Source organism: Strix uralensis, chromosome 3 (genome assembly GCF_047716275.1).
Source record: "Strix uralensis isolate ZFMK-TIS-50842 chromosome 3, bStrUra1, whole genome shotgun sequence".
In the NCBI taxonomy this organism is placed as follows: domain Eukaryota; kingdom Metazoa; phylum Chordata; class Aves; order Strigiformes; family Strigidae; genus Strix; species Strix uralensis.
In genome coordinates, this window is record NC_133974.1 from 98,233,809 (window position 1) to 98,304,889 (window position 71,081).

Consider the following 71,081-nt stretch of genomic DNA (forward strand, 5'->3'; position numbering starts at 1 on the left):
CATCATAACCATGATGAGGCAGGGAAAAAAAAAAAATCAACATTTCTTTTCCCAATACCACTTGGCAGACGAGCATATAGTAAGTGCATTTGCTGGAAGTGCTTATGGTTAATGAACACTAACATTGCTAAATTCAGTCTGCATCTTCCAGTGCAAAGAGAGACAGGAAGGAGGGAGAAGTAGTTTCTAGAGCTTTCCTGCTAGAAAGACAATCTGGAAATGTCTGCTTAATTAGGTAGTTATTTGGCCATCAATTCAGTGGTACCTGAAAAATCTACTTGCTATTTATTGCAAATGAATGGTAGCAAAGCAAAAGAGTAAGTCAGAATTGTCTTCGTGAACCACGTAAGAAGCAATCTTTACCAGCAATACCCACATGGAGAATACTCCATTCAGCTCTTCCTTCAGTTTCTTGGCAAGATTTCAAACAGATTCTTCCAGGTCCCTTCAACACATCTGTTCCTGTTGCCCTAAAGCAGGTGAAGGAAGCACTCCCTGTCAACGGAGAACTCGCGTTTTCTGCAGACGTTAGCCAGACATGATGCAAGTTCTGCAAAGTGAGCTATGGCCTCCACCCATAAAAGCTGATGCAAAATCAGCTTCTGATGAATTTCAGATGACAAATTCTTCCATAAAAGCACAAGTCTGGGAAGAAGACAAGCAGTTCAAAACCAACGGGTCTTCACATGAGGCACATTTATAATCCTTACTAAAGAAACATTTGGCTCTGTTATTCCTAAGGGCTGCCATCATGACTTACCAGATTGTCCAACTAGTTCTGCTGATTGGGAGAGCAAAAATATTTTTGCTTAGTAGCAAACCTCAGCTGTGATGTGGCAAGGTGTTCATTCTCTCATGATATTCACGGTGAATCTTCCTGTCACCAGCAGTTTTGCACCCTGACACATTTTTTTTTTCTAAACCAGTGATCTGGTAAGATAGTGTAAGCAAGAGAGATACCTGCATGCTCCCATGCTGAACCAGTGCTCACTGAGAAAATAGTCTATTAAGCAACTGGTAAGTCAGTGACTGGGCAGCAACATCCCAAGTGACACTCTTGGATTCTCCAAGAGCCAAAGCAAATGACAGAAAAGGGTCCATCTGTAGGCTGTATATACTTACAGGAGATCAGGAAGCCCAGTTTCAATCCAGGGGAAACAATGACTTGTACAAGGGAGTTTTTAAAGACTTTATTAGCCCCAGAATCTTATTCTCAGTGTAGAGGCCCTATCACAAACCAAGTTTTGCTACACCAAATGTGAAGAGCCACAGCTCCTGCTCTTTCTTACTGTCTTTTGATGAATAATGAATCTCTCATGCTGGCGATTCTTTCTGTGGCTGGGAAACTTACAGCTTTGTATTAGGAAAATACAGCAACATGGTTCACTGAATTACTTTGTGCAGCTGTTTAATTCAATCTATTGGTTTCTGATTTTTGCACATACCTCTTATCTCCACTGATAATACAAAGGCACCAGTCATTCATGCTCAGAATTCAAGACAGTGAGATTGGCAGAGGGTCCTGGCCTCAGTGTCTCTGAGTAGAGCGATGCTCAGCTAGTACAGAACTGGAGCATTTGTGTAACCTCAGGCACTGTGGACAGACGGGCTGATGATAGCAGTGATACCAGAACAAGCATGTAGGTGCTACAGACTTACAATCTGAAACCTGTACATCTCTTGTTTTGCTAAATATGAGATTTTGGTGCAAGTCTAGGCCATTCTCAAGAAAAACTGAATGCAAAGTGGTCAGTAACATCCCAGTATAAAAGACAAAGTATTTCTTGCTATCCTTCTGATAATGAAGGAACATAATAAACCCAAGAGGGAGAAAAACCTGCCACATTTCTACAGGTAAACAATTAAAACAGTCCTAATGCCTTGGGACAGTATTGCCAAATGACTATCCCTGATGGTTCTTTCTCCAGCTTTTGCAGCATAAAGAACAGGGTAAAAAAAAAACACAAAAGAAACATCACAGTAACAAATGGTAAGGATGGGGAAGAATGTGAGAACACCCTGACACAGCAAGGACCCTTCAACAGTTCCTGTTCAGTTTTCATCTGAATCTGACTGGCTGCTACACAGTAACATTTTTATAGCTAGTCTGTTCTTTTCTCTCAATAATCTCCATCAAAATATTACACTCAGCTCAGTAACAGCTCTAGCCATAGAACACACAGAAACAGCAAGGACAGTATAGGAGTTCAGCAGTGCCAAGGAAAATTCTAATCCTACTAAATTTGGCAGCACAAATCTCTTACGTAACCTGTGATTTAGAGGACAGTCTGATCATCTGGAAACATTAATGTGTTCTTCGCAGTACATTAAACAGAAACAGCAACTTTCGATTACAGATTTTCTTTTGTTTCTCACTGCATAACGTCTCAGGAAAGGTGTCCCACGCCCACAGGATATTTTTAGTATCATCAAAAATGCTTTTATATGACCGTTCAACTATATTGAAGGTGTATGTATGTTTAAAAGCTAACTTTAAGTGCTTCTTTGCCAAGACTGCCTTGAACTGTGGTGCACCTCAGAGGTGCAGGAGAGGGCCCGTGATCTAAATTTAAAGCAATGGGTCTCCAAAACAATGCTTGGAAAATGGGCTTTTTTGAAAGTTGACAGTTACATCAACGAATTTTACAGATCTCAGGAACTGAACCTCTCGCAAGCCTAAGAAGGTATGAGAACTACAGATGGAAGGTCCCCAGCCTGTAAAAACCACTAGAATAAACCACTGTTTGTATCGACCATTAACAAAAAAAAAAAAAAAAAAAAAAATCAACAAAACAAAAACTGTCCTCCTTTTCCAACCAAAATGCATTCTAACATGCAAAAGCAGCTGCCCAGAAATAGGATACAGGTGCATAAAAGCTCTATTCACAAAATAATTATGAACAAAGGATCATATTGTTTAAATCCCTGTTGCTCTTAAATCAGTTACAAAATGAGGTAAGAGTTCATTCAGTGCCAATATTTACAGAGTACAATAGACATTCAATTCATACCATGTATTCAAGAATTACAAACAGTAATGCTTTTGAAATAAAGATACTGGGAAGTTTTAGGAAGACCACAAAAGAAGTTTTATTCACAGAATAGCAAAAATCAACCAATCATAGAACACACCCCTAAAGGGTGAAGAGTTCAGCGAATATCAGAAAACCTGCCACCTGAAATTGCCACACACTCTGCTGAAAGCACTTGAAGCCAATTACATTTTCTTTTCATCCATACAAAGGATGTGTCATAGAGCTGTAGACTAAAATTAGAATTCCTTGATGTGTTTGGAAACAAGTGGCCACCACCACGTGGAAATAACTTTGCAGGCTGCCAGCTATCACCAGCCAGCTGATCCACATACCTCCATTCAACTGTTAAGGTAGGTGAAGCTTTTCAAATTAATAGCAGCAGCATTCCTCTCTTCTTTTGGGGGACCCAGCTCATTCCACTATCCTGACAAAGCTTCTTAGCAGCTATAAAATGCTGAAAATAATTACCATTTTAGCAACTGCAGGATGTCAACACATTTGTAACATGAAAATTTGGCGACAAATGCTCAGTAATGGATAATTAAGGGTGACAGGAAATGTCAGGCAATCCCCCTTAGTGGGCTACTTACAGCACAACCACAGCATGGCAGGAGCTAAGAGTAAAAAGAATAACTATATATGCCCAGTATTCTTTATTTTCTGCCACTAAGACATAGAAAGAACAGCAATTTTTCAGTCTCCATTATTCATGCAGTTGTCTCAGTAATAGATATGAGAACAAAAGGAAACCTAAAACGAGTATCTATTCATAGGGTAATTCCCACTGATAGTTTTTTCTGTTACAGTTGAAAGAAAGTTGCAAAAGCATAAGAGATTGCCAAGAGGAGACTGCTGGGAGGAGTAAACACTTAAATAGGTCTAGTTAAAACCCCAGCATGAATTAAGAGTACCATTTTTTTCCCTTAAAATGAATGCACAGTGAACACTTACTGCTCTCCATAACAGAAATTGCTTTGTTATGTAGAAACTAACCAAAGGACAAAAGAAATGCAGAGCCACACTCACTCCCAGTCTCTCGTGTTCAGAGAGACTCACTTCAGGTCTTACATCAAACCAGTGCTGAAAGGAAGGCAGCCTGTTTTGATCTTTCAAATTTGACATGTATATAAGCAATTACATCATAGAATTCAAGAGCTAGTTTCAAACCAAGTATTTAAAAGCAAGACTAACTTAGAAAATGACGAGACTGAGACTTGGCATTAGAAATTGATGCTCATTATTTTATTGCCTTGGGCCACCAGATGCCGTATGTAAAGCATCCTTAGAGGCTAACAAGGGAATACCTAATCAGTCTTACTGCTAAAGTAAGAACTGGCAGAGTAACACACTAGATTTCAGTAGTTTAACAATTCGTGATTTAACCAACCCTACTGTAGGCAGAAACAAAATTCAACAGGACAATTGCATTAAAATCTGAAGAGCAATAGTTAGAGGGGATGATGTAATAGTCTGGAGTGAGAGTAATAAATACCTATAAGCACAGAACTAAATGAAGATAGTACTTTAATGAGGTGATACAAGCTCATAATTTATTCATCTATAAAATATTACTATCAGACAAGCAGAAGACTCAAGTTACAGCAAAAGAGTGTTAATCACAACGATCTGTGTTACGATGGTAACATAGTTTCAACCTATCCACTAGGATCTTCTCATTCACTTTGAACTGTATCCATTGCTGCAAACCATTCCCTTTAAACATCAGTTAACATTAGTGACAAAACAATAAAAATCAAATATTATGTACATTTCCAGGCAAACAATCAGGCTGTCTTTACCTTTCATCTCATTCCAAGTAAATGTATTATCTTCCAGAAAATAATATTCACAAATTATTTTAGAGAAAAGTTACTGTACAAAGACACAGAAGTTAAAGTTCATAAAAAGACTAGTCAGTACAATTAGACAGAAGTTTGCTTGTAGTTCTTCGTATCCAAGACCTTCTTGCCACACATTGAGCAGATGCCTGTAAGTATACAAAAGGTGTATAAATAATTAAAGTCATTTAAGTTCTTCATCAAAAACATAGTTGCTATGTTTTTGTAAAGGCAGTTTTCAAAAAATTGTTTAAATGAGCTCTCACTGACAATCTGTGACAAAGTCTGTGCATTTTCTCACCAGATATTGCAAATTCAGAACTAATAATATGACTTCTAATACAAGTTAGTATTCGTAGCATATGTGTAATACTGCCACTAAAAAAATAGTAAGCTCTATTTTGAGAGCATTATGATTCACAGCACTGCCTGAAGCCTCTGTAATTTGCTGGAATACTGGAAGAGAGCCAGGAAAGGCTCCCATCTGGCAAACAGGTGAAAATGGTGTATTATTAAACTTTGTCCTGTAACCAAACCAAGGCCCATGTCCTGGTTTCGGCCAGGATAGAGTTAACTTTCCTTGGGCTGGAAGGGAGCACAGCTGGAGGGCCAGGCCAGATCAGTCACTGGAGTATTACATATCATGTGACATTATGCTCAACTCAGTATATAAAGGAGGCGGGTGCTCTCTCATTTCCTCTGGTCAGCCCAGTGGGATTTTTTATGCTGTCAGGATTGCTGCTGCGTACCAGCTGCATACCGGTTGCCGGGTGGTGAGCAGCCACATTGTGTATTACCTGCTTGGACTTCCTCTTGTTACTGTTGTTTTGTTACTATCAGTAAACTGGGTTTTTTTATTCAACCTATGAATTCTCCCTTTGTTTGGTCCCTCCCCTATTTTACTGGGGAGGGGGGGAAAAGTAAGTGGCTGGCTCTGTGGTGATTGGCTACCAGCCAAGTTCAAACCATGACAGCCCAAGATGGAAAGAAAATATAGTCACCAACAAACTGACTGCTAAATGGAAGATTAAAAGGTGGGGAGCTTCAGACAATTGAGAAAGTTGAGAAGAATACAGTTTCATAGAATTAAGCTATTTATAGAGTAGTAGAAGTGAGAAACAATGGACACCAAGAATACTTGAATGTTGAAGTGAAGATAACCACTGATTTCCCAGAGGACTTTGACCTAAACCCAAAGAATGGCAAGTCAGAAGACTAGAGCAGCAAAAGGTACACAAGTTTAGCAAGGGCAGAAGCAGGGGCTGTCTCAATGTTTCCCCTCTTCTTCTAATGCAGAAAGGTGCTAAACCTTTTGCCTGGCAGGGCCACATCTCCTTTTACAAGACCATTCATTAGCAGACAAAAAAAATGTCAAGTGGCAACTACTCCTGTTAACTCTTTCCAAATCATGTGCTTTCACATACTGACATCATGTGACTGGACACATATCTAGGAGTCCATTAGGAAAGAGAACATGTCACATGATTTACTTTGGAGGGCAAAATCCAGCCCACAGGCTGTTCACTTCAGGTCTAAACTGAGGATTAATTAACTTTAGACTGCCTCTCAATTTCAGAGATGTTCAACAGTTGAAGCACTAAGCCATATGACTGCATTTGCTTCAAGAAATGTGCCACAGTCATTGAAGGTCAGAACGAGAACCTAAAGCACTTAAAATTCTGAATTTTATGAAGAAAACAGATTCAACCTGAAAGGATACACAAGCAGACAAAGATGAAACCCTGAAGCCCACCCAAACCACCCATAAGTTTAAGAAAGAGAACAAGGTTCTAACATACAGGGTTCAGGCAGACATCTGGTGAGCATCTAGCAACTAGAAAAGGCAATCCTCCTACAGGAGGCTGCTAAACCACTGACTCAGTGACACAGTGCACATTTATACAAGAATTAAAAGTCATTTCATAAACAAAACTTACTACTGGTTTGCTGTAGCTCTACATCTAGCAACTGGTTCACCCCGTGTCTGTGTGCTATGTGGATTCCTCTGTATGAATAATGTGAGTTCATGTTGGTTTTTTCCCCTCCAGGAATTACAAGTTTGAGCCCTTTTGCTTACCTACTCAAAATCACAAGACTAATAAAAGTTTTATATCCTTAAGGCTCTCCATCAAATTTTCTTGAAATTGATTTTTTTCCCCCCCTCAGGAACTTTTAAACAGTTTTTAACAATCCTGAAGACTTATTATGAATATGGGAGATAGAAAGCTTCCAGTTATAAGCAGAATTTCCGTGCAGTCATTCATACATAACTCATAAGTACAGGAAGATTTTCTATATTATGTACTGCACAGTGCAACATCTTGCTTTCTACACATGAGGATTATATTATTCTTTTTCATTTTTCTGTTTCACCTTAAGCCAAGTTTGACTTACAATGCATCAAGCATGTTCACAACACAACCGGAGACTCCTTCTAGAGAAATAAACCTTTCAATGGCTTATGTTAAGCCACTAAATGCCTAAGAATACATGCAGGCACAAAGACAACCACGAGCATGATTTGCCTTCAGAGATACTTTCTTAATTGCTTTTACAACTCTTTATTTTTTTCTTTGCCTTTCATTCCCCAGATATTCTACTTTTGTTAAGTTAGTCTATTGCTTTACCAAGACCAGAAGCTGGATTTTATGTTGTTTTGTGGGTTTTTTTGGGGGGGTAGATGGGTTTGGGGTTTTTTTTTTTGGTGTGGGCTTTTTTTTTTTTTTTTTGAGGCCACTATTTAGAGTTTTAGATTTAGCTATTACAGAAAGGGGAGAGGGGAGAAGGGAGCAGATGAAAGACTGCAATGAGCAATTGAGTTTTACAAAAATCTCATTTTTTCATTTTTAAAAACCAAGAAAAATCAAGCTTGCTAGGTGACAGTTTTCTATGCAACTGCCAAGACTAAGCTTACAGTTATTCTTCCAGTTCTACTGCTTAGATACCAGAAGCATTCTAAAAGAAGCAGAATCATAGAATGACCAAGGTTGGAAATGATCTCTAGCAGTCTCTAGACCTGCCCCTGACCGGTTCAAAACACGGACAACCTGGATGACGCTGGCTCAGGGCTTTTCAAGTCAAGCTCTGAATACCTCTCACAGAGATTCCACAACCTCTGTGGGTCCCTGTTGTTATATTTGACTACCCTTATGGTGAAAATTACTTTCCTTATATGTAATTAGAATTTTCCAAATTCTAACTTGTGTACGTTGTCTCTGATTCTATTACTGTGCACCTCAGAAGAGTCTGATTCCACCTTCTCTATGCCCTCCTATTAGTAGTTGAAGATAGCAATTAAATCTCATCTTAGCCTTCTCTTTGTAGGGTGAAACAAAATTCAAGAGTTCCACTTGCTCTCCAATTTCAATTCAAACTGGGGGAATTTGGTACTTGGTGAAACTCACCTTTTTTATAGGCACATCCTTGACAATAGTGAGACCCTGGCTGATGGACAGAACTCTTACAAATCCGACATATGGCAAATTTGTTCTTTCCATAAGGATCAAACCTGGGAAAAAGGAAAGCATTTTATTTATACACCTTGAAGTAAAGTATTTCCTCTGCCTCATCCTAAAAAGTCCAAGCCAGAGGGCCCAGACAGAAACTCCAGCAAAAGCTAGAATTTAGAAAAGGGACACACAAGGATTATTTCTAATAGGCTGCACAGTATTTAGAGAAAAGCTCCCACTTTCCCCATTAAGAGAGATTTCTTGCATTATGGACAAAAACTTAACAAAAGCAGAACAAAAATGTGTCTTTTTATTAAGATACTAGACTATTTTGAACTTAAAACACCTGCCTTGCCCCCTTCCATAACAGAACATCCCCCAGGCATTAAGGAAATGTTCAAGAGATTGTACCGGCAGCCTTAGCACAGAAAATAAGCCTTTCCAGCTCCTCTCCTAACAAAAGCATGAAACCCTAGCAATTTCCATGAGAAATACAGTAAAATAGTTGCCCACGCTCTATGATTCAGCAGAATGTACCCATGAAATATGTATGGACATACTTTTACCAACTAATCAAATATCATAATCCCTACATTTTTTTTTTTTTTTTAAAAAAAAAAAAGGTTTATTTTGGGCAAGTTTTGAGCAGTTACCCAGATATGCAGGAAATAGGCCTCAGTTACAGCAAGCTGACTTTTTTTAGCCAAAATCAGTATTAAATACTAACCTTGCCTTCTTTGAGGTCAATGCCTTGTTTTCATTTAACTTGCGGCCACCACTTTCTACGAAAATAATAAAACCATAAACCAACAAATTATCCAGTTCCAAGTGTACTTTAAGAAGCTTGGTTTAACAGCTTTTACTTACACATGTGCAAATGCAGCCAGAAAGAGAAGTAAACCATATAACACAGCATTAAAGCACAGGACAGCAGAATACCTTATACTGTGCTGTTTGCTTATCATCGTTCCATACAACGAGAAAAAAAAACACAGACGAGCTCAATACTGAAAAGCTTAGGGTAAATAAATTCCCAATGCGTTAAATCAGCATGGCAAGGAAACTACAGGAGTTAAAAATTAACCCGGCTAACTATTACAGATTTTAGCCTTAAGATTGTAAGATAGCTCAGGTGCCCAACTGGCTTTAAGATACCTGAAGAACAAGTGTTAAACCTCCCCAAGATTACCTGTTGTGTTTCTTGCACCATCTTTCCACGTATCGGGAGTGATCACCGTACCGAGCTTCTTCTCACCTACATAACGAAACAGTACAAAGGACAAAAATTAAAACTACAACTACGTTAGTACTCACAATCAGCGCTGCCCGTGGGATAATGACAGCTGACACAGACGCTCCCGCACCCGCCGCCGACAGCCTGCCCTGTGCAGCCCAGGCCCCGCTGCTGCTGCTCTGCTCAGGGGACGCCCGGGACGCCCGAGGGCGGAGCCCAGCGGCCCGGGCAGGGCCCCAGGGTCCCCGGCCCCCAGCCCCGCGCCCCCCGGCCGCCCTCACTCACACTTCTCGCACACCATGGCGGCCCCGGCCCACCCCACAACACCCACAAGCTACTTCCGGGGCCGCCCCGGAACTGAGGTACAGGCGCCGCCGGTTTCCGCTGCCGGGCGGCCCCACGCGCGCACGGCGGCGGCGCTGCGGTAAGAGGCGGACCGGGACCGCGGGCCTTTCCCCCTCGCGGCCCGGGACAGGCGCCGCCGGGTGAGGCCCGCCAGGAGGCCGCCCCGCCGCTGTCTCCCGGCTGATAAGGGAGCGGCGAGGAGGGGCCCGGGCTGGGCGGGCTGAGGCGGCTCCCTCTGTCAGGAAGCAGCGCGCTCGGCGGCGAAGGGGCCGCCGGGGCAGGCTGGCGGCTCGGTGCGAGCGCTCCGCTCGCCCAGCCCTTATAGCGCGGTGCTGCTGCGTCCGCGGGGTTGGGGGTGATTTTTAAACGAACGGCGTTCTTCTGCCCCAAAAAGAATCACTTTCGCCCCCAAACTAAGCTCGGAGTGCAGCCTTGAGTATGGCGGCTAGGAGAAATCTGCCCCTGTAGCGCGGCCGCTGTGTTGCAGTAACGGGGTGCCACTTGCTGTCTTGCAGGTGGCCGGTCAATAGGGAACGCCATGAAAGAAGCAGAAATAAGGAGGCTCTTGGCTGCCAACCTCCTCTGTGTTTTTACCATTATTCTGACAGCGGTTGTTCCATCTTTCTTCTGGGATGGATTCACGGTTTTGGGGACACACCTCGCGTGGCTATGTATTTGTTCTGTTTGTGTTAGTACCCTTAATATAATCTTGCACTTAGTCCTTAAACCAAATCAGTCTCATAAGAGAAGTTCATTTGCTCACAAGGTAAGATTTTTATTCTTAAATCGCTACCAGACAATGTGGAGGGGAAGCAAATTTTTTCACTGAAATAATAAAATGAGAAAGAAAGAAGACAATTTTTGGTGGTGAATTCTTATTTTTCATGAATGAGCTGAGTGTAGCACCTTTTGAAATAAGTTCTCCAATATTTTTGTGATGCTAAACTTTTTCTACCTGTAAATAACACGTTCAGGTGTGTAATTCTGTGCCTTTCCTTTTTCTTGTCAATATATTGTTTGTAGTCCCAACCATTGATCTTACGGCAATTTGCACGGTGGCAAAAGCTGGCAAAATTGAATGGGCGCAGAACTCATAGTCTGGGCCTGACCTTCAGCGTTATGAAGAAACACTTTTCTCATGTGTAGTTATAAGTTTGTAATAACTTTAAAGGAAGAGAAATACAATTTTTAGAATTTGAGACATAAAAGACCAGCTCTTTACAATTTAAACAAAGTTGGTAAATTTTTTAAAAATCATGTGAAAAAGTATTAAAATGGCTCCATTTGCTTGAATGATGACGTTTGCATGCAGGAGAATCTAAATCTGGGAGAAACTTTTGTAGCTACAGGTTTTAATGGGAGCATTAAAGGTATGAAGCCCAATGAAATATGTTTGAACAGAGTGAATTTGAAGTAGCACACAACTTGTTTTGGTTAGTCTTGCACTCCCAGCTTGCTGAGTCAGACAAGATTTAGTGCTCTGATGTGGTGATTCTTAAACATTTAAGCAAACATCTCTGAAAGCAGTATCTTGTATGCAAAGCTTCTGTCTGGTTTTGCTGACGGAGGAGGATGTGAAATACACAAAATCATTATGGGAAACAAGTATTTTAACCATCTGTGATTTAAAAATGAAGCAGGCTTCGTGTTGTAGGTGAGATTTCATCACAGCCTAGCATAAAGAATAAATATCAAAAAACAAAAAGCGTTCAAGTGAAATGATGGATTTCCATTGGTGACCTGATCAGAACAGACTTGATCAGAACAGGCTTAACCAGAACTGTTTATCAAGTGGCTATGCTTTTATATGATATAGTGAGTACCCAGAAACTGTTGTTTAAATTCACAGAAAATTACATGTGTTTTGCAGATTTATAGAAAGTCATGGACATTTGTCAAATGGATTTAGAGCTTAAGATGCCAAGTTCAAAATGTTGTGGGTTTTATTTCATGTAATTTTAAATATTATGCTTGATTCTGAATGTCTTTTTTTAATGTTGCATTATTTTTTTGCTTTTAAATATTTTTTTCACTTTCTGTGAAAGGTGCCTTTTAATGAATGGACATAACACTCAGATGTAAAACAGAAATGTAAAAAAATCCAATAAAATTATCTCTGTTTATCTTGTCATTTCCAGTTATATTTTTTGTATGTTTGCCTTTATTATATTAGGGTGCATGACAAAAATTTAGATGGGAGTGTGATAATTTTTAATTAATTATTTAAAGTATTAAACATGGGGAAAACTGTTTTGAAATATGCCATGCTATTATCATACTGTGCTGTAGCTGAAATTAAAGAAATAGGTAGAGTACAATGCTGTTGATATAGTCTATGTATGTTACTTATGTTCTCTTTTGTTTTGAAACATTATTCTGACATTTTATTGCTCTTTTTTAGATATCCAGATTTCTAAAATGCTGTATATACTTTTTCATGTCTTGCATACTATTTCATGCGATTATTGTTCTTTATGGAGCACCTCTCATAGAGTAAGTCAGAAGACCCTGTCTTTCTCTAAACATTTTAAGGGGCAATTCTCCTTGCAAATATTGGTATAAGTACTTGTATATTCCTGGTACATTGGAAGTTACAGGATAAGCTCCTGGCTAGAGGAAGAAGGATGGCTGCTTTGGTTTTTTGTTTGGGGTTTTTTTAGAAGCTAGCTATTCCAATTTCTGTATATTTGGAGATGTGTTGTTCAAAACAGTTACAAACAGCTCCTTTAATATTAATGTTAAACATGGATACAAAAATTTTTCAAAGTTTCACGTAGTCATGTTCCCCATAAGACTCTAAAACATGCATCTTGCATATCTTTCATCCTTTTGATATTAGTGTTTTAATTTTTAGGAATGACTGAAAAAAAAAAGAAGGCATGAAGCAGCCTGATTTCTGAGAGAGATATTAAGTTACTGACTGACAATGGCATCATGTAGTTTAGTTTCATGGTTGCTTCCACTACATCAAGCTAGAAAAACAAATGGAATAATTAAGTAAATATCCAAGCTTACTTCAATTCAGAACTAATGTTCTATATGAGGTACACCTGTGTTATTTAAAGTGTTCCAGGTATCAGGCATTTAAAATAATTACTGCATTTCGAGATAACAAACAAGTACCGGAATTCTTTCTGTCTTTACTATTCTAGTAAGAGTAAGAAGAAAATACCTTATTCTTCTACATGAGGTTTAAGAAAGCATGCATGCTTTCACAAGTTGACTTAGAGGGAGGTTTTTTTCTTAAGTCTTGGAACTCTTAGAAAATTAGTAACTACCTCACTTAATTTTGTAATATTTCTTCTTTGTAGGTCAGTGACTGAGACATTTTTGTTTGCAGTTCTCCTGTCTACCTTTACTACTTTACAATGCTTGTGTATGCTGGGACCAAACATACAAGCATGGATACGGGTATTTAGTAAAAATGGGTAAGTTCAATTCTAAAGTTTCTGATTTTACCCTGAACAGAGATGAACAGAATTGATGTAAACAGTATATTGTGGAATTTTTGGTAAAGAAAGGAAAACTTCCTGAATTATGGGTGGTTTTAATATTTGAAATTACAGGCTTGTGAAAGGTTTTCTGTCAAAATTATTTATTTTGAAGACATTGATTCAGAAAACTGGCTTTTTATTTTTGGTGTCCAGACACTAAATATCACTTTATATGTGTTTGAAGGAAGTAAAGTTTCATGCACGCATTTTACTGGTGTAAAACCATTCTGCAGTTTAGTATGATGGTTGTCAAATAAAGAAGAGTCCTCAGACTGAGCTGTATAGCGACACTCTTGCATGTTATCCAATAGTACCTTCGTGAATACAGCTTCTCAAGTAGGAATAACAAGCCAAAACAAATACTATTTTAACAGTATTTTTAACTGGGATATAATGATGAAAATTATATATAATTTACTGTGGTCTTAAGTATGTAATCTTTACCCATGTTCTTTTTCAAATTTCAAAGAAAGCTGTTTTCAGTGTCAGAGTTTTCAAGCATTTTTTGTCAAGAGTATGTTTAAAGTAAAATGAGCCTTTTTACATCATTTTCACCTCAGTGACAGTCATGACATTACCATGTATCAAGGATAATGTATTTTTCAGAAGTATTCTATCTCCTCTGCCTTTTTTTTACTCACTAAATAGGATTGCTGAAAGACTGGGATGCTGAAACATAAAGAAGCCCCACATATGCTTGAGATTTAATAATAAGATGTTAGCATTCATTCACTTTTAATAGTTCATAAGGGTGAAGTCTCATCTCCAAGGAAAGTGAAAAGTTGTATAACACTGCTGACCTATGGAGTTACTTTTGGTTTAAACTTCTGCAGAGGCGGACAAAAGTAGACTTATTGTAGTTTCAGGTGTTGACTTGGTTTATCTCAGTTCTCAACTTACTGAAAAATATCTTGAATCTTTATTCAAGTCAGTTATGCCTGTTTTTTTTTCTTTTCAGTGGAAGGGTTGAATAGACTTTAATAAAAGCATGGAGTTGTTTAGCCAAAACAAATTGCTGATTCATTTAGTCATCTTTGGAGGTTTTGCAACTGGAAATAATAGCTGAATTCAAGTAACAGATGTTTGACAACAGTGTGTCTTTGTGCCATGCTAGCTTTTGAATGCCTGTCAATGTCTTTCTTTCCTAGTCTAGATCTTAAAGTTATTTCAGCACAATTATTGCGTAGGAAACAGAGTTGTCTTGTTTTGACGTTTTTGCTGTGACAACTTGTACATACTTGTTACTAGTGAGCCATGTGACATTATCTGAATGTCTATTTAAATATGATGTTTATTTAGACTAGCCTTTGAATGAAAGTAGACTACAAAGCAATATTGTAGCAAATTTTTTTATGGATTGTAGCAAGCTGCTCTTTTAAAAATAATCCTGTGTTTTTTCATTTGACCTCAGGAACCAGTTGAAACATCTTGCATTTAGGAGTGAACTGAGTATAGACAGGATGTATTAAAAGGCTGTCTCTAACTTAACCACCTCATGGAATGGGGTGTGACTGGCTGAATGGAGGGAAAGGATGGTTAGGTAAGATCAACACAGCTGTTTGCCTTGAAGAGTTTAGTGAACTGCACTGGAACAGCAAGCTGGAAAGTCTGATTAAGCATATAGCTTAGTATGAAAAAGGAATGCGTTTTAAAAATATCTGAACGCAATTTAGAGTTAAGTAACCACTGGCATTTATTTTTGTTACTCTTATTTGCCTGTGCTGTACTTACAAGATCAAAATGTGCTTGTGCTATTGTTGTGGCAGAAAGACAGAAAAAGACATCTAGAAAAAGAAAGTTTATTTTGATATGTCAAGTGTAAATAAGTAACAGTTATTAATTACCTAGTTATTGCTCTGGATAGCTTTCTGCTCTGTTTAAGGTGGTCTAGTGTGAAAATACTAATGCACATAGTGTCGTAGGGCTATTCATAAAGTTACATTCAAGTAACTTGTATGCAGTATATTGCATCATTATAGCTATGGTACAACTGAGTCAGTCCGACTTAAAAATTTTGGGGAGTATCTTGTGCTTACTTTTTCTGCATAGATGCTTAGCTTTCTCTGTTTCTACTTGCAGAACTTGGAAGTACAGTCAATGCTAGTAAAATAACTTCTAATAAGGTTACTACAAGATCAGTCTTTAAGTGCCCATGCCTCTAGGAGATGGATTATATGCAGTGTCTCATTATAACACGTGATGTGTGACACTACAGGTTTATTGTGTATATTATAAAGTTTGGGTTGTTGGTGGGGTGGAGGGGAGGTGTTGTTTGGTTGAGGGTGTTTTTATGTATGAAACAATTGCATAAAACACAACTGTAGCTCAGACAGAAAATTGTGTATGCTCCACATTTTCAAACTGAGTACACTTTTGAATTGGAAATATCTATTTGATGGACCAAATACATTATTTTTTACAAATTACCTTATTTTAAGTAATTTGAACAGTTTGTTCTTACCCACATATTTATTGTGTATGTACACATCGAATGTGTGAGAAAAGTAAATTTGTGTATTCGTCTTAAAAACTTCAATTCTAAGTAGGCTGTAAATAGGGCTCTCTTCACTAATTCTGCATTTGGGAGGAGGTGGGCCCATGTCAACTATCTCTGGACTCTGTATTCTGACATCTAGTGTTGCGACCAATGTCATGACACTGATCATGTGCTGCTGTAAGCAGATAGAGGGAATAAAAGCTACAGAAAAGGTTATCAGCGCTAATGGAAGCAGGTGACTATTCTTTAAAGGACTTTTCAGTAATTGTTGGCTGAAATAGCCTCCTGCATAAAAGCCTTTAAGAAATTACTTTTCAATTGCTGATTTGTATTGCTCCTTTTGGAGACTGTTTATTTTAAATTGCTAGTCTGAGTAATTGTGTTGAAATTTCTGGTATGATAGCAATTATAAGATGTCACGTGGGTAGAAAATAGATTTTATTTGGAGCTCACCAAAAAAAGGTATAAAACCATAACTTTAGGGCTCCTTCCAATTTTCATTTCACCTATTTTATCACTTGTTTGTGAATGGCATACTCTTACAGACTTGGAAATGTCCTTTGTAAAAGTAAGCATCATCAAATACTAAGTGCTGCTTAGTATTTCAGTCCTGCCACAGCCCAAAATTCCAGATTTTGTCTGTCTGGGAGCTGTCTTAGTAAATTCTTTTATGTTAGCTAACCTCTTAATTCAAGCATTACTTAAAACAGCACTTAATGTATTGTATTATTTAAAGGAGTTAAATAATTACTTTAGGCTTTAAAAGGCATTTGTGCCACTAGTGATCAAATATTGCTGGTTTTGCCCGCAGAATGATCTTAGTTGTAGTGTACTCATAGTTAAAAAGTAAAGAAACCTATAAAACTCAAAGTTTATAAATGTTGCTGCAGTTGTTAGCCTCATGCAAACAAGGGGTTTATTTGATCGGTTAATGGGCTAAAGAATACCTGCAAAAATCCCGATCGGTGACATTCCATGAAGAAAACAGAATAATCAGAGCATTGTTCCTTTGGTATAATGTTGGGGGACAAGTCAGGTTGTATTTGAGTAGGCAGTGTCCATGCTGCAGGGTGGCTGAATTAGCAGCTCAAGTGGTTGCCAAACTACCAACGGCTATTCTTCACTTGGGCACTGTGCCTTGCTAATTCTGTTGTTTTGCTTTTGGACTCAGTCTGGTGTCTCCATATGGTGCAGCAGTATGTGTGTAGATTTACCAGATAAGATGTCTTGTGGGGTATAAATGTACCTCAGTCAGTCCTTGGTATATTCTGCTGGCTCTTTCACTGCTTTAAAGCTGTAGAGAACAAATCCTATGAGGAGCGATTGAAGGAGCTGGGAAGGTTTAGTTTGAGGAAGAGAAGGCTAAGGGGAGACCTCATCACTCTCTACAGCTACCTGAAAGGACATTGTAGAGAGGTTGGTGCTGGTCTCTTCTCACAGGTGATTAGTGACAGAACAAGAGGGAATGGCTTTAAACTGCAACAGGGGAGGTTTAGACTGGACATTAGGACAAAGTTTTTCACAGAAAGAGTGGTCAGACAGTGGAATAGACTGCCCTGGGAGGTGGTGGAGTCACCATCCCTGGACGTGTTTAAGGGTCGTTTAGATGAGATGTTGGGGGATATGGTGTAGGGGAGAACTTTGTAGAGTAGGGCTGATGGTTGGACTCGATGATCCCAAGGGTCTTTTCCAACCTGAATGATTCTATGATTCTTCTAGCCATAAAAATGCACATCTTTTTTTCTTGTGTTAGCTAAAGCTAGGTTTGTTTTTATAATCCAAGATGTAGCAAATTTAAGATTTAGATCTCCTCCTGATTTGGAGCGGGGATTTCAGCCCAGTTCTCCTGTCTCAGAACTGTGCCCTACTGTGTCCTGAACTTCTGCTGTTGTTTCTCATTGGTACTAAGTGCTCAAATGTTCATGGCTTGAGAAAAGCAAAGCAATCACTTGGTAGACTGTGATGGACAGTAAGTGCTTATCTATCGAGGAGAAACCCAGCTTTTCTAAAACTTTTGAAGTCAGTAGTGGTAGAAGGCTATAAACTGAGAACTGAAGTCATTAACATCTCTTATGATGTGTGCTGTGATTGGCAATGCAACAGTTCTCTAGTTTGCAATAAATGTATTCTGCAGCCAGTGTACTTGAACTTGGATGCAGTGTTGCTGAAGGGTTGCAACATGCAGGTTATTTGTATTGTTTCTTTTCAGTTGATGGAAATTGGCTTCAAAATATTCACATAGTGGACTTCTATTTCCAATTTCAAATTGTTAGAGTCATCAAATTAACATGTCTACACCACAGAGTACTTTGTGACTGTACTTGTGCTTTTCTATACAATCCCATGCTACCCTTTCATGTCTGCCTCTCCCTGCAATGCACACAGTATCATTGTGATATTTTCATTTGCTCGGTCAAGCAGTGTTTCAAGACCAGTAGGAGTATTTCCAAGTAAAATAAATTAGCTTTTGCAGTAAACATCTCAAGGGGAAAAAAATCTCCTGAATGTGTGGTATAGAAAGATTGTGATTATAGCTAAAATATGCAACTTACACTTTACATATAGTTTGTATCTTTTAGGAGAAACCTGCATGCTATTTATCAAATATATAGAATTTTATATCTGTTTGTAAGCTCAGAAATCTTGGCAGAAATCAGATCTAACATTCTGACATGGTAACTTTTGCTGCTGTTGAAAACTTGTAACGCTGTTTTTACAGAGCTATGTCCATCTGGGAAAGCAGTCTACAGATTACTACCATATGCAGTATACTTGGAGCTTGGTTTGGAGCATTTCCTATTCCTCTTGATTGGGATCGGCCTTGGCAGGTCAGTATGTACTCCTGTATCATAAATATTAAAATAGTAATTTTCTGGATATGTATGCTACACAATTGCTCTGAAAACTGTACAGGTATATTGAACTTACTCATAAGTTGTTCCTACAGGGTTATGCCAAACATTTAAAAAGTCATTGGAAGCATCTGTGCTTACAGTGTAAGATGTAAAATGCAAATTTTTTACCTCCATTTCTAATAGGTTCTTTGTTATAGATTTATGAGTGTCTGTTCCATGCAAATTTTATCATGAAATAGAGCTGTAAGTATTCTGTTAAGAAGCAGCTAGGCAAGCTGGAGGAGAAATGTGAAATGAAGATGGCTCCAAGTTTGTCTGCCTTCAGTCTGGTAGCTTTTATAGTTTATGGGTAGGGAAGGAGAGATGGTTTCCTAGGGTTTTAGTTTACCCTCCATCTTCCATAAAAGCACTTAATAGAATGCATTTTAAATAGATTTGGATTGATTTGTGGAAATGGTGTGGCTAAAGCACTGTAGTAAAAACTTACTTTCTGATTTCAAAGGAAGGCAAGCATGGAGAAACGATTCCATTAAACATAACTGAAGTCTGCCATTGCCATAAAATGATGACACTAGTAACACTTTTTCCTAAGTGTCTTCAGTGGATATTTTCTTTCCTCAGGTTACCAAACATATACACTCTCAGCTGAGTAGTATCTACCAGGCCTGGTCTTAAGCAGATGGTTTCAAAGTTTTCTTTCAGAAATGAGTATAACAGACAACACACTATTCTCTCTGATATTGTAGAGACATTGTGGCTTACAGCTGCAGTGGAAATTTGTCTTCCATAGGTAGCCTGCTTTTATGCCACCAGCTTTTCTTTACAACAGCGTTAATAAGATACTAAAATTTCTATTTAAAAAAATAATAGAGTAGGTTAATACTTTAAGTAAAAATATGAGGTTTTCTTCCCTAAAAACACTTGATTTTACTCTTACAAGATGTTCCACCATCCATCTGACATAGGTATGTGTTGGCACTAGTTACTTGTTGTTGGACATGAACGTAACCCAAAAATCAAGGGATTCATTGAAATGCAATCTTGTATCTTCTTGCAAGACCTTACTTTCCTGTTCCAATGGGAGGCAAGCACTTCTTTTTTGCTCAGCTAGGATTTTAAAATGGTATGTCACATCAGGCAGGTTTTATTTTATTCCTAAAATCTCAGACTTTGCTAATATACTGTGTATAAAAATTTCACCTTCTATGCACCAATTATGTAAGGAAAACTTAATTATTCAGTCAGTAGGCTCTGATTAACAAATCACACTAATAGATTAAGACAGGTACTTTAAATACAGTTAACTTTTTACTTTATTTGCCCATTTCCCCATCTTCTCATAGTAGGAAACAGAAGTTTGGTGATGGTCTGGCAGCTTTTTCTGTTTGAAAATTCTTCCAAGTCAATAAAAGCCAAACATGACTGATGGAAGTTAAGATCTATAATCTGTGCTTGGACATCTAAAAAGAAATTGTCTGACTTCTCAGAACAGCAAAGCATCTGCAGAAGCCTCAGATACCATAACTTGTCAGTAGTTGTTTCTGGGCATGAATTCTCCCCCGAGGATTCAGACAGCAGCAGAAACAGTATGTCTGCACTTTCCTCCTTCACCATCTCCACCCTCACTTCTGACATGCTCCTGATACCAAAGTTGGCAGGGGTGAGTTTCTGTCGATTCCTGCATTGAAGCCATTTTCCTGTGCCTAGATCCAGAGCATTTGCTGATGTGTTGTTTCCCTTAAATTCCCCTCTTTTCCCCACCCCCACTTCTCCACCTTTTACCTTGTAGAGTTTAAAATAGCAGGGTGGGGGAAGAAATCTTGCTTTCCATTTTGGGTCTGAACTGCTTGATCATCACTTTAATCATCATGTGAGCAATTCAAGAGCAGCCTTAGAGAAGTTTGCTTATCAGTCCTGCAGGCTGCCACTTCAACGGTCTTAAAAACTGCAGTTTTAAGTGCTAATTTTTAAAGATCTGCTGTATAAGGGGAAATGAAAGAAGTCCTTGTTAAAACATAGTTTTTAAAGTCAAATGATCTCAGAAAAGCAACAGTGAAGCAGCAAAATGGTAAGAAATCTTCAAGGCAGAAATTAACCTCTTTAATGTAGCTTGTTAGAGATCTTGTTCACAACTCTCAAAAGTTTTCAGTCACCTGTTGATAATTTTCTTTGTGAAGGTGATCTCTTAAATATTGGTCACCAAGGCACAGAAGAAGAGGGAGTGGGGGGTGTGGGAAGTGTCAAGCCAGGCATTTTCAGTAGTTGCCCAGGTAACACTGCTTTCCATTTCAGCCAAGCTGAGATATATATGAATCAGGTTCTCTGCAAACACTGAACTTTATGCAACAGTTGACATGAGTCTTTTGTCTTTCTATCCCCACTGAGTACTGTGGATTCAGCGACACAGGTATTGAGTTGCACGTAGTAGCTCTGCATTGCTGTCTCAGAAACCTTCAGAGCCAAGAGACATTTCTCTTCTTCAGAAGTTCAGTGGGCACTAGCAGCAAAACACCTTTTTGCAAGAGTATTCCTTTTGATACCTGTTGCCAGGTGATTACAGAAACTCATAGTAGATTCTTTCACTGTAGCAGTGAAAGAGGAGAGGTGCTTTCTGCATTGTCTTCAGCCTAAGACAGGGGAAAGAAGAATGGCCCTCATAAAGGATCCTTCTTTATGTCACTCCTGAGTGACTGACCTAACCACTGACTTACTGAACATAAAAATACATGTACATAATGCAGTTGCAGGAAGAGGTTCTTTATTTAAAAAAAAAAAAAATCCCCCCAAAAGACATGGGCTGTCAGTGTTTTGTGTACAACCTAATCCAGCTGGTATGCTTATGGGAACACCTACAGATTAAGTCCCAAACAAGGTCTGAAAAAAGTCATGTAGATCTTAATGTAGGCTTAAAAGTAATCGGAGCCCAGTCAAAACCAAATTACCACTAAGCATCTGCATGAATAAAGTATTAAGCTGTCGCACTTTTGACATCAGCTCTTTCTTGTATTGGCCTAAAAGCAGAGAGTTTGAGGATTACAATTTTGGATTTGCCCTTCTCAGGTCCAAAAAGGGACTCAAATGGAATAGCTTAGTCTTTGGATTCAAGACCAGCTTTTGAGATAAGAACATCTTTCATTAGTGATTGTTTTCCTTTTCATAATTTAGACTTTTTGTTGTAAACAATTTTTTTTATTTTTAAACCTGTAGTGGAAATGGTTCTGCTTTAGAACAGAAAATGTGGTTTAGATCTTATTATATGGGCAAGACTAAAGTGGTATTATCATTTTAGAGAGCAGTCTTAAGGCCTTTAAGCCTGCTTGTTGGAAAAATTGGTTCTGATGTTTGTATCAGTTATGGTTAGCATTTGTGGTGTAACAATGTTATGGAAACACAGCTGCATTTGTACTTTTAGCTTCAGACAATTCATTATTTAAGGAATGTTGTAGACAAGAATTGGATGGGTAAACAGTAGGGAGAAATATCACATGATAGAGCAAGCTAAAGGGTTGCTGGGCTGCCCTTGTGTTCTGTTTGTAACCCTGAAATGTCAGAAGTTGGCAAAAACAGCTGACATTCAGCAGGTGCAGAAATGCACTATGAGTTTGGAATGAAAAATACTATTGCTATTGATTTAGCTCTATTAGAACAATTAACCTAAGGTTCACACAAAAAGTTAAGCACTGTGTCTTGAATTGGTATGTTTTTCCACTTGATCTCAATTTAGCACTTTATCCAATCTAGTGTCTACACTTTAAACTGCAAACAGTTTCAGAGTGTCTACAGTCCACTTTTAAATTGTCTGTAGTCCACTTCAGAGAGTGGACTGGAGAGGACTTCAGAGAAAGCCACTCCTGTGAAGTCAGTTTTGTTCACAGAAGTGGCTTCAAATGAAAATGGCCTGTAGTCGCTCACCTGAAGCAAACAAGCAGTTGAAGGAAAGACGAGAGAGAAAGTGAGTACTGAGGATGCTGGAATGCCAGTAGAGTACTGAATAAAGCTGCCTGCACTTTTCTGTAAGGCATCTGTTGTCTGAATTGCCACACCGATACATATGGCAGTTCTTTGTTGCTGCTTTGTGGCCTTAAAAGAAATAGCAACCAAGGGCAACATTAGTTTCATTTTTTGCTAATCTATTTTCCAGTCCTTAACTGTCTGTATTAGGACTAGCATCTGTTCCTGCCATCTTAATAGAGGAACTGAAATATTATGATAGTCATCCCTTTACATCATGGTTGAGATATCTTAGTAGAAGCTGAGAAGTTCGTAGTACCATTACCTACATCTTACCTGATCAGAAGATCAGATGTCAATGTCTTGTATATTCTTCACTAGAATTTGTTTTTACTTCAAAGTACTTCAGACTTCTGTGGAGTAAAATGGGTATGAAATTCATCATCAGGAGCTCCAATTCATGTGCTAATAGCTAAAACCAAAATGCTACTTATTCCCGAGTTATTCATAAACCAAAGAAAACATACTGGTTCTTTACGCATACTTCTTGTGACACACAATAAAACAGATAAATACAGATATCTCAGAAAATCTTCACTTTATTTTCCATGTTTTTGTTTGAAAAATATTGCATACAGGGGATATTCAGATTAGTGGGCCTGTCTACATTTAAAAATAGTAATGTAAAATGCATTTTTTAGCACATAACAACTTTTAAGTAAATATTACTTAATAGGAACAGAATATTGTTTTGAAAATAAAATGACATTATTTGAATAATGTTTCAGAATGGAAATTAAAAATATATAAAGCATTTCTGTTAGAAGTATAAAATATACTGCTGACAGTCAGTTGATATCCTGATGATTCATTGTTTTTCATTATTCTGTTGTTGTTCCTAAAGTAACTTTTTAGGATAATTTGGCCATGCCTATTGCCCCTCTGCTAGTTTTCAGAAAATTTTGTAACTATGCAACAGTTGGTCAGGGAGGCCTACTCTATTGTTGCTCTGGGTTATAGGTCTGCAGAATTAAGCCAGTCTCAGACAAAGGTAAAGATAATTGCCTTACAGGAATGCAAGATAATCCCTACAGTAATTACATTTCTGTATTGGGGGAAAAAAAAAAAACCAAAAACAAAAACCCAAACAAAAAATCCCACCAAACAAAAAAACCCCACCCAAACTTTTCAAGACTTACTCTGCAAGACATGTTTCAGTTTATTACGAGTGTCAGACTGGTAGAATAATTTTGCCAATGTTTTGAGATTACTATCTAATTCATAAACAATTTTTAAAATAGTTTGCAACACTTAATTATGATCATTTAAATAAGGCTATTCTAGATGATGTTCAGGATGTTTGGAGTTGTACATCGATCTCTAGTTGCCTGTGTCCTCTGTGATGCACAGCGGGTATGTAAGGGTTATGGTTAGGATAGTTCTAGCAAAGAAACAGCAAATAACTTCCTTTGTTACAGTTGCTTAGTTTTTTCAGATTGCCTATTTTGAATTGATGGTGTACTTTTAATAACGACATGTGATTAGGATCCTAGCTTCATGTGTCATCTGAGCAGTGGCACCTTAAAGCACAACATCACTGGAACAGAAGGGGGTCATTTAGGTGTTACTAGACACATTGTGACACATCCTTTCTCTGCTCAGCCTGATGTTAATTTAGTTGCAGAACAAGATGGTATAATTACTTATTGGCATGCTTTTTATGTGGTGGCCCTAGCATTCCAGACACCCCATTCGTCATTGACAGCTGAATTTTGGAAATGTTGATGTTCCTGGGTTTATTGCATGTTTTGATAACAGACTTTAAAAACATGTTCCTGGGTTTACTGTGTGCATGCTCATCCATCCATCTGGGGTTTTTTGTAGCATAATTTTGATCTGTAGTACCTGTTACTAATGATAAAAGTGACTTTGAAACAACATCCTGCCTACTGAGTTTTCCTACCATTAGGGAAAAGTGAAATTTATATATTCCTGCTTTATGCTGGGTACTACAAACATAACAGGTAGTGCTGATAGAACTCAAATGAGTTGATTGACTGCCATGTAATCTAGGCCAAGATATTAGCCTAGATACCTCTCAGACATTTGTAACCTGAAAAATAATCTGGACAATCTCAGGTACAGTTCTTGGTGGCTACTCAAGTAAGCTGAAATAGGACTGTAAACTTTCACACTACTTTGTTAACACAGTTCAGAGTTTCCTTCTTGTATTTGCTTTTGTATCTACTACCTACTGTGAAAGTTTTGTTGTAAAAGAAGTTGCTTTATGTGTGTAGAAGGGATAATATGCTGTGTTCAAGTTTTTTTTTTAAACAGAGGTAGAAGCTTGTTCCACTTTAGTGTAGTTATCATTGTTTATTTAATGATATGTTTTCTAAGTGTAAACCTTAATGGTGAGATCAAAGGCAGTTATGCTTACTATAACTTTAGAACACAAATCTACAAAACCAACTTCGTTACAAATGCCAGCCTGAAAAAAACCTCACACTTCTCCTCGGCATGTGCTTGTCAACACACACATTCTGTACAATGTGATAAGACACTTTTAGTTAACATGTGCATGCAACCAAAATAGATTAAAGGCATGTACTGAAATTTTTAAGACAGTACAGACTAAACAATCAGGTATTTAAGGCATGTTAGAAACAGGGAGGGAAAGTAATTGTGCTCATTTATTCAGTTTTAAAATGAAACAAATTATTACATAGCTTTCTAATTGACAGTCAGAAATGGATCTTTTGAAATACTAAGCATACAAAAAAATTGAGTTTAGGAATATGAGAAAAGCACTCATCTAAAGAATGCAACCAGTTTACTAAAAAAACACCAAGTACGTACAGTAGATTGCCCCACTGTATTTGCATGTATGTATTAAAGTTCCAGCAGTCAGCTGCTTACTTTACAGTATCTTTAAAAATTTTATTAGAGTGTTGCTGCTCTGGCCTATAAGAATCTGGCCTTTAGGTCCTTATCAGTGTCTATGTAATTCCCATTGCATGGGATGCAAGTTACAGACTTGTAATAGATGACCAAACTGTCATGCAGTCGGAATTCTGGTTTAGCTACATGCATAGTACAGCAGAGCTAGCTACTTTGCTGGGATCCTGCAACATTCTCTGCTTTCCATGCAATCTGCTGAGCATTCTCACATCAGTTCTAAAGAGCACTGAAGAAACTAGCTAATTTGTGTCCTGAAAAGTTGGCAATTCCTAGTCCTAATTCTTAAAATGAGTTCTAATATATACTAGAAACCTTGCAGTTCTGCAGTGTCTATTTAGCTAGCCTAAAGAAATCTCTGTTAAGTCCTATCACTGCTGCCAGATGAAAAGGCAAAAAGAAAATTTAAACAAATAGCAGAGGTCAGGATTGGTTTGTATTAACCGCTGGGTCATGCTCTGTACCTTAAAATGCAGTTTTTGCACTTGTTAAGCATGTAAGTGGAGATTTGGTTTTGCCAAGCTGCTGTTCAGATTCCTAGTAATCATATACAGGTTGTTAAAGTTGCCCTTTTCTGCATGCATTTGATACGTAAACTGACTCTTCTTGTATTAGGCTGTGAGGATGGTAGCTGATTCTTCCCAGCTGCTGGGACAGACAAGGCATTTCATGACACTTTCCAGAAGAATGTTCTGTCCTGTCTCCCACGCTCCCCACGCTCTTCTCTCCAGATCAACCTTCTTCCCCCTCAAAAAAAGCGCAGTTAGGCGATGTTGCCTAACATCTTATTCCCCTGCTGCTGACCCAGCCTAGACATGACATCAGTACTGGGGTAGGGTATGTCAGGTTCTTCACAGCAGAAGGGAGCATAAAGTAGGAGGAACTGAGCTGAATTGTTCTCAGGGGATGAGGGGTGTATTGCAGGTTGCATATGTTAAACAAGTGGAATGGAATCTCTTAGAACAGGCAGACGGATATTAGCTGCTTAGATTTTTGTCACTTAGAGGCAGTTCATACCAAGTCAGGGAAGCTAAACCAAGTTTAAGAGATAATATAAAATACAGGGCAAAAGCAGACCAATCAAGCAAGTCAAATTCATTTTAAAAGGTCCAGCAGAAAGTGATTGGGTCTCAGAAAAACAAGGCCAGCAGCTAATGCAAAATAAAGCAATCCACTTTCATAGACGGACAGAAAGCATATGCGAGGGCTGTTATTTTAGTGCAGCTGATGTGCTTAAGAGCCACATCTTAATCTGTCTGATAACTTGCTGTTTTAGATATGCCCATGGGTGCATCTGGTTATAGGTAGCCTAAAGGCCAGCAGTCAAGAATAAAAGGTGCAGAACTACTATCATTACCTGTTTGTTAGGCTGGTTTTGCCCTGCCTTGAGGGTTGGAGAAAATAGTGTAAGGACAGCAACGCTCTTAAGTCCAGTCTTTTAACTCCTGTGCTTAGAGAGTTTTCAAAAGGCCAATCAAACTGTCTTCAGAACTACTTCGGGCCATCTGACGAGCATAATAAGAATGAGTACCTGGCCCAGTACCCTTCTGTTCTGTGCCACTAGAAGGGATGAGGTGGTGTTTTTCTGTCTCATCCATAGACAGTGAGATGGAGTGTTTTATGGTTTCTTCCCTTTGCCCCTATCTTTGCCAGATACCATTGGTGAGGGTTGGATTTCAGAGGTCAGAGAGACTTACGTGTTAAGTGAGACAGCCTGAAACTGCTGTTAAGGTAACACTGATTTTTAAAAAGCAAAGCAAAAATTGCGCGTTTTGGAAATGGAGAGAGGCATAATTAATATTTAGAAGTTACACAACTATTGAAAAACCACGTTCCAAATTGCAGTTCAGTCACTTAAAAAGAAGCTACAAGAATCATCAGAGATCCTTTTAATCGTACCAGCAATTGCCCACTTTACACAAGAAACCAAAAGATACAGGGTCAATGGGTCACTGGGGATACTGAATCTCTAGTTAAGGGAACATGAAAAATGTAGAGTCCAACATCTACCTATAATTCTGGAAAGCAAATAGGCAACTACAGATTCACCTAATGTAGGCAGAATATAATGCAGGATCATTGATCACTCAGTGGTAAAAAGACCACTGAGTTATGAAGCCTCTGTCCGTAGTTTTGTAGAAATTAGAGTGATATTTGACTTCATCAGTGAACAGGAAAGTATGACTCCTCTTCCAACTGAACGTCACTGAGTGAGCAGCTGGGGTTGCAGGGACTTTTCTACCATTTTGTCTTTTAGACACATGTAATGCAAAATGCTAGAAATAACTTAATTACATTTCATTTAAAAGTCGAAAAGATCCACCTGAAGCATAAGTTTAGCCAAGGCCACAAACTTATGTGAGTTTTAAATAAACATAGTATCTTACCATGCCAAAGCATCTCAAGGCTTTTTATAGATCTACAATACCACTGTTAAATGAATGAAAACAAGCAAGTCTTTGGTTTGAGAGGCAACAGCCAAAATACTCAGTAACAAAAACAAGTAGCAGAGACAGAATGTCCAGAAATGGCAGAATGAACTAAGGTCAATAAAGAGTACCTAAGGCACCTTGTTTAGTCATCTTTGCTACACTCCTTAAGACCTCCAAATAATATATAAAACTGCAAATGCTAAGGAATGTGAAGATGAAACAGCTGAGGAGACCATAAAGATGAAACAGAAGAGGACAGAATATGTTACTCTCACTCCTAGTTAAAACTCCTATGGTCAAGTACGTGAATAAATACATTTTTCCAAATAATAATGAAGTAAAGAAAAGAATTTGAGCTAGGAAAATGAATGAAAGGAGGAACCGGTACCATTAAGAGTAAGTTCATTTGATATTCATGAGTTGCAAGTCAAAATGAAGTAGAAAAGAAGGCTGGGCACTGAGATGTAAATATTTTCTTCAATGTCTAGTGCATTTCTCAGTTGCAAGTACTATAGAAGGTGGAAATACCCTCTTAATTTAAAAATTAAAAAAAATAGGAGAGTGCAGTCTGTACTTGCTTCAGGAACATGCACTGTATAGCAGGAAGTGCAAAATTGTCCTTGCAAAAAAAACCATGCAAAGGAGAATTTTTGAAGAGGGATGGGAATTCGGTTTATTCTATAAGAAATATTATTAATCACCAACTCAGTTGAGACTTTCATCAAATGCAGTATGTAGTTGACTGGTAATATAAGCTACATCTGAGGACAGACTGGTTAAGTTTTGTTTTGGCCACTCCTCCCTGCAAATCAATACCAATTAAAAAAAAATACAAGTTGTGTGGGATGAATCCCATTACTTCTTTGCCTCAGTACTAGATGGTTTGTGAAAGGGAGTCAGCTGTATTGAGTCAGTTCCCTGTTCTTATACTAGGAAACAGAGCTTATAATTAAAGCTCTCTTTAACATAACTGGCTTACCACATTTCATGAACTGGATGCAAGATGTTCAGTCAGTTTCCAAACTTATGTTCCCTCCCTACTGCTAGCCAGAGAGAAATTCATCCCTTTACCTACTTTTCAAGACAAAAAAAGAAAGAAAAACACTCTATCCATCTCAGCCTCTGGCCTTATTTGAGTATTAGTTCATTTATAAACACCTCTAAAATTTTTGGAACACCATGAGAGATTGGAAGGACAAATCTCCAAGAAATCTGTAGGTTTCCAAATGTGTGCAGCAGAACAGGAAGGTCGGCTAGCTGAACACTTTAGGGGATATAGATACTTGTAAGCTTTTTCACATGGTTTTGGGAATATCAAACTAAAGTCTGCAATAGCCAGAAGCCTGGTTACATTTTAATGCATATTAATTAAAAACTGTACAACAGCATTTAGTGTTCATGAAGATGATTGTTACACTTTTGGCATTTTTAGGAAAGCATGTCAAGCTTTAAAGTAGAAGACGACTGTACTGGCTTTCAGTACCTAGATTACACTGAGAATTTGTGCTCACAAAGTACAAAAAACCACAAACGTTTTCCTCATTGTCTGCTTTTACCTTGTGTTCTCCCCTCAGGTATGGCCCATTTCCTGTTCCCTCGGAGCTACCTTTGGCTATATGGCTGGCCTGATTATTGCGCCTCTGTGGATACACTGGAACCGGAAGCAGCTTACGTACAAAAGCAGATAACTGGAGCAATGAGAGACAAGGTATTTCTTTGTGCAGATTCCATACAGACTGTGCAAAAGTTGGGGTTTTTTTAAGAGAGAGAGATGTATAGTCAAAGCAGAAGACTATCCAAATTCATTAGAATATTTCAGGCCAAGCATCTCCACTCAATGAAATCACATAGATGCCACTTGAGCATGGTGCAGTTTTTGCTTCCTCTAGACTATGTAACCCTGAGAGATTGTACCTTCCAGTCTGAATAAAATATTTGTAACAGATGCGGTGGCTTCTTATTACAAGTTCGTTGAGTTTGATTTTATTCTTCTGGATTTCACTGGTTGTAGAAGGCAGAATCATAGTTTTAGCTTTCAAACCTGTAACAAGTTTGCTGTGTACTTAATGCATTGTATTTAAATTCAGTAGAATTTCACAGTAAGCCTGGCCATTGTCAAATGTATCTCACGTGATCAAACAGCAGTTTATGCATCTTGAGCCTATTCTCTTCTTCACTGTGTGTTTCTTTGGAGTTAGAATGGCTATAATAGCTTCATCAAAAACGGTCTTCAGTCCTTTCTGTGTTAAAGCTGAACACTCCACATAGCAGTAGGCTCCTATCTGTCAAGAAAATAAGTTAATTCAATAGCAATACATTTCTGCTGTTCAGTTCTATCTGTGCACTTCTGCTTTTTTTTTTTCCCAATAGCAACACCACAGTGTTTGTCTGGGATCTAGAAAGTTACCTGCATGTGCATCCCCCTGTAGGAGAAAAGAAGATTTGTCTTTCAGCCAAAGATCTGGAACATATTTAAGTTGGTTTGGTATATAAAGAAAGCATATTAAATAAGCTCTTTGGATTGGCAGTGGAGTCCTAAGGTATTTTTGATAATTAAACAGCAAAAAATAATTAGAATTACATGACCAATTCATGTTTCAAAAATAAGACTCTATAAATAAGTGTCCTGGTAAGTATTATCCACACAGTGTGTTAAAATGATAGTATAGCATCCTCAAATAATTTCTTAAAGATGCTTCCAACATTTTGCTTGAGCAGGAGAGGTCCCTTCCAACCTCAACCACTCTGTGATTTTAACTCTCTCTGACTAATGCTTATGTAGTTTTTACAAGTGTCTGCACAAAGTTAGAACTATTACTAACAGAGAAGTGCTATTACACAGGTCTGCTTGTTAGCTGTATTCAACAATTTAAATAAATATTGTTAACTGGTAACTAGTCATAAGGTTTCATACGTTGACTGGTACAAGAAATGGACAAAATGGTAAAGGAAGAACAAGTCAATTGGAAGTAGGATTTTTTTGCTTCTTTCGTTTCATTTAGGAGTATCCAGTTTACCTCTTTTGCCAACTTCTGTCCTTGCTCCACAGATATGGGCTTCTCTTTCATATCATTCAGTCTTGCCAGAGTTTTTGGGTCATCACGAAGATCAATCTAGAAAGAAAGATTGCAGTCATGTTGGAATACTTTTTCTAAACAAAGTCAGCAGGCTATACACTATCGTCTTTTTAAAGCAGACATACTTATTTAATGGAGTATTACATGTATAAAAATGGAGTCATGTCATGATTCAGATCATGGACCCTTCCTGATCCAAAAGCCCCAGAAATTTAAGCTGTGAACTACTACCTTTAATCCAGAAGGAACAAACGTTTATTCTGTAATTCAGCTCTTCAATTAGATGTGATCATCTCAGAATACCAGAATGTATAGCCAGCAGTGGCAGAAAGATTAACCCAAACATAATACCAACATGTGGGTCACTTTGTAATTGGAAGCCCAGTCCACTGCCCACAAGAAGCAAGAGGAAATTGTCTCACTCCTCCCCTTGCTCCTTTGCTTCAGCAAATATTGGATATGACCAATAGTTGTAGACCCAAGTAATCCCAGTAATAACATGGGTATGAACAGACAATTTTATTCTGTAAGTCCCATGACTTTATAGAAAGTCAAATGGAGAGATGCAGCCAATCTTGCCACCATTTACAATGCATATATTTTAACAAAATGGAGGTAGCTTATTAGCAAACAACATAGATCTAGATTTTTCTGCCACTTGTTAGGGTTGTTCCTCCAAAGTCAGAAGGAGATACTGCTCAGGTCCTGTTGGGCCTGAACTTCCAGCCCAAAGAAAAGGCACCATACAATGATGTGAATTGTTTAAATGAAGTAGAACAGAACCAGATATACCTGTGTTCCTACTAGTAAAAAGGGAACGTTAGGTGCATATTCCTTCAACTCCGGTACCCACTCTTCCTTCACATTTTGAAATGAAGCAGGGTTTACCACTGAGAAGCAGATAAGGAAGACATCGGTCATAGGATAAGATAAAGGTCTCAGACGATCATAGTCTTCCTGAGAAAGAAAAATTCTGTTATCTGCAATATTAAATTGTTGCTTGTATTTTGTTAATTTTAACAGTTATATTCAGAAACTGTATTCATATTTCAGGAATTTTGTTGAGGCAAACTTTGTGAATGTTTATAACTATTCCAGGTTAGTCAATGTGGCTGTTAGAGCAAAGTGTGCATATGAGGGTAACTATATATGAATATAAATATTTTGAAAAGTGTGTTAATACAGATAGAAACTTACTTCTGTACAAGAATATACAGAAGACTACCCTTTAAAAAGTTTTCACGTAAAGGAAAAAAAAAAAGGCTTATGGTTTAAACATACTTGCAGATCAAAGGTTAGCCAAAAATAACAAAATAATAAAAGGTTTGACCAAAAATAAATAAGCAGATGTGACTGCTATAGAACCATACAGGCTATACAAAGCTAGGCTAGATGAAGGTTATTTAATGTACTTCAGTGTTCTCTTTTGGATCATATGTAGAGGTGATATTTAAGGCCCTCCTTAGAATTTTCTTTCTGCCTCTTGGAAACCTTACTGTCCTGTTGCTAGTGATCAGGGCTGATGAAATAAGGATCAGATAGAGGACCTCTTTCGTCCAGACTGCTTTCTGTAAGCAAGCCCAGCAAAGAGTGGGAAGGAACAGAAATTAAGGACTAAGAACACTATCAGAGGAACATTAATGCCCTTTCTGGGGGGAAGTTAGTGTGAAAAGATTATTATTTTGGTCATTTAGAGCCACAGCATTTAAAGTCACCAGTCCTACTGCCAGGGAATACAATACTGTGGCAACAGAGGTACCTAGGAGCATTGTCCCTGTTGTAAAACAGAGTTCTCTCTAGTGCCATATTTTTTAGCTAAGAGCAGGAGGGAACATGCCCCAGCTTCTCTCTGCAAGGCTTCCTTTGGTCTATGGCAGTGAACCAACTTTACCATTCCTTACTAATGGCCTTACCATTCCTACCATAGGGGTTTTTTGCCTTTTGTTTTTTTTTAAAACATAGATAACTAAGACTGAGCCCGGGCATTGCAGAGACAGTGATGAATGCTGGTTTTATGCCTTCCCTTCCACAATAAACACCAGTTTATTATGGCTGCCGCAGCAGCCTCTCTCTTCCCCATATAAGCTCCCCATCTTAATTAAATCTCACAAATATTGTTAACGATTTGTTCATTAAATGTAGAAACAGAAAGATAATTCAACTCCATGTTTGAAACAAGCCAGAAAATTAAATTTTTGTTTCCTTGGCAACAGTCACATTACCAGATTATGAACCTATAGTTGCACCCTCAAAAAAGCCCTTCATTGATTAATTATTAAGTTTTAAAGATGGTGTCACTAGAATTTCAGAAAACATGTGACAACTTCCTTAGAACAATTTCTGCTAGACCCATCTTTTCATTTGGAAGTCAACAGCTACGGGAAGAGGGCTGTCACCCTCATCATAAGATGGAGAAAAGTCAAGCACTGGAGAAGATTCTGCACTAGCAAGGTGGTGACTGTTGGCCAGTACTCTTCAGTGTCTATTTACACAATATTCTTCCTTGTAATCAGCGTTCTTGTGTGCCATTTTGGTTATGCAGTCTACTGCCAGTCTTGTATACTCTACAGTTTTGTCAATAAGCTAGAGCATGCTTGGCTGTAAACATGGGCTCCCAATTTCACATCCACAGTAACTGACACTACTGTGAAACTACAACATTTGACAGGCCTTTTTGAAGATCAGTTGTTTACCTGCTAGTGTCAGGCTCCTATCCTGACTCAAAAAACAGTAACTGTGTCTTTTCCACATCTGTGGACATCCGTCATAGAAAGCAGAAATAACTTTAAGAACATCACAATAGCAACTTGAAACTCTTCAACATTCAATTCTTTTTTAAAGCATGTATTTTACATTTCACTTCTACTACTGAACACAGTTAGATCCTGCTTCAGGGTTGCCACTCTGTTTTCTGGGGTGGAGATCAAAATCCTAAAAGAAGCTTCCCAGCTGCAAATTACACTGGTCCCTGGAGTATAAAATCTGCATGAAAGAACATGCAGGCAGATCCGTTAGTTGCTCTGAAATTCAGCTCCACAATCATATGTGGGCTGTAACTGAATAGAGTTTTTCTTAAAAAAAAAAAATCTAGTTTAAAGTCATAATTTGTTCCTACCACCAAAGAGCTGCCTTCACTACACTCAACATTGTCTAAATATCTCGCATCTGGGTTACAATAACTAGAATACTGTCTGCATTAAATGCTGGAATGGAGAAGACCTTTCACTGTCACCAGAAATTACTGCTAGTCCATTGACCTTAAAATATCTCTTTAGTTAATCCATTTCAAATTACAGATGGACCATTTGTTCATAGCAAATACTAATAATTTTCTGATCTCAAAGCTGAGTTACAGTTGCATGGCTTACTTCAAAAATTTGCTATTATCTTTTTAAATCCCATTAGATACAAATCCACGTGCATTTAGCCACATCTTGGTACTGCACCTTACTTCCCACGGATTCATCAGCAGTCATCTGGGAGTGAGCAATGTTACTGCTTTTAAGGTGTGTGCTTTGCTGAACTCCTTTCCTGCCCCTGCATCTATTTATATGCCTTTTGATTTATACCCTGTCCCATCTGCACTGGGCAAGCTGTGGGGCCATTCTGTGTAATTAAGAAGTTAAACTGAAGGCAAGTACAGTGTGATTGGATACATCATGTACTATGGCCAAAGATGTATGTCATATTCACTACAGTGACTTCACTGCATTTACACTTACTTAAACAGAGAAGGCTATACTCACCAATCCTGCTGCTTGAAACGAGTCAGTGCTTTCAGGCTCTCCTTTAAACCTTGTCTGTGCTATGAAAATTAGGTTCGTATTGATACTAATAATGGCAGGTAATTCTAATAAAGCCTCCCACCACATGATTACGCTGGTCCTGGGTCCTCATAAGAGAGACCCTGGCTTAAATGTTACTAGCATCTAGTAGGCCATCTGTGTTTAAAGACTCCTTCCACTCCCCAACAGCCCCTCAGAAATAGCAATCAAACCTGAAAACTTTCTCTGATGTATTGGGCCTAAATAACCGCTGCACTTGGTAGAAGAATCTGAAATACCAAATTAATTTAGCCTGAATATTAGAGAAGCCTGGAAGAATCTGACTGCTTCAACTATAATTTATTTCCTGAATCTAGTGTAAGGGAAATAAATGTGGTTTATTCTAAAATTAAATGCAATGACAAAATCTAATTATACTAGCCAGTCAACATAAATTCCAATTTGAGTGCATGTATACCACATTGTACAGCAATTATTAGACTTCCAATCTAAGTGGGGGAGGCACTGCATGTATATTTAGGCATTAAAAATATTTAAAGACTTTAAATGGACTATTTTAAGAATGTGAATAATATGGGCAAGAAAGCCACTAAGGATCGAAATATGCAGTACAAGTCTCAAAAACTCCAGGCTGTGACCGTGAAATGGTTCATTCTCCAACACACTCTGGACTTTTAAACAAAATTCTTCACTGTTTGCTGAAGCAGATGAATATAGATAGAAAAACATGTTGAAAGTATGAGACTTGTAATAACTTTAAACAAATTGGATGCAAGTATGTTGGCTTAATTAATGTTATATGGAGCTATGATCCCTATAAAAGATACAACATTGCAGCAGCACCGTCCATCAATTACCTAGTATCTCTGGTAACCCAGGACAGCTGCCAGTACAGAACAAATGTGGGAAAGGAGTTGAGATGGAGGAACTAATTACTTGACTTGGCTTATCAACTACAAACTGGGAAGGACTGTTTGGGTTTGTTTGGTTTGGTTTTAAGATGGGAGAATGGAAAATTCTTTTAAATTTTCATTTCTCCCTAGTTTTGATTCTCTGCAGGTAAGTCTAGCATTGCCTTTATCTTAACTCCTTAAAATCTCTCCTTTATGTCTCTTTTTCCATGTTACAGTACCTAATAATATGCCTCTCTGAGATCTTCTGCTGCCTTGTACTTGAATACTGAATCACTGATTTTCACTGTATTTTTGGATGTTCAGGTGGATTTGTTTTAACGTGTCCAGAATTTGGCTATTTCTCTTCCTGACATTTACCTGCTCAGAAACAAAGGTCTTGAAGAACTTTCTGTATGCAGACCGAAGAATGATATTGCAGTTCTGCAGCATTATGTTCTTCTTCATTTCAAGGGTTCGGTCAGACTAAAAGCAGAATGCAGTGCCATATTTCAAGTTGTACAATTGATTTTGAAGTAATACTTTTGCCCAATTCCACAGATATCAGCTGAGAGGCAGTTAAAAACACACAAACTGTATTCCTAACTCTGCCACTAGCACAATATGTAGCCCTGAGCAAATTATTATCCTCTTTCTACTTGCATCTTCCCATCCGTAGGGGTTTGCTATCTTAATAATGCATTAGTCTTTGCAAAGCACTCCAAAAGCCTTTGATGTACATAGCTTATGTGCAGTGGGATATTTTTTTAAAAATAAACTAAGCCAAAGTGAAGTCTAGTAATTTCTGGACAACCTTTCTGACCCACAAAAAGCATTATTTCCTTGTATATATTAAAAAACTGAAGTTAAGAGGTGCAGGCATACTGAGATCTCCTAGTACTGGAGCCCTGTAGCTCCCCTCTTATGGTATCACACTCTTCCCTGCCCAAGTTAAAGTGATGGGGACAGAAGACCTTACCCCTCTCTCAGTAATGTGAGACCACAGGCCTCTTTCTCTGCTGGAATGGTATTAGGGTCTCTCTATTCAATCTGGGGAGATGAAAGGCAAGTAGAGAAGTCGCCTTTGCAGTCAATACCTTCCCATGCCTTGACCAAGACCTTTGGGGAAATTCACACCTCTCAGATCTGCTGTTGCAGGTAGCGAAGAAGATGCTAACCTAGATCTGTTTGTTTGATTTTTGCTCCTTGCAAATATGAGGGCTAGTGTCTTTAAGCAAGTAGGAGAAACCAAATTCTGCTATGTCATTAACATTGTGGCAGGAGCCCAGAGCAAGGTGTGTCATGCTCATGTTTGAATCCAGGCCCAGTGTTTTGTACTCTGAAGGAACCAAAGTAGTTTTATGTGTTTTGCAGCTTAGGAATGGAATTTTAACAATACATCTCCAGTTATACTGACATACTCTCATAAACAAAAGGATAAGCCTGTTTCTTTTCTATGCTGAGAAGGTATAAAGTGGATGGGAGGGAACAAAATAAAGCTTGCACCACTGGAAGAGAAACTGGAGCTCAACAACTCTAGGTTTGTGATCTCTGTGTTAGCAACCATCTGTTGCTTTCACAGCTTACAACAGCAATCGTAAGAGGAGGTTCTCACTCCCAACCATCTGTTTTTAGAGGGGAAGCTAAAAATAGACATCGGTCAGAGCTGCTAGAGGAATCCAACCTTCATGCAGTGAAGGGTAATCACTACTACTGCTCAGAGGGTCTCAGTGAGGCACACATATGTAACTAGCTGGTTTCTGCAGAGCAAAATCCCAGCTAAAAGTCCAAGTTTTAACCCATTTCATAGTAGGCCCTGGTAACAACTGTTGAAAGTCCTCTCAATATGAAGTGCCATGCTTTTAATTTTTGAAGTGCATTTCAAAGCTATCCTTCAAGACAGCATTCTTCATAGTTTTCCTCCCTGAAAATAAATTTCCGTTTCAGAAGGCCCCCTGTAGTATTTCGGAAAACATAACAAGTGAACCATAAAGACTGTGGTATCTAACATGTGCCGCAGGGACTTAGTAACAGCTCATAGTTACCCCAGTGGACACATCCTGCCATCTTCCCCAGGTTATCTCAAATTAAAGGCTGATCTGCAGCTTTGCCATAAGCACCAGGCTGAGCCTCGGAGAACAACTGTCTGCTCCAGAAGCGCACCAGGAAACAAGACTTCACCCCGCTGAATCACCCTGTGGTTTCTGATTCTACGAGATGCCTGGGTGGGGGAGGAGAAAGAGGGAAGTGGTCTGTACTGCCCCATGCCATGCACAAATTGCTTCCCTGGCTACAAAAACTCTGAATTTTTTCAGTCCGGGCTGTATAACGCTGTAACCCTTTGCAAGGAAGGAGGGTGGAGTGACGCCAGGACGCTGGGGCTTCCTGGCACCACCACTCACAAAGCACCACTAATGCCGGACCATTTGGCAAGCTGCAATTTGGACTAACACAACGTTGCCATGAAACGGCTGCTCGTCCAATTCTGCAACCCAGGCCCTGTTATGCTGATCGCCAAGTTTGATTTTTCAGATGCCTACATCTGTAGCCACTAGCTTCTGAACACAGAAAACAAGATGTGGTGATTATTCCCTGGCTGCCAGGGAGAAGTGCACTACAGACCCTCTGTCTCTTCACAGGCTTCTAAAGAAAGCAGAATTGTCCTGTTGTGGCTTGTTCACACAGGTTTCTCAGGGAGTGCAAAAAGCTGCTGATTTGGGCCCAGCATCTATTTTTAATTTATAGAAAAGGCTGCAAGAATGCAGGCTAAGTGCTCTTCCATTGTATTCTAAAAATGAAGTAAGCTGATCTAAATCCATCTCTAAATTCCTGTGAGGAGGACTGTTCATAGGAGGTATGAATTATACATTGAAAAAGCCCAGGGTTTGTGAATTACGATTTTTTTGACAAAACTTTCCTTCTGGCATATTTGAAGACTGTGTGGCTGCTTACATGTCTGAATAAGCTTTTCTGTATAGAGAGAAAAAACTAGCTGGAAGATGGAGCCTAGTAAGATGGATTTTAAAGCATTAGAGACAAAAAAGACAGAATATTCCTTTAATTATACACAAAATTGCCTTTAAGTGATCAGAATTGATCCCAGTCTTAATGTGGGATTAAATACTGTCCAAATCCTACATCTTGCCATGTGGTGATGCTAAACTATTTCCTACACAGTCTCAACAGAACATTCCCTCTCTTCTCTCCATCGCTACAGGAACTTCAACTTGCTGGCTTCTTCATGGTTTTCTGTGGAAGTCCCTGAATTTTCTCTGTAAGACTATTTTAGCGTCTGTTAACAACAGAACATGGATTCAACTGTCTGCAAACAGTATCGGCAAGCACAGTTTCACTTAAACACCTTACACCAGATGCTTATCCACTATGGAGCTCCCGAGAAGTGGCAGACTAACTGCCATGGACAAGCCCTTTCACTCCTTACCCGTGAGAAACTACAAGGCTGCGGTGCATTCCTGTGCCGCTTGCTTTCTCACTGTCAGTGACCTTATGAACAGCACTCTTCCCACACAGGATTTCTACTTTCTCCAAGAAAGGAATTCACCCCAGTTTGGTGTCTGCAGCCATGAACAATCAGGATTTTCCATTCTTTCAGATATGGGCAATCAAAGGAAAAAATATAAAATTCTCCCTGGCACAGGGAAACTGGTCAGATCCTCTACAGAACCTGCTCTTTTGAAAGATGAGTTCTTTATCTTTACAGGAGAATATGACCATCAGTGAATATGTTCTCACAGCAAAAACAGACTATGGAATAGAGATGGTTTAATATAGTTATCCGTATCATATCAGACATGTCTTTTCATTTACTAACTATATAAATCCTGCCCAGGCAAGAAAGACTGATCAGTTAGGTGCCCCATTCCCTTTCACTTTTTACAAATAAACCCCAAAAGCACATTCTTCAGTCCAGTGTTGAGCAACAGCTGTAAGATAGAAGGCTAAGCCTTCACACTGACTCAAGATTAATTCCCATCACACAACTCCTCAGAAGACGAAGTGCCAGAGTACTGGTGCCATCATGTGCACACTGAGTAACACATCACAGTGAAAGAGCTTCTGGAATTAAAGGAGTTCCTAAGAGTCTTCTGCACCTCATTTTATGTCAGGTCCCAATTTGTCAGAGCTAACAGCTTCCATTGAAGAACGTGGTAAAACAAGTCAACAATTTCACTGCAGCAGGTGTTAAGGCAGTTGAAAAACTGCCTGTGGTTTTCCTTAAGTGAGGAATATGTAAGCCATCTCACTGCCCGTGGCTGGGCTATCTGTTGGTCGTAACTAAAGATGCAGCCCAGGTCACACCTGGCATCCATCCCTTACTGACTCCACCACTGCATCCCAACTGGAAATCAGACCAACAAGGAACCAGCATTCAGTCCTACTGACCTGTCAGCATTCATGGCTACATCTAATTTAGTGCGCAAGCTGCATGAAGAACTTTCAGTCTGTGTTTTATTCATCTGAAGCACTAAGTTCACCTAGGATGCTGGTAGATGTTCCTTTGCTCTGGAGAATAATGCTGCCACCTCCATTTTTATACACACACCAGTGAGTGCCAGCCACCGCAAAGAATTATTGCACACATGCCACATGGATGCAGCACAGAGCAGGATTAAAAGAAACTGAAGACAGTAGCCACTAACGTGTCAAAATGACACAACATCTTCGGAACTGCTGAAATTGTCCTGTAGCGTTCAGACACATTTTTCTTGACACAAATCATCCAGTCACCAATCCAAACCAACAGACTGCTTATAAAACCACAGAACAGAGCAGTAAAAAGATACAGTTCGCCTCCTCTCTGCCCTCATTTTGCATTTTTTCTAATTAGAGAAGAGGCAGTTTTGTTAGAAATGTAAGTGCTAATTTGGAGGTTTAAAAAAAGTCCTGAAGCTCTGTCCCAAAGCATCCCTTTTAGTAATGTTGATTTTTATAATTCACAATAAAACTGCAGGATTTGGAATCAGTGTGCTTTATATTGTTTCTTAAAGCCCAGGTTCCTGGAGTCTCATGATAATATAAAGAAAAATCACATCCTTTTCCCCTTTAAATGAAAGGTAAATTTCTAGTACCCCACAGATACAGAGAAAACTTGAATATATGAAGCCCAGAGGCTTAAAGAAAACCCACATCCAGCAAAGGACAAAAGAAAAAGTCTCAAACCATTTTGATTTTCTAGGTTTTTTAGGTAGTAGTGTCTGCGGATAGGAATAGCTGACTCATCATTTTGAATGCCTGGGACTGACAAAACCTCAGTATTGCTGAAGTAAGTTTTACATCCACTTTGTCCATGTGTTCTCAATAAAGGAACTGGAACAAAGCTTACTGAAATCAGCAATAGGGTGCCTGCTAACACAGGGCTCTGGATCAGACTTTAACACACACTGGAAGTCCTTTTGCATTGCAGGTCTGCGCTACGGAGGCAGTACTCTAGTCTAAATTATATTTAGTTTGTTTTAAGATATAGTTTGGAGGCTGAATCAGGAGTTAGGTTATAGATGAAAAATGTGCATTTTTTTATACTTTTTCTATTTACCAAAATACAAAGAGCTCTTTGCAAAGGAAACGGATTTGTCAAGAAGTCTGACCTGCCGAAAATGCCCAGGGTCTCGTATGTCCTCTATTAGAAAAACTGCCAGCTCATGCCACCTTACCCAGTTGTCCCATTCCATCACTCTTGCCTCATGCAGTACAGCTGTAGATTATATGATACTCAAATCACTGCAGGTGCACACACCATCTTAAAATGAAGTCAGGAAGAGGATATGCAGTAACATTGTGCTGGAAGAGCAATAATTATTGCTTGTATTCAGTGTTGCCTTTTTAGCTGGTGATGTCTGGATAGCACTGAAAGATGCCACTGTACCTCGAAGAAATTATAAATTAGTAAAATTCAGAGAGAACTCTGTCACAAACTAAAGGATATCTACTAACTCTTAATCCAGGAAGAAGAGATTTTTACTTGAACACATAATCAATGTTTAGCAAGAGTCTCTCCAGGTTAGTAGTCTTCATAAAAACGTGCTTTTAATGTATCAAAAATTGAAGTTTCTGAGAACCTCTCAAACTTGGTTGGCTTTGGGTTCTTTACTTTGGCCTGCCATTAACTTACTGTTAATTTGGCAAAGACATTCTGGATCTACATTTTCAAACACATCCCTTAGATTTGATTTTAATATAATGCAGTGCCGCTATTCAGAAGTGCTGTGGGCCTTTTGACACTCTGAAAATGAAACATAACAGTCTTGAGTTTTCAACACATATTTTAGTGGATGCTTTTGGGAAGTCAGAGCAGCATCTCCCATCCTGAGACTCCCCATCTGGCAATAACTATACTTACCTATCTTTCTAGGAAGCCTATGACGCTTTCAAAGTGTGAGTCACAGCTCACAACGAGGCATTTGAATGTAAGCTTTGCACTGGGATTATTACTGTTGGAAGGCCATTTTTAAAAGCACATCTGAAGGTGTGAGTCCCCTTCCTTTTAAAGGGAAAGCCTGTCTTTGCTTAAACACTTGTCTAGAGAACTGTCGACACACAGATTGTAAGCTCAGGCACTTCACCTCCTTCTTTTGCATTGAAAAAAATCATATTTCAAAGGGAGAATCTAGGCACATTTTTCTCTGCATACATCCAGTTGTTGCTGCAGAGCCATTAAATCTACGTGGCTGGCAACATCCTGAAGCAGAGCAGCTTCAGCAGAGGCTGAGCTATTCATAGGCCAGCACGACGGGCCTGGAGTGAGCTCAGGAGCTCACAGCTTCCCAGCAGCTGCCAGCTCGGCTGGGACATCATAAAGGGAGCAAGGGAAAATGCATGTGGGAGGAGGCAGGCACAGGGGGGGACAGAAAGGGGACAGGATGTTAATTGCTAACATTTCATTTTTAGATCTGCCAAAATCAGGTTACAGGTTTCGCTGTTTACAACTGTACAGTAAAGGGTGGCAGGCTTTGCGTTGTGCGAGACCGTGCTTGCATGTTCCAGGCTTGCAGTTGGTACTACAGCTGTGTGGTAGGTCAAACTAGGAAGAAGTAATGTGGTCTGAGGAGGGACATTTCTATTTTACAACAGACCAGCCAAAATGATCAGCAGCTGCCTCTCCTTTCAGTAGGATACTGAAGTGGTACCTGCTAGACCAGGGCTACCTACCAAAGCCGAGACAAACAGCCAGCAAGGAGTACAAAGATTACTGCTATTTCTTGTTTTATTTATAGCAACCACAAGTTTGGTGACCACCCATTTTAATAACTACACCTCCACCCCCCTCTTTCTCACAGGCACATTCACAGTTATAACCATTTGTTTTTACACCTGGCCTTAACACAGGCACTGATCTTGCTAATGTTTGAGTTAGCTTTACACACTTCAGCAGCCTGACCAACTTTAATGTAAAATTGCTTTTAACACCAGGACCTCCTTTACAACCAAAAAATGAGTATCTATCTGAATTAAGATGGCTGTGGCTGCATCCAGAGTAGCCATTGGTATCTGAGCTGAGAGGAACCGAGAAGTGGCTTGTTCTGCTCTTGTGCTTAGCATATTTTGTGGCTATTGTTTTGGTGACAGTTGGGAAGGCACCCAGAGCTTTATTGTATCAGACCTACATCTTGTCCTACACGTATTAGAGCCTTTAAGGGAGATAAATAGAAATGGAAAGCCAAGGAATACAGTTTACCTCAGCTCTGTCCAACCAGTCCACACTGTATCATATCAGTAAGTGATGCTGAGCAATATAGATGTTATTATTAGGCACTGCACCATAGTAAGATTCACTCTGCTCTTTCTGTACCCAGATCTGCACTGCCCAGATGCTGGCTTGGTGCCAAACCTGCACCAGCCAGCCACACTATGCCTCAGCATCTCTCTTCCCAGGGCAGCAGGAGCAGCACAGGCTCCGCTCCTGCATCCCCCCCATCCCCCCTCCAGGTTCTGACAGTCCTTCAGAGCAAAGACACAGGAGCATAGCAAAGCTTCCACCTGTATGTGGTCAGCACATACTGGAGAAAAGGGACACGATGGATGGAAAACCCCATAGCAAAAGGGACTGAGAGGAGGATGGACCCCAAATGCCATTTTAAGCAGCAGCCTTCAATATGGAGCAAAATCCCCAAGAGGTAGCTCCTGTGTGTCCTCACACTTAGCCCGATCTGGCAAAGGGACATACTGCAACCTCTTTGTTAGTGCTTACAGACATTTCTCCAAAAGTTTTATTATCATCAGAGTTGACAGTATTATTTTTGGTATTATGGAAGCGCAAAATTATCATCACTTGTCACTAGTTCAAAAGCACTCCAATACAGTGAAGATAACAGACCCCTGATGAAACCACGGTTCTCTTCCCAGGGTGATTTTGCCACGTTCCCCTGCTCAAAGAAGAGCAGTACTGACACACAGTTAGTCTCGCAGAGCAGGAGAGACTACTGCAAAGCCAAAGGCATCCAAGCATCAGTAGCACAAGCACCTCACATTTAAACTTCAGTGCACTGATGCTCCCCAGCTCCAGACAATGTAGGTAGGTTCCACAGCTGTCGTCTTCCTGGGGAAACCAGGACCCACTCCAAGCCCACCCCCTCTCAGTGCATGGCTATGTGCAGCAGCAAGGCTAAAAGGAGCTGCTGGCTCCACCTCTGGGAGGAATTGCTGGAGGAATGTCCTCTCAGACACCACCGGCACCAAATTCCCACCCACTTCCCTGGCATGGGAGACTGCCTCCACAGCTGCAAACCCAAACAGGCTCCCAGAGCCTCCACTGCCCAGCAGCTGTACTGGCTATTTTCTGCAGAACCAGGGCCTCAGTATTTTGAGCCAGAGAAAAGCCTGCCTGAACTCACACACACCCAAAGGGCGGAAGGTCTGTCTGCGTATAAACTGAAGTTTGTGAACTGCTAGTGGCATTTTTCCCTGCTATATATAACCTGGGGGAAAAAAAAAAAAAAAAACAACGGTATTTTAATAGATTTGTTCTCAACCTACTTTAAACTCGCAAAGATAAGAGGCATTATGTCATTGGTATATAGTTACTACATGTGACCCTGTGTGTGTTGTGAGGAAACGAGCTAGAAATGAGTACTGGATGCCATGAACTCAAAAACTTGCAACTCCTTTGCCAAAGAGAAGTCTGTCACAAGTTGCTATACATAACCATGCAAGTTAAAGAGAGCCACAGGTTGATAAGTTAGTATTCCAGGGTGATGAGCCTGCTGTGCACCAGCTAGAAATCAAAAGGTCTTTGTCTTTAATCCTTGCTCTGCTATGGGCTTCCTGCATGGAATTGGAGTAGGTCACTGCCTGAACCTCCATTTACCCCCTCCTCTTCCCCTCAAAATGAGATCAGTATATTGTATCTATGTACTCTGTCCAGAGCTGGGAGTATAAACACACTGAAGACTGTGAACTGCTTAGCTACCACAGTGATCATGTACTGTAAAGTTTTGACAAAATTATACTATCAGACCAGTATTTTGCAGTGAAACTATCTGGGGGTGACAGAATTGGAAATAAAAGCACTGATGTATGCTGGCACAGAAACCCTGACTTTGAGAAGCAAAGAATCCGAGCCGTACAGAAGTCTGTGCAAGCAGCAGGCATGTACCAGATGCAGCACGCTGTTTCCTCAACACAGGGAAGGCACCCTCAACTCACGTCTTTTCTGCTCTTTACAATATACATTTAAGCTTTAACGTAAGCTTGCTGTTATTGCATAGCTGTGGGACGACAGGCTTGTCAGCATGCTCTCTGACAAAGCAGCTAAAAGAATGAAATTGCTGGACTGGCACCATCACACAGACTCCCCTCCTTAGTTGTGCTGGATGTTGGGATGGGGCTCCCGTGGGCAGCCTCAGATGCCCACCAGTTCCCCAAACGCACTGAAGTGGGATGGGAATAATGGTAAAGATTTTATCAGCAGGTCTGACTAAAAGGGGGGTTTTGCCAAGACCAGATAAATTTGTAAAGATAGCCTCATTAAAACACCCTATGTGAGCTGAGGCTCCTCTGAATTAGGCCAGCAAGATCTGGTCCTGGGTACAGCAGAAACTGCTCTGTAATTCAAACTTAAGATTTCAGCTTCTCAGAATTTGGAACAAAATAAAAAAAAAAGCTTACCTCAATTTTTTACAGGTCTGGATATAAAATCTCACACTGAAAAGTTTTTCTTAGTATAACAGGAATACCTTCACTTGCTGTTTGCTGCAACCCAGCCAGTTTATCCTACTAGTTTTTGAGGAGGCCAAAGGTCATTCGGTTTTGTACTCAGCACGTTCAGGCAGAGGGGGGATACCACAAAACCACACAGTGCTAACAACACACGTTCCCATTAATAGCAACAAGCCAGCACAAGCTGTTTGAGATGGCATCCACAAATAAGCTATGCGTATGTACAGTAGCGCTAGGGTCACTTTCACAGTTTCCAGTGCTCATTATAAAAAAAGAGAAAAATAGTTGCATATTAACCAAATGCTTTATTTGCCTGAGCACTAGATCCTCATTTTGTAACCTACTTAAGCAATATTTTACCAGCTGTGTTTTGAACCAATTACTACTGAAAAACAGGACTATGACAGCAATAAGAAATGCACTTAGTTGGCATAAATTTGACTAGTTTGTGTCTACGTCAGTGCGATGGCAATCATGAAGTCAGTCTTTTTGGGAAGAGTCTCACCCTTCATGTATCGGCTTTCTGGAAATGGGGCTGTTTCCTACAATTCTCATGGAATTAATTTTATTACTGATTTCAGGCCTAACAAAGGTACAGAAGACTGGTCAAATGCTGCTTCCCTTACTTAAGGCTGTATGCGGATCTAAAAAGGTACACTAATTTAGGCAGCAGTTGTTCAATTAAACATAGGAATAACGTGGTTAAAAAATATGGCTTCAGCCTACGCAAGTCCAGCGAGATTATCTTACTAGTTGCTCTTTACAACAAGGAAGCATGTCGGAGGTCATGTGAGACCAAAACACATGCTTACACTGCAAGAAGAAGTTTTAATATAAGGAATACACAACTTTATAAAAACCCATGCAGCGTTTCCGCATATGCTCCACACCTCCTTGGGAGACGCCTGCACCTCCCCAGGGGTCAGGCACTTCACAAACTATTCTGTTTCCGATCAGGCATCTCCACAGAGCTGGGGTACTTTAACCCAGGAGACCGCGCTCGGCCCGCAGCTGGTGCTGTGCAAGTTAAGCTGACCGAGAAGTGACTTGAATAACGGAGCCCTTTAGTTGCTGCTACACCAGTGACCCGCCGAACATCAAGCATTTTATCCATCATGAAAGTTACTTAAGATACATGCTGACAGAGCATCTTTCACAACAGGCTGTAGTAATCTTAACCAAATCAATCACTTGAATTGTCTGAGGTAGCAGAAGAAACCCAGGTTATCTGAAAGGCAGTAACTGAGAGTTAAATTTTATTATTTACCGCCCTGAAGTTGAACAACTCTTTTCAGCTACCGAAGAGCTGTAACGTGTAAACATGGCAAGCTGCGGCACCGCCTGGGTCTCTCCCCGACCTGACGCGTCGGAGGCAGCAAGTTCCCTCCCCGCGGAGGGAGGCACATTCCCCACCCGGAGGCCGGCGGGAGGGTCACCGCTCCCGCTCCGGGGGGGCTGACGGGGGGCGATGCCCGGCCCGGGCGATGCCCCGGCCGCAGCTCCCCCGCAGCCGGCCACCCACCGCTAAAAATAAAGCCCGTCTCCGCCCGCCCGCCCGCGGGAATAACGGTTGGATCGATGGTTTTCTTTTAAAGCCTGTTTTTATCAAACACGCACACCCCCCCTCCACCCGCCAACCCGCTTCTGAATCGCCCGGCCCGGCCCGCAGCCCTGCGAATAACTTCAGCGCCGGGAACGCGGCGGGGCCGGGGGGGGGGGGGGCGTCGGGTCGCGGGGGGCAGCGCTCGGCACTCACCTGGCCGGCGGTGTCGTACAGCCCCAGCAGGTACTGCTTGCCCCCGACGGTAACGCTGACTGCGAAAGGGAAGAAACACAGCGGGTGAAGGGGGAGAAACCCCGCGCGTGAAGAAGGGGGGCAAACCCCGGCCGACACCCCCCCCCGCCCCGGCAGGGTAAGGCCGGAGGATGGAGGGATGGAGGGGTGAAGGGTGCAGGGCGGTGGGTGCCGGCCCCCCGCCCGCTCACCTGCGTAGTGGTCGAAGACGGTGGGCACGTACTCCTCGGGGAAGGCGTCGTTGGCGTAGCTCATCAGCAGGCACGTCTTGCCCACGGCGCCGTCCCCCACCACCACGCACTTCAGCATGACGGCCGCGCTGCCATGGGCCATGGCCGGAGCCCGCCCTCATGGCCCCGCGGGCGCGCCCCGCCGCGCCGGGCCCCCCGCCGCCGCCACCGCCATCGCCGCCGCCGCCGCCGCTCAGCGGGCGCCCCCGCCGGCCCCCGCCGGGCGCGGCCCCCCCGCCATCCGCCGCCGCGCTGGGCCCGGCGGGAGCCGCCTTCCCCCGGCCGCGGCCGCGCCGCGCCGCGCAGGGGAAGCGCCGGCCCGGGCGCGGGGCGGGGAGCGGCCCCCCGCGGGGCGGGGAGGGGCGCCCCACGCGTGGGCTGCCGGCGGGGCGGCCGCGCTGGGGCCCGCCGGCGCCTGCTCAGCGGCTGCCGGCTCCTCTCCGGGAGCGGGCGGCCCCACAGCCGCGGGGCGCTGCGGGCGGCGGCGATCGTTAACGCCGTGCTGACCCCCCCGGGTCGTGTCCGCGTGTGTCCGTATCCGTGTGTCTGTCCGTCCCCCCCCGCCCCCGATCGTCCTGGAAGCTTGGGTCGCATCCTCCGGCATTAGCCCATAACTGAGTCGGTATGAAAATAATCACGGGACGAGAAAGGATTTTATTTTTTTTTCTGCGCTGCGTTTATTGTCTTTGGGTCTGAAGTTCAGGAGTGGGCATGTATTAAGAACACTAATGTGTGTGGTTTAGGCGGCCTAGAGCACCCACCTGAAAGGCTGAAGGACTGAAGGGCAAGAGCGAAAGAGAGCAGACACTGCATGGAAAATGAGTGGAATCTGCTCCCACTCGTGTCAGTGGCAACAATCCCACCATTCAGTGACACTAGGCTTTCACCCTGGCAAACTCTTTCCAACTTAACGTTTTCAAATGGTGTGAAACACACAGAGAGAAAACAACTGCCTCCTCTAGTCTGAGCTTTTTTGCAGATTTATGCTATAAACCCCATCCAATTACGGCAAAAGCCGGCACGCAACAGCACAAACCACGAGGAGACCTCTGTGTCGTACAGTTTGTGTTTCTATTTGATCTGACATGCTTGAGGGAGAAAATAAATGCAACTCCCACATTGCACAAGTCTTATCTGAATATTCAATAAAACATGTTTTCAAATCAGGACAAAACAGAAAAGTTATTACTTTGCAAGTTTTTCAGCTTAGTCGATCAAACTTTCATGCCTTCAGGCCACGGAGGGGGAAAGCAGCACACCCAAGATTGCTCAGCTGCGATCTCCTCCCAATTCATCCAGAGAGCGTCAACCCAAACCACGAGCAGACAGAGGCTGCCCCAGGAGGTATTTCCTCAGCCCTTTGGAAAATGCCAGCTATAAAAGAAAGCTGGGTTTACCGAGAAGTCAGCTGGCAGCCAGCGCAGGACTTGGTGCGCAGGTCTCCCAGAGAGCCACTTTGCCTAACGAGCAGGTATGTCCCACATGAGCAGCTATTGCAGGATGGGGTTTGGGACTAGATCCAGGAAAACTGCTTTACAGGGATCTGTCTTACGCTACCTGAGGTTAGACGTTCCCAGGTACCTATGAGGGAGTTGAAAGCATGCAAATACGCAGTGGCCCAAGTGACAACCACGTCCTTTTTCTGTACTTACCAATGTGTAATCCCTGGGCAACAGCACCCCAGGCCGCCTGCGCAATCAATGGGAAGTATAGTTCCTCCAGTCTGCTGCTTGCTTAATTGCTAGTGTTGCTTCCCAAATCCTGTAATCATCATTGTGAACTTGCACAATCTCAGCCAAATGATTCTCATCCAGTCCCCCATCTCTCTCAGACAATGGACGGCCAATTAGTCTGCACTAAATATTTAGAGAAAATGAAGATATGAAGCTGGTAAACTGAAACGCTTGCCTCAGCAATGCTTACCAGCCTGGCTGGTCGCACAGGCATGGGGAGTTGTGTAGCTGCAGGAGTGGGAACCTCACAAACCCTTATACAAGCCCCACGGCCAATACAGCTCTGTGGAATCACCCCTAGGGGAACAAGACTGTAACCCACAGGACTGAAACCCACAGGACTGTCGGTTTCACCCACAGTGTATTTCTTGTCCCTGTTTTTCACCCTCTGCAGATGTTGTTTTCTGGCAAGCACCCACAGCAGTGCGTTAAGGAGGGTGCAACAATAAGGAGAATATAATCACTGAGAGTTCCTGGAAATGGATTTCTTCTCTTAAACTTTTCTGAATTTCAGCAGATCCCTAAGAATGTGTTAGAGCCTCTTCTGGTGTCAACTGGTGTGGCTCCCTGGAGGAATTCAACCCAGCTTTATCTTGGCACAACAAATACCTTACCAGGAATCACATCCTTCTTTCAGACAGATTAACAATCTCTTCTGTGTAATATACTTCCATTTTTCAGCAGTACAAATATAAAAAATGTGTTAAAATAACTACCTACCTCTGACAAATGTTATTTTAAATATCTTTATTAAAGGCACTAAATCTAACCATTTTTCCCTAACTTCTGTATGAGGTAGCAAAATGAACCAGTATGAAATGTTAAAGGGAGACTGTTACCATCTTAGTGATGTTTAAAATGTCTTTTTATTTCTCGTTGTTTACTATAAAGTTGTTCAGAAATGAAAAACAGTTCAATCTCATTTCTCACGAAAAATTAATTTCTAAGGACAGTTTGTGACTAGTTCTAGCTTATGCACTGAACAGTTACTTCAGCATTACATATGAGTGCTAAACAGTCCATTTTTTTTGTTGTAGGCCTTCTGTAAGACCTCTCTACACATATGAGGCTGAGCACTCACTGGGAGGAAGGAACACAGGTAGATTACCCTTAGGAATAAGGCCTGTTCCAAATAATTCAGGTCAGTAATAGTGGAAAGTGTATAGAGGAGAAGGTGCAATAAATGATGGGAAGCCTATGAGGATACAAGCTAGTGAAACCCCGTAGATGACCATGCAGCTAGACGACAGAAGGTAAACATTTCTTGGAAGCAATTTCTGGGGTATACAGACTCCTGCAAGTGAGAACATGGAGTGGGACCCTGAAGTAGAATCATGAAGTCCTTCATGTGAGTTACCCGCAGCAGGAAAAATAAAAGAGCAAGTGATGGAGCTAGGCCTTAGCAAGCAGCAAAAGACTTTGCATGGTCTATGGAAACAGGGAATAAGTGTTGACAAGATAATTCTGTCCATCTCAATTATTAACATGTCTCTAAATTTAACCTCAAAATTTACACAATGTGGTTATTTTCATCAATTGTGCTGCCACTCTATTGCGAGCACACTCCAGCATTTCTTGGTCCACATCCTCTCGCTCACTCTGCCAGATAGGCCGCGGTACCTCTCTTTGTCACCAGATTGATGTGCACCGCTAGAGAGTGACCATGCATCTCACTACAAAGGTGGACATCTTCCCATGTTGGGTGAAATGACTTCGTGGGAGCAGCCAATATTTGAGGAAACATCCCTAAAAATGCCAAGTCTCAGACAAAGCTCAAAGTGATGTGTGAAAAACACTCAAGTTAGTCCCACAAAACATCAGAGAGAGGATTCATTTTTTTAGGCATGACTGTTTGTGCAAGATTAGAGCCATGGTTTATGATTCTCTAAAAAACTTTTAGACTTACAAGGAATGTTAAGTCTTTAGGAAAGTCAGTAAAAAGGGCAATGTCATCTGAATGTCCTGTTTGCAGCGTATCGTCTTTCAGACCAATCAATCTCTGGTTTTTGAACGGAGCTGTCCCTAAGCAGCAGAAGGTAACACCCGACTGAACATAACGCAAGCCTGGCTTTCAGTCAGAATAATTTATTGTTGTCATAAATGGTGAGAAAGCCATTTTTACAATTTATGAAACCAATCATTACAGTTTTGCTTCTCTACCCAAGATTATATAATGCAGAGAATGTTTATGTATCCCAGCCAATATAGAGGAAACAAATCACATATTTCTAATGTGCCAAAAATGGATAGGCAATTCAAGTAGCTGCAGATCCAATTCCTTCTGAATGTCAGTCTGTACTCTATCCCAAATATTTTTTTAATCATTTACAAGAGCACTGCTACTAATTTCCTCTCAATTTAAAGGGTCCCGACTGTGTGCTTGCTTCCCTCATAATATGTTTCATGAACAGGGTGATGACTCCAAGCAAAGGCATGCAGTATATAAAATCAGAATAAACAAGGATGACACATTTTAGGTCATCTACTGTAGTCATCTGATTGCTAGAGCACGCTGGCTCTTTGCTGTACCTGCAGTGGTCCTCTTCTCAGAATGGGGCTGATTGTTGCAAGCAAGGGAAACCACTTGTTCTCTTCAGGGAGCAACCTCGTGCGGTCCACTCTATGGGAAGCTCCTGCACAGCTCTCTTGAACTGTCTCATCTTACTCTGTCAGGCTGCTACAGCTTGTGATACTTTGTTAACTACCCTAAATCTCCTTCCTTTTTGCAGGGATGTGTCTGAGATGGGGGTCTTTAGGGGACTTTATACATGGCTTGTCAGTAGCAGAACAGTGGCACCAGGACCAAACTAAAGCCCATTGCTGAGAATGCAATACAATAAATTTGGCTCTAGCCACTGGAAAGTGTCACAATCACTACTCTATGTGCTTTTTCTTAATAACTGTAGTGCAGGGGCTTTAAAGATGGTCAAAGAAAATACACCAGTGGAACCCTTTTCTCTGAAAAGGCAGCTCCTTTGAGGCGAACAGTTTTTGAAATCATGTGAATTCCATGAAAATGTTTTAAGAAAGGCAGAAAAATGGTCTGGCAGCTTCAGAGCATCCAGTTTTTCTATTTTTAGAGCAAAACATTTTCTTTTCTAAATCACTATGGTTTCAGTTTAAGTTAGCATAGTGTTAGAATATAGCGTAACATAAATCATAAGGTGACATCATTAAACATTTCAGTCAATCAACCTCATTTTCTTCTAGAAGTTTTTTTTGAAGGGATTTCAAAATTTTCAGGTTGCATTCCTAACTAGGACAAAAATCTCAAAAATGTTCATAGAACTGAATTTTCATTGTCTGCACAGCTTATGCACTCCCTCATGCTCATGGCATGCTAAACTATGGTAAGATATCTTCTAACTCATAATACCTTTTTCCCCTTGAAATCTCTTTGTCATTATTTTCAGTACTGAAGTGCCCAGCTTTCATCATTGTCCAAGTATAACCACACAACAAGTGCTGTCCACTTCTGAGCTGTGATTCTTCTAGATACACGTTCCAAGAATACATCTGATTTTGCAGCAATGCTGTATCACCACACTATTATTAATAATTGTTCTGCTGTATCACAACAGAGTCTTGTGGCCTCATTAAGGTGAATGTTTGATTTTAAAAGGAACTGCTCAAATATAGAGTGGAAAACAGTTTATCTTCTGCAGAATGTCTGGTCCAATCCCTGAAGAAATTCAACCAGTGCACAAGACATAAAAAGGAGTGAGTTGATACAAACCATGGGTACACGCCCAGCTTTCCAGGTTTCTCTGTCCAAAGAAATAGCTGTGAATTTGATTGGTTTTCACCAAATAAGTTTTTTAAGATCTTACTTAATCTTTTTCTTGATTTCTCTAGGCTTATTTATCCCATGCTGACTCCTGTAATACCTCCCAAATTAGTGTTTGCTGCCAAATTTATTAGCATGCTATTTACCAGCCCCTCTTAGGAAATTAAGGAAGACATTAAATATAACGCTACTTTACTACAGTTGGAAAAGAAGATTCCTGAAGGAGAAAGGAAGAAAAAAAGTGAGGGAAAGCCAAAGCAAGGTGAGGACACTACGTGAAATGGAGGGACATGGAAGAATGAGGAAACAATGGATAGGAAAGTAGGGGTAGAAGAGATATTTAAAAAAGAAAACAGAAACATCCAACCAAAAAAGGAACAAAACTGTCTGATTCAGTTAACCTCTAAGAGGGTACTTAACTTCCAATATTAGAAGTCCACAGACCCAGGCCCATGCCTAAAATTAAGCCTATGTTTCATTCAGGCCAACAAAAATAGCAGTTGGATCATTGTAGGTCCCTTTCAACTGAAATTATTCTATTATTCTATTCTATTCTATTCTATTCTATTCTATTCTATTCTATTCTATTCTATTCTATTCTATTCTATTCTATTCTATTCTAAATTACTGTTTTCAACACGAGCATTTAAAGCACTGGAAAGAATAAATCCCTTCAAAACTTGGTGAAATTAGGGCACCTACCTCCCACAGGTTTCTTGAAAAATCCAGGATTTCAAGACATAGTATTAAACTACAAAATAAATTATGCTAGTTCTCTTTTAGTGCTATTCCCTATTCAGTGAAGGAGCCTGAACAGAATAAATCACTACTCAGCTATTTAGCACTGGGCTAAGTGTCAAAAAGAAGCAATTCTCTTCCTCAGGCCAACTTCGCAACAATTACTTGCAGTTCACCAGACATTTTGTTGGAAATAAAATCGGTATCATGGTGGGTCTCTTTGTAGACCTAGTCACCACCATTCCTAGGCACAGAAGAGAGGACTAAGCAAGCAAACACCTCCTCTAAGCACTTAACATCCTCTGTTGATGCTACCTATATGGCTCCATACATCACCATAGTATTAGAATATCCCTTTCATGGTTGCTAAGAAATATATACCTCTGACTCATTCCATTGCTGAAGACTGTACAGTGGCTGTTATGTGCCACAGTGTACCAAAAAGAAGAATGAAATAATATACTGAACCTTGGTTCAATACCAGAGACCAGGAGAGGTATTCTTCTTACATGAACAGGGCAGGATTTGCATAGGGAATACGGACTCCTTCTTGACACCATGTATTTTGGAACAAAACTAATCCCCTGAAATGTCTAGTTCTGGAAAGTTAAACTGAGCATCTTCTGTAAGTTACAAATCACCCTCCAGTTGTACAGGCCTTATTGGAAGTTAAGGGCATTGCACGATGAATCCGTGAGATAACAGGTTTCCTGTTTTGTACTTCGCTGTACACTAGACTTCCACAGGGCACCAGGATCACTGCCATGTTGTGTCTTAGTTTGCTGCTCAGGCCTGTGATTATCCCAGATATGGCTCTTGTAGGCCAAAATTAAAGCTTTAGCAATCTCCCATTTTAGCTAAATGAAAGTAATCTTTGAGGAGACAAAAAGGCCACAAGCTGTAATCCTTCAACTAAACTAAACTGTGCCTGAGCCTATTCCATGGCTCTGGGACCAACAGACACAATCTGGCCATGTCCATGACATTGATGTCTTGTACCCTGTTGGGAATGGTGCCTTGTCAAAGCTGACTTCTGCGTGGCATTCATGAGTTCCCTGCAAGAGTCCTGGTGTTTCTCCACCCAAAACTACCCCCAAAAATGTTCTAGGGATGTCACAGTACTGACAACTGAGTCTTAGCATTCAAGAATATACCCTGCCTTTGTTTAATTTACTAGGGTAGATGTCATCATTGCAAGGCCTATGATTTCTGAATCTCATTTTTACTGAGCTGTACCAATTCCACTGCAAATTATTTCCCTTGGTTCTTACCAGTATTTATGACTGTTTAATTCTGGTAATATTTCCCTCCATGCAAAAAACAACTAACCAACCAACAAATCCTCCAGCTTTAACATATATACATGAAAAAATACCTTTTTAAATTCAACTTATTACAAATGAATCTGCCTAAAGCTGACCTCTGGATTTTCCCCAACCTTTGATGAAGTACAGATTTGGGTTTGAGTTTTCATGAAGTCTGGACTTCTTTCATCAGCCTCTTTGAAGCGGATTCTTGATCTGCTTGACAGAAGTAAGCCCCCAAATTACTTAATCTTCTGTACACCAGTAAGATTTAATTGTAAAGCCAAATGCTGAAACAAACATCTTTCTTTCTTTGAATACGTTGTTTCACACAGAAAAATGTGGCCATATTTTAACCCATGCAGTTATCAGCTTCCTAGTGAAGTGCCTTGAAAAGTCTAGTGTCATGTGGAGGTAGAGAATGGTGATGGATGGAATATTGGGAAATGGGGGTGGATGGCAGAGAACGGGAGAAGTCAGTGGGAAGGCAGGGAACCCCACAGTCCTTCCTCTCAGTCCTGCTTTAGGACCTGAACCCACTCTGCACTAGGAGGGAAAGGGTAAATTCTTCTTTGGCTGTCCTCTTCAACATCTTGTCATGTAATCTGGGATGTGGAGGACACTGGAGGGGATTAAAAAACAGACCTGAGGACAGAAATTCAGACTTGGGCAATCTAGCATATACAGGGGAGCATGGGGCTGCAAGAGGCTCACTGTGAAGCATGCCTGCGGCAGCAGAGATCAGAGAGCAAAGAGAAACTCTTAAAGTGCTAATAGCTTCTAAAAACCTAACAGCTTAATAAGGCTGGAAGAGAAAGAATGTGTTGGAAATTTTCTCAGGCAGGGTTATGTATATCCTGATAGGAAGTGGAGGGGAGGGAGAAGAGGAGAGACTCATCATTTTCTTCTTAGGTGTTTATTGTAATCAGTGTGGAACCATAATTTCTGAGGATTCTCTCATCACACTTGATAACTTCACCTTCCAAATATTTCAGCGAGTGGTAACCTTCTATGTAACAATGGAGAACAGGGCTTCGGAGTCACAGGGCTGCCTTTACTTTGTTTCAGTATTGCTGTTGTTGCAGTAGTAACTACAAGCACCTACAGAACCTGTAAGATCTACAAAATATATGTCCCTATTAAAAACATTACTTTGCTGAAAAGATTTGCTAACATATGGTTAAGATTGCTCACTTGCTTCTGTAAAGTTGAGCTCAGCGTAATTCAAACCTCTGAGAAACCAGGAAATACAGAGGATAATAAAGCAATATTAACTCCAACCTTTATAGCAATGCCTTAATATATATGTCATGGAAATAATTCCCCTTTCCAGTGAGTGTCTTTCAGAGAACATAGTAACTACTATAGTACAGGCACACCTTCTCTTTGGAAAAGTGGGCTGTATTTACCGTGACACTTCCTTTACATGCATACTCTGACCCAATTTCCTCGAAATGATTCCATAATAATTAAATTTTTTCTTTCCCACTATTCATCAGATATCCATATTTGGTCACATATATATTATTAATCCCACAGAATATTTTCCCTACTTACGTTGCCCAAGTGCCAGTGGCTAAAATGTCTCTGTCTCCCAGGGTTGACTCAAGCACAGGACTCAGTCATGAAAAAAGGCACGCAGCTATCCCAGGGTATATATGTATGTTGTTCTTTTTTTGATCTCACCCACAGAAGTGATGGGGCTGTGGCCCCATCTGAGAGATATGGCCTCCCGTCTTTCCTACTATCATAGTTTAGCAAGTCTGCTACCATTTGACACAGCAATACTCAACTCAGAAGAAAATGCTGCCAGTTCCCTATTCCTATTGCCAGCTCCCAGGAGGGAAGAATAAAGGTTGCCTGAATGTTGACGTAAACTCTGTATTTCCTGGCTTCCGAAAGTCTGAATTTTGCTGAAGATGATACTTTTATAAGGGCTCCAGCTACTGCCAGGAAATCCTAACTCTGCATTAATTAAGGGATTTTGTCAGTTAGTAAGAAGGAAAGATGCTTTAAGGACCTGAAATTCACTCTTTCCTTGATCTGCAAAATATGGCTTGAGAGAGCATCTCTGCAATGTGTTGGTCTGTGATTCAGGAAAAGAAAAATAATCTGAAGCTACTGGAGCCCTGAAAGTTACCAGTAAGGACCAGATGCATGAGGAATGGTGGGCTGGGGTTTTTTTGCTGTGTGTGGGGCGGTGGTTTGGTTTTGAACATTTTTCTGCTGACTGGCTCTTTTATACTGGTGGTGGGGTTTACCACCATTTTGCTATTTTCTCTATTGTTTTCATGGGTTGTGTTTTTAATGGCAGTCAGAAAACACTCAGCTAAGGATGAGCAGGCTTCTTTAGCAGGCATATATAGAGAAACTAGCTTTTAAAAATGTATGTATAACTGTTTGAAGTCTCAAACACTGCACCAGTTTTCAACAGAAAAACTCCTATCTGAACAAAAAAAAAAAAAAAGGAAATAAAATTGGATAGTTATCCTGAAATACTCAGTCGATCTCACTGTCACATTTTACAGCTGGATTTTCAGAAGTACCTGAGTGGGCTCTTTGTGTGGCTCTTTGTGTGGGCAACCAGTGATTAAGTGTGATTGGGACCAGACAAAATATTTTCAGAGCTGTTTATTCACAACTCAAATTGGGCTTGATTTTGAATTCACAAATTCTTTCATGAAACTGGTCATCTTCTCACATGTTCCAATTTGTGCCCCTTTCCTCTCCCAGAAATAAGTGATATGATCATTCATTCACTAGAATGACTGCCAAAATGCTGGGAGTAATAGTTGTACATCTTTTTAATTTCAAGCTTGATGAGTTGTTCTAGATTTGTCTGTTGGCTTCAGACAAATCCCCGTTCCCTTACAGGTCATCCTGCTTCAGGTTATCCAAAAAAACCCAGTAGAAAATTCTACTTAATATTTTCAGACAGGGAACTGCACTCTTTGTGTTGTCCTCCAGATGGAAAAGATAAAGAAGTTCGTGCTTCCTGTGTGTGGAACTCCAGGATCTTACTGACCACAAGAAAACCAGAGACAGACAGGAATTTAGGGACATAAGCATTTGCAGAAATAACAGCACATATAGTAAAGACATCAGTGGAAAGTAATATAGGCCACCTTCCCTCTAAGATAGTAACACTGCATAATTATGAACAACCTTACAGAGTGCTTCAAAATCATAGACCGAGTTAAAAACCTCAAGTCCTTTCCTGGCAGTAGAGCTGGATGTAGCATAGTTATGTGGAAGACTGTTTTGTGTGTTTGCATGCAATGGTGCTGCGTTAACACAAGGACTGCAAAATTATCGCTATCTTCATTAATTTATTTTTCTTGTAGCCACAGTGAATCAGTCCTGTTTGCTACATTGTGCATTTCTCGAATTGTTGCCTGCAGTAACCAGAACACTTTCAATCTCATTTGCATCACCTATACAAATATGGACTCAGCCCCCAAACAGCTCCCAGGTTATGGGCCTGATCCACCCATCCTTTCAAAAGAGGATGGAAAAGAATTAAGTGCAAAAAGCACTAGCAGAACCAGAAGAGGAGTGCTTATGCTAATGGAAGCTTTTATACAAGTGCCCTGCCACCTGTCTGACTGACTGCAGGATGCCAGCCTTTGTGCTCTCCTAGGGTATGCCTAGGAACATTTTAATGGGAAGTGGCCTGGTTTTTAAAAAGCCATCATGAGAGGGGAAATTTTTTTTTAAAAAAAAGCAAACGTGCAAATGGAACAAAGCATTTCCTAATGTGACTCAGTCTGTATGTGTGTGGTTTTCCTATATGTAAATAGCAAGCTCTTTTTGGCAAGAATCATATTTTTCTACCATCTTGTTTTTATTAAGAACATAGAGATATTTATTTTTCCTCAAAATCCATGCTCTGGAGTCATAGTTTTGTAAGTTCTAATTTAGTTTGGTTTCGTTAAAATTTTTGCCCCCGTGATTGTGAAGAAAAGGTGGAAAGGTGAACTGTAAAGTTCTAGAGACACTAGAGAAATTTTCAGCAGGTCTGGTGATGGAAGTTTGGGGTCTGACTCTCAGTTTCTGATTGTTGAGGTTAGCAGCACTATTAGCCTCAAGACCAGAAGGCATAAAAAATTGGCTTAATGCTCATATAAGGGTTTGAGCGGGGTATTTTCTTTTATTCTTTATTCCCCACCCCTATACTAGTACCAAATTACATTCATTGCTTCAGATTTCCAACATTTCCCAATCTGGATTAATTTACATTTGGAGAGAGGGTGTGAATTAAACTGTTATAGAGGGTTTAGATGCAGTGCCAACTTGTTACTATGCTCCTTCAAGCATCAAATGTTTTTTTCTGTTAAGGAAGCTCTCAGAGAATTTCTTGCATCTGGAAATCTCTCTCATTGCACAGCTTATTTATCAAATGCAAAAGAAGACATACACAAAGGCATTCATAGTAATAAAACTCCTGGAGACTTTGCTGCAGTTGGAGGCTCTATCATATTATTGCCTACAGTAAGATGTTGCCTTCTTCAAGAAGATTTCAGTCTGAGAAAAACCCAGCTGCTGCTGGGATGCAGAATGCAAGAGAAGAGTCAGAAGCAACAAGGAGAAAAGCAGAGGACAGAAGAGCGCAACCAAACTGTTACAGGTGATGCAGTCAGAACTCACAGCCTGCAGCCTGAATTGCACTTAACAGTCCAAAGTGAGAAGAAGATCAGCCTGACACCACTTGTTAATTCATTAAATACTGCAGGGATGACTTCAGCTTCCATACTACATTTTACATGCCACCTAGTAGACAGCTCTTCCTCCTTGTTTTCTGCTGTTCTTTTTTCTTGAATTTTCTTGTATATCAAGTGCCTACAGACATACAATTCCATTTTCTGCCAAGGGATGTGATATAATTCCTGTCCCCTGTTGGTTGCAAGTATCGCATTCATACCATGCATTCTAATTAAAACACTAAAGCATTGGTTGAGGCTGATTCAAATTCGGCTATGTAAAGGATGGGCTAATTCTTGCTGTTATTGATACTTCTATCAGAGCTGTGTTAGTCACTACGGATTTTGCTATCAAATTGTATTCAAGGTGCATACAACTTCTCCCTTGCCAGCATTCACAGAAATCTCTCTCTCATATATTGTCTTAATCAATTAGCCTCTGCCAATTTTTGTAGTCTCTGTAAAAATTACTCAGGGATCACAAATTTCACAGTGACTGCAATTTCCATCCTGAAGCATTATTGACCAATGCCCCAGACACTTTAGTATGTTCATGCACTTGTGATCTTTAGCCTGTCCTAACCTTCAGCTCACTGCCACCTGCATAAGCATCCTTCTTCAAGCTAGAGAACACAGGAAGGAGCTTAGAGCAGAGTAACTTTAGTTTCTCTCCAATGGGCCTGCAGAAGCAGAAGGGGATCAGAGCTTTGAGGGGAATTATTGGTGATCTTTTTCTCTCCTTTGTTCATCCTTTCCAATGAACAGCTACAAAAGCTTTTGAGGTTCTGCATTCCTCCTTTACCAGATTTCTTCTGTCCTTTGGGGGTATGTGATTGGCATTGTGGGGTAGCTACAGAGTACAGCTAATCTCCCACATCACCAGTACCAGTGTCAGAGACAGCCCAAATGCTGCCAGAAAAGATCCTAGTCCTTCTTCCCAACAGTTCAACAGCTTGCTTACTTTTCTCTCTGACTCTCTGCTGAGTGGGGAGAGTCATGTATATGCATTGGCTTATAACTCATCAAATGTGACTAATAGTTTTATGGTACTTAATATATGAGATAAATGTGAACTGATGTGAACTGAAATGCAAGGAAATTATCAGGCAGCAGGTTTTAAACAAACAGGAAACAACTGCTTTAATACGGTGGTTAATACTGTTGTGGGACTCAGCCATCAGTTGTTCTGGCAGCAAAACTGGATAAATGAGCTTTAAAAAGATTGGAAAGATTTGTGGAGGATGATTCCATCCTTGGCTATTAAGTATGATGATCCATATGCAACCTCTGACTCAGGAAACTGTTCAACTTTGTCAAAATGTGCCACAATGTTCTAGGAGAAGAAACACTCTTCAGAGAGAAACATTTCCTGAGCATCAACCTTGGCCCCTGTTGATGATAACATGTTGAGCTAGCTGAACTTTGGTATGTCATGAATGTTATATTTTTCCTAAAAATTCTGCATTTGGATAATACATTTTTATAGTGATTAATCCGTGTCAGGAGCTCATGTATAAGGACTGTTCTGTTCTTGTGAATTTACTACTTGCAACCAATAGGATATTGCTGGACCCTATGCAGTGAAATATCTATATGGTTCTAATAATTGGGGATTTACCTAGCATACAGTCAGTACCCATTCTTCTCTGCTGTGGCTCACCAAATAACAATGGAAACTCATAAACAATGTGAATCTGTCCACACTGTGCTTGCAATGCTTCTGAGTCTGCAATACAGAAGGCGGCTCCAGAGAGAGAGACAACACTGGTGTGCTGCTGCACCTGCTGACATAACCCACAACAGATCTGGCTATTCTTGTAGTCATAAAACAGTCACTGAAAAAAAAAATTCTACTTTATCCAGTGACTGCATATCCTACGCAGCCACACTGCAGCTGAGGTGAGAATCATGCAGTCAGATAGTCTGGAAACAGTCTCAAACAAACGCCCGCTCCTCTGGGCAAGAGACTGTGTTCACTCCTGCTCAGCCTAGCAGGCTCAGAGCTCTCCTGAAACACAGAGGTTAAATTTGCCGCTCCAAACAGTCCCACCCAAGAGACTGCCCTGAAGCTTTTTACAGGGAAAGGATTTAATTAGAATGTGATTTTCCTGGTACATTTCAATATTTGGTATAACAGACAACTACCAAAATGTATGCTTTGTGATTCATGGTACCGGTTTGCTTAGACAACTTTTAAAATGATCCCTAAGTATAGAAAGGGTGAAGGCACCAGAGCCAGAGAGGATTTGCTGAGCAGGTTTGAATGTCATAAATGCACAGTTATGGCTCAGTAATTGTATCACAATTGACAGATGCTGCAGCAGTCATGTGACTAGAACATGACCTCATATTTGAGCTTTCTCCCCTCCTCCCCCAGTGATGAGGGCAGTGCTGGCACTTAAATAAGCAGAAGGCATTTACAGAAAGCTAGTTTGTAAATTACTTAAAGGAGAAGCCTGAATTTGGACACAGAGATATACTTTGTATGGGCTATTAAGCAGCTGCTCAACAGTGACAGTGAAGCAAAACTCTTTTTTTTCTGCTTGGGAAGCACACTACAGTTACTATTAGGGTAAAAATACTGAATCCCAAATCACATGGGCTTAGATCATCCCTTCCCAAGGAAAAATCTGCAGGAGGGGCAGTAGATGAAAGAAATGCTCCATGATCCATTCACAGGCTTACTCTGCAGACAATGGGGCCGCTGCAAGCTCAGATGTCCTCCAGGGATCTGTGGGAGGATGCTGCAGCAATGAGGAGGTCGTCTCTGCCCTGCCACTGCCCCAGCAGCCACTCCGGATGCTCTGGTTGGGTGATTTCACAGAAGGATGGAACAGCCTGGAATAGTATTTAAATTTCTGGATATTTTCCAGGGGTACTGACTGTCCTTCTAAGCCTGTTCACGCATTTTTGCATAGATTTTGGATCATGCAAGTCCCAGAAGGGTTCTGGAAGGAAGATATGGGATGATGCTCCCTCAATAGCCAAACACCACTTCAGCATGAAGCGGAACCACACCTTGGAAATTTCCAAAGGTGCAATCGGACCCATGGCGATAATTTTCTATCACAGCACTGTTACACAGGGACCAAAGCTGAAGCTGGCAGAGAGTTAAAAGTTCTAAATTAAAATCCTGGCTTTGGCATTGACCCCCATGGCAAGCTATGCCTTGCATGAAATGACAACAGCAATTACTTGCCAAGCTATCCCAATGGAAAGTGTTCTAGAAGTGTGGAGATTTTTGTATCTTTTAGTTTTCTCACTAATACTTCTACAATTTGCAGCTATTCGTAGACTACAGACCTGAAACTTTCCAATACAGTTCCAGTGTTGTTCAAAGATAAGAATTAAGAATTTTCTGTACAACTACTTTTCTCTAAGCTTTCTTTTCTTTTGCCTGATGTTGCTTATCTTCTCTTTGGATTGAAATGTGGAACAGTTATTCTAATCTACCAATTGCAGTGGTAATACTCTGGAGTGGTAAGATCTTAGCCTCGTTAACACTGACAGCATATCAGAACAGGATGGGAATTGTCTGCTTTTGATAAACAGGGTTGCAGTCATTCTTGGGTTTCCAGGAAAGCTTTTGCTTGAAAAGCTCTGACTAGATGTTGTAACCATTATTTTCATTATCCCAACTGAAGTGTGAGTGTTCCCAAAGGAGCCAGCAGCTTGGTGGCCTGCTGGAGTCCTGCTTTGTTGCTGAGCTGTTACATGGCTTTGCTGAAGACCTTTGTGTGATTATTCAGTTTTTTAAATGAAAGAATATGAAAGCTGAAAATTTGGGGACAGGAAGAGCTCTGTGTGTGTGTGTTAGGTATTATTGCTTGACCATAAGCAAGGGTCTTCTAGTCCTTTGGTGTGTGCTTGGGTGACTGAGCCTGCACCCCAGCAAGTGCAGTGCCTCTCCTCCACTTGAGACCACCTCTGGAGGTTCAAGCTCTGCAGAACTACAGGAGATTACCAGAGCATTTTGGTTTTGTTTGCTTCATCCTTCTCCCCTTCCTAAGATTCTAGAGCAGAAAACCAGCTCACTTTTTGCATTTTCTCTGTCACATATGCGACTGAGAGGTGCTGCTGGAGAGGCACTGGGTGCAAGTGTGGGTAGGAAGCTTGGCCTCGAGTTTTTCCTAGGGACCTGAAAAGCAGCTGCAGTCACTAAACATCCTGAGAGCTGCCCGTGCAGCAGGGCCACGCAGCTCTCACCATGGCCACAGCCCTGTCTGTCCTGGCCCACCCCTGCCAAAGGCCCAGGCTTTCACATCCGAGACTCTGGGATGCTTTCAGCCAGCACTTTCAATCAGGAAGCCTTTCCGAGGCAGAGGAGAAGCCAGCCCGTAGAAAAATGAGTATGCTCAGCAATATCGCAGGGTTTAGCCCAGCTCCCACCGCCCTCGATGCACCCCTGGCGCGGCGGCCATCTTCGGAGCCGCGTGCCCGGTACGGCGCCATCTTGTGGTCCCTGAGGGCTGGTGCCTGGAGACAGGCAGGAGGGTCTTGGCGCCGCCAGCCCCCAGAGAGGGGGCCGGCTGATGAAGCCGTTGCCCTTCTTGTTATGGAGGGAAATAAAAACATTTCAAAGCGTTGGAGGACTGCCTGCTCCTCGGTGCAGCAAGTGAGCGGCCAACAGCTTCAGCAGCCCCACTGTGACGCCTCCCTGTGCTGGGTGTGTGCCCAGGTGGAGAGCCCGAGGGGTGCAGAGAGCAGCTGCCCCGGTGTGGGGATTTTCGGGTGTCATGATGAGCTCCAGCTCCTCCCCAGCATATCAGAAGGCACTTTCCTAGTGGAAACTACCACATCAGCAGCAAAGGACTGCTTCCCACACTGCAACACACCGGTTACAGAACAGCTGAAATACCACAGTGAGAAATATGCGTTATCCCTGTTCCAGGTCAGCCTACACCTAAGTCCTTCTAAGTGCACATGGCTGAAAATATAGCTCCCAGCATTTCACCACGATTTAAAATCCTCAGGCACCTTTTTTCACCTAGAGCCTGGCCTGTGATAATGTGTTTTCTGGTAAAACACTGAATTGCAAGCAAGTATCTGAGAAAAATAAACTGTTGACCAGCACCATCGTTCCTCAAATGGTGGTGGTGTGTGGTGGTGTCACCTTGAGGCTGGTTGAGAAAGCTGATCTACCCCCTGTTTTGAACGGGCCTCCCCCTCTGCTGGGCTACACTGACAGACAGCAGGCACAGAGCAGGTCAGGTAACACTGGAGAGAAGGGTCCTACACCTTCTGAGGGCTTACATACCCTTCTGAGCTGGATTTGAATGAAATGAAATTGGCCTGGAGTAGGGTAGTTAGCAAACTGGGATCAGTCACGGTTTCAGGTATTGACCTGTTTGTCACAGCATCATCCCTTGGGGAGTCTCACTCTATCCTCCTTCTCGCTAAAGCTTTCTGAAAAGCGTTACTCAGGCATTTTTGCAATCTGCTGCTGTCCTATACCATTCAATGAAAAGTTTTCAGAGACAGTCTCTATTCACTGTGTTATGAACACTGATCAAAACATCTAGGTTTACACATTTATGCTGTACATTTAGGTGCCTGCAAACATTTGGAATTCTAGCTCTTAGTGTTTAGCTAATTTTTTCATTAATTTTCTTAGTACTGGTAAATTAAGTAGTCACAAAATGCTGTTAGGGTGAAAGCATCAAACAGGCTAACACATATTCTGTTGTATTCACTTGACAATTTTAACAACTTAAAAGTAGTTAAAAATCACTTTTATGAAGCAAAGCAGTACAAGGTCTGTGTGTGAGCCCCACCTAAGCCATGAACATCCAGCAGCGAAGAAAGATTATTTTTACAAGTTTCCAGTAAGCCTACGTGGCTTAAGCTTAGACCATCCATGGTTTTATAACACTTACACACCAGACCTCCTCCCAGACAGTCTAGGTGAGGAGCTTAATTTATTGGTGAAGGGCCTCAGGATATGCCCCCTTACAAATGTTATGTGTCACTGTAACTGAAATTTTATTCTTGGAGTAGATTAAATGACAGTATCATTGACAATTTGTCTAGGGCTTTACAATTTTCTCTTTTGACTTGAACCAGGAATTAAATTAAGCTTCTAAATTCTGCTTTTCTGCTCACAATCTGCCTCATCAAAGCAGGAGATCCTCCTGAACATTTCAATGCCCAAGTTGCTGGTAGGAGTCCCTGATAGATTTCTCTTTTAAATTTAGCACAGCCCAGAATAGTAACTCTTACATAACATATACACAGCAAATATGGGACTTGCTATAATTTCAGTGAGAGACTGCAGATTTCCTGCCTTGCAGAACAACTAAAGCAGACAGCATTAGAGTCATCCCTCATATAAAAAGCTTGAGCAAATAAGCTTGTTCTTACAAAGCAGGGGATAATGTTTCCCTTAGGTATCAGAATATAGCTGACAACCAAATGAACTCTGACAGGTCCTAGCTCCTCTCATGTATCTCTGAGTGGCTTTGTGGCCTTTGTTTACCTCAAAACATACAGGTGTGCTGGAGCCCCTGTTCCTGAGGATAGAGACAAGGCAAGAATTTGCACTCCATTGCAGACAGGCCATTGGGACTACTTGGGAAGGGGACTTCTTAGATAAATACAATGTCCGCTTATTCACAGCCAGCTAGCTATCTGTGGAGCATATACTCCTCCATGCAGCCCATGCCACAGACAGCAGAACTTGAAGGAGTAAAGAACAGGAATTGGACCTTTCTGGCATAGTATGTTTGGCAGCAGATCTGGCAGAAGGAATGAAATGGACCTTCAATCCATTTTCACCCCTTCCTGCCTTCTGTTTTCCACAGCTTGACACTTCCCATAACAGTGAACCACAGAGCAATTGCAGAGCCCGCATATTATATGTGTTTGTCACAGCTGGAGCCTGATCCCTGCCGTGTTTCAGGGGTGAATCCGAGGAATACTGCATCCTCTGAGTGCTCGCTCTCTTTCAGGCTGACAGCCTTCGAGGGCTGTAGCTTACTGAGCTGGTTAGGAGTCAGCTGTTCTGGTAGGCAGGACACCAGGGTACCACAGCCTCCCAGAGTCACCCAGTGCTGTTATACTGGAGGAAGCAGCAAGGACTTTCACTGTGCTTAGTCAGATGGTAGTAGTCATGTGGACTCTTGGAAAGGATTTCATTTCACTGGGATCCACAGATACAGTGTCCTAGAACTGCTGGCACCCTGAATACAGAGTACAGGCTGGACAGTATTTGGCCCTGTGTCATTCGATGAGATTATTTACACAGAGGAATTTGCTTAGCTAAGAAACCTGGATGGAAACAGAAACATGTCAAATAAGCAATTACCCCCATGCTCAGAGGCTTATGAAGATCAATCATACTGACCTATAGTCCCTGCCGTTTCCTGGATTGCTTAAAGAATAAGAAACCTACCAGGAAAGGCATTAAGGCATTATTAGATTAGCCTTGATTTTGCAGAGTCGCCTTGGGAACTTTTGATCTGATAAGAAGTATGCCCTCTGCTGATCTGGTAAGGTACCCTTTTCCTGTAGGTGTAAATGATGATGCAGACAAGGTAGTGGAGTCTCAAAACCAGTTCGTTACACAGAGGAAATGTATCAGTTTCATTAGAAGGATGATGTTGCACCAGTTTAATTGTGTGTCCCTTTAAACCTGGTGAAGTTTCCACCAGACTAGTAGAGTATGCACAAACAAAGACAGCTGCACTGATTGAACTAAAGCTGTGTGATGCTATACTTTTAGCTAAAACCTTAAAACTCCTCAATGACTATTTAGGTGTGGCATTTATCGGTCCCCGAGACCCATAGCAATGCACTGATCCTGCCTTCTTGTCTCTGTTGGGAACTAGTCTGTGTTTTCTGTGCTGATACACAGAAAGGTTGGGGATTGAACATGCATGGTGTCTTCCTTCCTGCTTGCTACCCCACAGACCCTGGCTTTTCTGGACCCACAGAAGTAGAGGGCTGTGCTAACTGTAAAGTAGCTTGAATGCCAGGCATTGCCATTCATAGCCATGAACGTACTCTTTCTGCTCCCACAGAGTCCCAGGAGTCACTGCCATCCAAATCTCCTAGATTCTGTGCCTTTATTCAGTCTCATGATTGCTGGTCAAAATAAAATTTTCTGTAAGGGGTAAAAAGAAATAAGAGGAGCTCGCCTTTGTGTAGGCAATAGCTTGGCAATGAACCCCACAGTAAGGTGGGGAGGAAGACTCCCAAAAATTAGAAAGTGAGAGATCCAGCCTACTATGGGTATCTGAAAGTCTTGCTACAGTTCAGGCTGCAGCTGCATGTTTTAAACAGTGAAGGATAGTTGGGTATTGGGTGTACTGAATTCCCTGTTCTTCAGAGTATGACAAGAGAGGATGCCTTCCTAGAAGTTTGACTACTTTTCAAATGAGCTTTAAATAGGAATTCCTGGGTTACTTTATTTGGTCAGTCCTTTAGGAGAAGTCAGACTAGAGGATCATAATTGATATAGCTGAATTTAAACTCTCTGAGACAGAGATTTTGTTTCACTAGTAACCACAGGGGAACAGTGCTATTGACCTTACTGGGAGTTTAACATGTGTGTGTCCAGTGAAGACTGCTGTACATCTGGTGATGTGCAAACTCCCGCAAAAACTCCAGCATGCCAGTCTCCCGCAGTCTGGGTCATACTCTGGAGACTGTAGAAAGCCAGTGATTTAGGATATAAATCAGCAATTAACTGTATAATCCCAATGTAGAGGTTTAATTTAAAACAGAGAGAACTTGATTAAAAGAGTTAGATTAGAAGCAAGATTTATAAATAGTCATGTGGAAGACATTTAAATAATACAAATAGCTTTTATGAAACACAGTATTGGAGTTCAAGAAATATTTAAATAAAATACTTGTATTGAGGGTTATGCCAAAAAACCTTTGGAGAGTTCTTGGAGAGTTTAATCAGATTCTTGCTGGTGCTAGAAATCTGTCCCTAGAAACACTTTCAGTTCTCTTACATGTCTTGACAGGGGCCAGATAAACACCTTGGGGTATTCTTGCTGGGTTCAGGTCACCTTTATGCTGAGAGACATCACAGTGCTCTACTTAGCAGCATCAGAACAGGACTTAAATGATGCATAAATCTTGAGCTCTCCAGGAGTTATTTTCACTCTCTCTGTGTGAGAAGGAAAGCAAGTAGTTCCTTTAATCCTGTGTGGTTTCTGTATTAAAATAAGCCTTGATACTAATCCCTGGCTATCTGGATTTTAAATGACATATATCCTACAGCTTCAAATACCAGAACATCCAAGTTAACAATGTGCCCTTAAACCCAGAGTGTTTATGTGCTTAATCACACCAAAGGACTGAAGAGTCATTATCCTCCTAGTGTTTCCCTAATACTGCAGTGAGTTCCTTCAAAAACCCAGGCAGTTTTCCTCAAATTATTTCCTTTTGCTGCAGTGTTTGCACTGTTCCCCATTACCATCCCCAGGTAAATATCACAGAGCGACACATCAAGGCCGTGTTAGCAACTTGCGTAACTTCAACTATACGACTTACAAACTGGAGTTTGCACCTGAATTTCACAAAAGGCAGGTGGCTTCACTCGTACGCGAGCAGATTCTCTCCCTGACAGAAACACACAGATTCCTAGGCCTTGATCCTAATACAGTTGTCAAGCTTGACAAAAAAAAAAAAAAAAAAAATCAGTAAATGATGAAGCATCCATGCTTCTGGTTTATAAATGTATATATGATGGTAATACGTCAGAACAATGCTCCTGTAGTGATAACTTCCGCAATGTCACTTCCCATATGTACTGTGCACATCGTATCACATAAATAAACCACAACTTGTACCTCCTAGTGTCCCTGAAAGTGTAGTGGTACTGTATAAGATGCTGCTGCTCTGTTTGAGTGTGAATGACCAAACTAAGCTTTGCCTTCTATGCTACACGGGGTATCAGGGCAAACGCTAAACAGAGCCAGAGCCACTACACTGTGACTTGAAGTTGCTTGTGGCTGCCAAGGCTCAGCGCTGAGAACTGGTGCTGGCAGATGCATTCATTACACGAAGTCCATGCTTTATAGGCCCCACAGATGAACTTCACTGGAGCCAACCAGTGAAGAGGAGAACAGAGCTGAAGTTGCTGAAGGGATGACCAACGGTCATGGACTGGGCTCCACAAAGAGCCAAGGTGGTACCAAGAGGATTTTGTAAGTGTTCTTTGTCAAGGACCCGGAGTCCCTCAGCCAGGCAGTGCTCAAAGTAATTACCAGCTCCTTTTTTAGGCATCACAGTAGGCTTCAGCCCTACATTCTTTAGTCACTGGAAAAGAAATATTAACTTATTCCCTATTCCATGCTTTGTCCTGAGACAAAGGAGATGATCCTGGAATTTCAAAAGCTGTTGCAATTATTCTTAGATTTAGGTGGAAATACTTCCTTGAAAAGAAAGATGCACATTTCTTCCAAAAGTTCTTTTGGAATCTTTCATTTGTTCTATTTGCAATTCAAGGACTTTTGCTTTTGGAATATTGGAAGCCTTTAAAAGGATATGAAACAAAGCATATTTAGACAAAATGCCACTCTTGCCAGAAATGAGAGTTTTTTTACTAGAAGATGTTTGTCCTCATCTAATTCTTACATTAGTGGCTGGCAGTGACTGAGAGCCACAAAGTAGCCAAATGTTTGTCCTTGCTAAAACTGTAGCAGGTAACTCTACATTTGAAAGGTACATGCCAGAGAAATATACAGGAAAATCAAAACGTGTCTGTTATTGTGTCAATTCCAGGTGTGTCTCTATTTCTTGGGACATAGTTGATGATATGTCCAGTG

The 71,081-nt window shown here is 40.8% G+C and overlaps 3 protein-coding genes across 8 annotated transcripts; 1 reads left to right on the forward strand and 2 right to left on the reverse strand.

Moving 5' to 3' along the window:
• Positions 1-4,255: 4,255 nt before the first annotated feature.
• On the reverse strand, positions 4,256-9,955 carry CRIPT (CXXC repeat containing interactor of PDZ3 domain). The gene is made up of 5 exons (XM_074863547.1): positions 9,842-9,955; positions 9,512-9,577; positions 9,050-9,104; positions 8,278-8,381; positions 4,256-5,022 (listed from the first exon to the last, which is right to left on the reverse strand). Exons 1-5 carry the CDS (start codon positions 9,855-9,857, stop codon positions 4,958-4,960), a joined length of 306 nt encoding a protein of 101 aa, XP_074719648.1. The 5' UTR covers positions 9,858-9,955; the 3' UTR covers positions 4,256-4,957.
• Positions 9,937-39,644, forward strand: PIGF (phosphatidylinositol glycan anchor biosynthesis class F). Of its 5 annotated transcripts, none has more exons than XM_074863542.1 (7): positions 9,937-9,980; positions 10,417-10,667; positions 12,303-12,394; positions 13,213-13,329; positions 18,612-18,720; positions 29,663-29,796; positions 30,459-30,982. In XM_074863542.1, exons 2-6 carry the CDS (start codon positions 10,440-10,442, stop codon positions 29,774-29,776), a joined length of 660 nt encoding a protein of 219 aa, XP_074719643.1. In that variant the 5' UTR covers positions 9,937-9,980; positions 10,417-10,439; the 3' UTR covers positions 29,777-29,796; positions 30,459-30,982. The 5 variants fall into 5 exon arrangements, 3 of the variants coding, with proteins under 3 accessions (XP_074719643.1, XP_074719645.1, XP_074719642.1); XM_074863544.1 differs by having other exon boundaries at positions 9,963-10,041; XR_012628247.1 differs by lacking the exons at positions 9,937-9,980; positions 30,459-30,982 and adding exons at positions 34,571-34,671; positions 39,058-39,644 and having other exon boundaries at positions 10,106-10,667.
• Positions 23,280-48,242, reverse strand: RHOQ (ras homolog family member Q). Of its 2 annotated transcripts, none has more exons than XM_074863546.1 (5): positions 48,000-48,242; positions 47,770-47,828; positions 31,958-32,122; positions 31,106-31,201; positions 23,280-30,366 (listed from the first exon to the last, which is right to left on the reverse strand). In XM_074863546.1, exons 1-5 carry the CDS (start codon positions 48,139-48,141, stop codon positions 30,334-30,336), a joined length of 495 nt encoding a protein of 164 aa, XP_074719647.1. In that variant the 5' UTR covers positions 48,142-48,242; the 3' UTR covers positions 23,280-30,333. The 2 variants fall into 2 exon arrangements, with proteins under 2 accessions (XP_074719647.1, XP_074719646.1); XM_074863545.1 differs by having other exon boundaries at positions 23,280-30,370.
• Between the last annotated feature and the right edge of the window lie 22,839 nt (positions 48,243-71,081).

What these genes read in the sequence shown, in the direction of transcription:
- CRIPT (XM_074863547.1), bottom strand. An exon ending in TGGTGCAAGAAACACAACAG is followed by an intron (nt 9,105 to 9,511) that starts GTAATCTTGGGG and finishes TTATTTTCGTAG; the next exon opens with AAAGTGGTGGCCGCAAGTTA. An exon ending in TTGACCTCAAAGAAGGCAAG is followed by an intron (nt 8,382 to 9,049) that starts GTTAGTATTTAA and finishes CCTTTTTCCCAG; the next exon opens with GTTTGATCCTTATGGAAAGA.
- PIGF (XM_074863542.1), top strand. Translation starts at nt 10,440, where the DNA reads ATGAAAGAAGCAGAAATAAGGAGGCTCTTGGCTGCCAACCTCCTCTGT. An exon ending in GAAGTTCATTTGCTCACAAG is followed by an intron (nt 10,668 to 12,302) that starts GTAAGATTTTTA and finishes GCTCTTTTTTAG; the next exon opens with ATATCCAGATTTCTAAAATG. An exon ending in CGGGTATTTAGTAAAAATGG is followed by an intron (nt 13,330 to 18,611) that starts GTAAGTTCAATT and finishes CTGTTTTTACAG; the next exon opens with AGCTATGTCCATCTGGGAAA.
- RHOQ (XM_074863545.1), bottom strand. Translation starts at nt 48,141, where the DNA reads ATGGCCCATGGCAGCGCGGCCGTCATGCTGAAGTGCGTGGTGGTGGGG. An exon ending in CGTCTTCGACCACTACGCAG is followed by an intron (nt 47,829 to 47,999) that starts GTGAGCGGGCGG and finishes TCCCTTTCGCAG; the next exon opens with TCAGCGTTACCGTCGGGGGC. An exon ending in GACAGAAGTTGGCAAAAGAG is followed by an intron (nt 30,371 to 31,105) that starts GTAAACTGGATA and finishes TTTTCTTGACAG; the next exon opens with ATAGGAGCCTACTGCTATGT.